This window comes from Myotis nattereri (assembly GCF_964212035.1).
Source record: "Myotis nattereri genome assembly, chromosome: 18".
Taxonomy (NCBI): Eukaryota; Metazoa; Chordata; class Mammalia; order Chiroptera; family Vespertilionidae; genus Myotis; species Myotis nattereri.
Genome location: NC_138093.1, coordinates 16,012,180 through 16,073,127, shown reverse-complemented (window position 1 = coordinate 16,073,127; position 60,948 = coordinate 16,012,180). Strand labels below are relative to the sequence as shown.

Here is a 60,948-nt window from a genome sequence, read left to right as displayed (position 1 = left end):
GTGGGAAACAGTAATTGATTGCCTTCCGTATGTACCCCAGCCCGCAACCCAGAAATGGAACCGGCAACCTTTCAGTGCTCAGGACGATGCTCAAGCGAACTGAGCCATTCTGGCTGGGCAGGCTAATTTAATACTGCTTGCAAATTATAAATAGGGTGTCCCAGTCTTTAAAATAAGAGAAGACATGCCCTGGCTGGTGTTGCTCAGTGGTTGGAGCATTGACCCACGTAACAAAGGATTGCCGATTCGAGCTCTGGTCAAGGGCATGAGCCTGGGTTGCAGGTTCAATCTCTGCCTGGTCAGTCGGGGTGTGGTGGGAGGGAACCAATTAATGTATCTCTCTCATATTGATCTTCCTCTTTCTCTCTCTCTCTCCCTCTCTCTCTCTCTTCTGCTCTCTAAAAATCAATGGAAAAACTGTCCTTGGGTGAGGATTAACAAAAGAAAAAAGAGAGAAGACATAAAACCTATTAAATAAGTATAATAAATACTAAAGTGTAATTTGGATTCCTGGGATGGGAGGTTTCCTGAGGGCATCTCAGAGGGTGGGGGAGCAGGCAGTTGAAGAGGCTGAGAGGTGGGGAGCCAGAGGAGGAGCCTGGTGGAGGTCCGGGAGAAACGGCCCCAGAGAACTACGACGGGAGAGAGGGACTTCCTTGGAGCACTGCCCCCATCCTGTGGCCCTTTTGAGAAGTGCAGCCGAAGACTTAAAACACCACCTCCTCCTTGGTGTGGCTCAGGGTCCCTAACTGCACTGAGCTGGTTACCACTCAGCTAAGGCCCTGGCACAGCCCTAGAGTTGGACACAGGCCACAATCCCCCGCCCACCTCCCACCCCCAGGCGGCCTCGGGAAAGTGATACCTGTACCTTATGCTGGCCCAGGGCACACGAACACAGAAGAGCAGTCAGGCACGGCATCCCGGAGAACAGCAGCTCTGCTTACCTTACCTCTTCCTCCTCCAGGCAACCTCTCCCCGCCCCCAGCTCCTTGTCTCGGGTGTCAGCTCACCGGGGTGTGAGTTGGGTCCAGCCCACCCTGAGCCAAGTGGGTCCTCATGGCGTCCGCCAGCTTGGCCACCAGCCGTTCTCGCACAGAATCTGGCTCCTTCTGGGGAGAGGGAGGATAATGCAGTGATGGGGAGGGCCTGGGCTTTGTGGTTCTCTGGGATTTGGGGAAGAAACAGGAAAGGGAGAAAGGAAGGGGAGTTTGACTTCCTTCTCTTTGGCTCCACCCCCATGCCCTTGCCAGGGTCCTGCCCAGAACTGTGGACAGAGACAAATTCTTCCTCACAGTAGTGTCCCAGGGCATAGCACACATGTGCCCAGTGCATGTTCGATGAGTGAATGAATGACGCAGAGAAGACAAGACATGAGGCAGGACTGTTAGCAGGAGAAGGCCAACAGGAAGAGGGAGATTCTGGGATGGGAGGTCTCACCTGACACTGGGCCAGCGCCTCCTTATAGTACTTCAAGGCCTGGTCATGCTGCCCCAGTCTGGCTGCAGCAGCCCCCAGACCCTCGCAGGCCTGCCACTGCCCCTTCACGTCCCCTGGGGAAGAGAGCCTGAGAGGTCCTTTTATGGCTCCTACCTCCCCAACCCTTTCCCCAGAGGCACTCTCCACCCCCAGTTCCCAATCGGCCTCCCCACCAGCCCCAAGGACTCTCAGCCTTTGCTCCAGCACCCCCAAGCCACCCACGAACCCCCTCACCCTCACCAGTGTCCTGGGCAGCCTGCAGAGCATGGAGGTAGTTGTCTCTGGCGGCCTTGTGGTCCCCCAGCTGGCTCAGTGCAAATGCCAAGCTGCCAAAGCTCCGGCCTTGCTCCCACCGCTGCCCCACAGAACCTGCCGACAGAGCCCACCCAATTCTAAGTGGGACCTTGGCTGCTGGGGTATCAGGACCCCACCCCCCAACAACCAGAACAGGGTTTGCAGGAATGCCAGTGCTCAGCCCCAACACACCTTCAGATGTGCCTCAAGGCCCAGGCTTTCAGTACCACATTCAGCTGCTCCTCAGTCCCGAGTTTTGCCCTGAACGCCTCTCCCTGGGGACTCTGAGCCACGCAATGATCTTGTGAGGCAGGCAAGGCAGGCATTGATAGCTCTTCCTTCTGCCCATTGCTGCCTTCCCTTTCCTAGGCCTCAGCCTTCGTGCCCACAACCCTCTGTCCTACACGACTCTCCCATCTCCTGCATCTCCAGCCCCCTGCTTCTGGGCTTCCTGACCCATAACGAGTCCTAAAGGTCCATTCATTCTTCAGCCTTTGGGCCCCTGGTACTCACCATGCAGGTCAGCAGCTTTCTGGTGAAACCCCCGGGCTTCCTGGTAGTTGCCAAGGGCATTGTGGGCCATCCCAAGGTTTCTCAGCACCGTGGCCTCCTCTCCTGGCCCCCGGCACAAGGGCAAGGCCTGCAGGAAGGCCTCTAGTGCTAGTGGGAACAGCTGGAGCTGGGAGTAGCCCAGGCCCAGGTCATTATAGAGCTGCCCTAGAAGGCAAGGCCAGGGTCACTGGTAGCCAGGTAGACCCCTGTCCCGCCCTCAAAGGGTCCCACCATCCCCTTCCCCCGCCACAGACATGCCCCTGCTTCCACCCCACCTCTCAGAGTGTCGCCAGGTCAGAGCCCACACTTCTCTGACCAAAGGCCTCACCAAGCAGTCGCCGCTCACTGCTCATCTCCGCCAGCCGCCAGCTCTCCTCCAGCACCTGCACCACTTCGCCCACGCCGTGCTGCCTGCTCCTCAGCATACACCCCGCCGCAGCCCCCAACGCCAGGGCTGCCGCCCGGGGCTGCCCTGCTTGGGCATAGGCCTGGCTTGCTTCCTGCAAGCACTGGGCTGCTGGCTCAGGCTGTCCCAGAGCCTGGTAGCAGGCTCCCATTTTTGCCTGGACCTGCCCCTGGTCACCCAGTGGCTGGTAGTGGCCCAGGGCCCTGTGGTACCAGGCCAACGCTTGAGGCAGGTTGCCCAGGGCTTGGTAGGCCAAAGCCACATTGAAGCACTGGTCACCATGACACCTGCCCTGTGCCTTCTCTTCAGGTTGGGCCCTTAGGAGCAGCTCAAGGCCTCTGGCTGGGTCCCCCGTCTCCACGTAGGCAGCCCCCAGGTTGAAGGCACAGGCCCGGAGAAGAGGAGTGTCCCTCTCCCGTGAGGCCTTGGAGGCCAGGAGGAAGGCCCTCTGGAAGCTGGTCAAGGCCTCATGGTTCTGGCGAGCCAGTAGGGCCCTGTGGCCAGCCCTGGTGAGGACTGGGATGCTGGCCTCATGCTGCTGACACTTGCTTTTCTTCTTTTTCTCCTTGGAGCTGGAGGGCTCAGTCTCAGGCTCCTGTGGGGTACCCTCAGGGTCGGGGGAAGACATAGTACTGACAATGGAAAGCACAGGGTTCAACATGTCAGCCTTCGCTTCCTCCAAAGCAGGATCCCTCCAGCGCAGCGATTTTCAACCTTTTTCATTTATGGCACATGTAAACTAAACATATGATTACTAAAATTCTGCAGCATGCCCTAGCCGGTTTGGCTCAGTGGATAGAGTGTTGGCCTGCGGACAGGAGGATCCCGGGTTCGATTCCGGTCAAGGGCATGTGCCTGGGTTGTGGGCTCGATCCCCAGTAGGGGGCGTGCAGGAGGCAGCCAATCAATGATTCCCTCTCATCATTGATGTTTCTCTTTTTCCCTCTCCCTTCCTCTCTGAAATTAATTAAAAATATATTTAAAATAATAAAAACATGATATTTTTTAAAAAAATTTTAAATTCTGCAGCACACCAAAAAACATATTTTTGTCAATCTGACAAAAAATAAGTATAATTTCGATTCATTCACACCGGATGGCTATGGTTGGATTGGCTGCTGTCGTGTTGTATTTAACAACCTAAGGGAAAAGAGATCAGTGTTCTAAAAATCCTTGTGGCACACCAGTGTGACACAGCACACAAAATCACTGCTCCAGGGCAATTCAGCTCTACCCCTGCCCTGGTGTGAACCTCAGAGTTTTAAGAATTTCCCTCGTGCCATCTCACCTTGTTTCATCTCTCCCATGGGCACGATATCCACTCTCTCTAATGTCCTGACAAATTCTTAGTCCTCCTTCCAGAATCAGTTCAAGTAATAGCTTCCTTCAGAAAGTCCCCTTCCCTCCACCAGCCGGGTCCCTCTACACTCCCATAGCACCTTATGCCTTTTGTGGCATTTATGACACTGGCTTAGAGTTGTTGACTTTCTTGTCTATCTCTCTTATTAGATTTGGAGCAACTTGAAGGGCCTGGCACATAGTAGATTCTCAGTAAATACTTATCACATGAAATAAAAAGGTTATGGAGATGAATGGTCTGATGGTTGCACAATATGAGTATACTTAATGCCACTTATAATGGTTTAAAACTATACATTTTATGTTATACATATTTTACTATAATAAGAATGTTTAGCGAATGAATAATTGAATGGACGAATGAACTGAATACACACAGGACCTCTCCTCCGTCATCTCATCCTGTGCCTCCACATACACCCATCCACTCACAATCTAGGTGTTCCTGCTGTCTAATCTCAAGTCAGTTCAATGAATATTCAGTGACCCCCTGCTCTGTGCCAGGAGCCATAAGAGGCACTGGGGTCACAAAACAGAAGAGGCTATTGAATTGGCAAGGAGCCAACTTCCAGGAATGAGGATTCTGTTTCTCTATTCTACCTCTTTTAAAAGAAATTTCTCCTGTTCCTAAGAACACCTAGGAAATCTGCCTCTTCAAGGCCTCCATCCCTAAGGCATTCCTGGCTACGATCACCAGGTTTTGGGGTCCCAGCCATAGGACGCCTTACCTCTTTCGATCTTCTCCGAAGCTGGCTTTCTGAAATGGTCCCTCTGGCTTGGGTTACATCCCCTAGCTCCTTGCTCAGAGCTTCCTCGAGTTACAACCAGGTACCGCCCTCCACTCCTAGGGAATTCTTTGATTGACAGCTGAGTGCCCTATCTTAGTGCTGAGCCCTGCTGGTGTTTGGGCACAGAAACTTGAATTTCATTGCCCTTCCTGCCCACCTGCAGAGACACCCTCAAGTCTCTCACTGGAAGCAATGAATCAAAGCATCATAGGCTTGTTACTAGTTACAACTTCAAAGATCATCTGTCCCATACCCTCATTTCAGAGGAGGGGACCAGGCTCCGAGAGCAGGTGTGACTTGCTTGAGGTCAAAGGAAAGTCATGCAGCTGGGATTAGACCTCAGGTTGTAACCCTTTCTCTCTCTCTCTCTCTCTCTCTCTCTCTCTCTCTCTCTCTCTCTCAACACACTACTTCTGAGTGGTAGTTTCACAGTTGAGAACAGGGTGAAAGGTTGATGGTTAGAAAAGGCCTGAAGATCAGAAGAGCCTTCCTGTCCCCAGACTCCTTTCCCCAACTCCACTGATCTGAAACCTCCAAGTTCTGCTTAATGAGAGGACAGCAGGTCCCAGGACAATGGGAACCGACTACCCCAATTCACCAAGGGTGCCGGCATATCAGAAAGCAAATGTCCTCATTTTTCTTGGGGAAAGGCCTCTTTTAAACAGTTAGGGCTTTGCCAGAAACAAAGTTATAAGGACATTGTTGGGCTCACCTGTATTTGCCTGTCAGCCTTTGCTGAGTGCCTGCTGTGCCATGCCAGAGGCAGGCTCTCCCAGCTGCCTGCGGCTTCTGCCCCAGGGCTGGGCCTTCAGAACTATGACATCCTGGCCAGAACCAAAAGTGCAGCGCAGTCTGTGGTTGCCTCCACAGGCTTCCCTTAAGGAGAGAGGATGATCTGGGAAGGGGACAGAGACCAAACCTCTCTCCCCAAGGTGCTCAAGACCTCTGAGTGATCTAGTGGTTATTTTCTGGAATCATTTTCTTGTTTGATTTCCTGCGGTATCTGACCTATCTTTGCAGCTCTCTCCTTACTTGGCTTCTGTGTCCCTGACTCTCTTTCTCCTGCTCTGCCAACTTCTCTGTCTCCTTTTCTGGGCTCTCTGTCCGCCTCTTAAATGCCAGTGTTCCCCAACACTCTGCCCTTTGCTCTTTTCTCCCTTTATATACTCTTCCACGAACATTTTATTCACCCCTCTGATTTTAACATCACTGATCAGCTAATCATTGTTAATTGTATACCTCTCAATTTAGTGTGTCCAAACAAAATTCCTAGTTCCTCAAATCTACCCATTCCGTGCTCCTGGTCCCTAAGCTGGAAAGCTGGTAGAAACCCATGACGCCCCCCTCTCCTCCAGCTCTCAATCCTATTGGTTCTACTTCTGAAACCTCTCTCCAATGTACCCTCTCCTCTGCAGTCTCATAGCCATAGCCTTGGAAGTGGTGTAGTATATAGTGATTAAGAACTCAAGGGTGGAGGCTGTGGCTGGGCGGCTCATTGATTAGAGCATCATCCCAATATGCCAAGGTTGTGGGTTTGATCCCCAGTCAGGGCACATACAAGAATCCACCAATGAATGCATAAATAAGTGGAACAACAAATCACTGTTTCTCTTTCTCATTAAAAAATCAATCAATAAAAATAAATGAATTTGAAAAAGAACAAGAACTCAAGCTTAGTGTTGGACTGAGTTTGAATCTTGGCTCTACCCGTTTTTTAACTGTGCGACAGTTCTAAGCCTGGGTTTCCTCATCTATACTGTGAATATCTTATAAGATGGTTACTTATAAGATGGTGCTAAATATAGTGCCAACCTATAATGAGCACTCAATGCACATTAATGTGATGGTCTATAACTCTGGTATTTGAGACTACATCTCTACTTAGTTCCTGTTGCAAGCTTCCACTGGGGTGGTGGAAACAATGTGAGTCAGTTTGGTTTGCCTCCTCCTCTCTCCCAAGGTCGAGTCCAAGTTAGGGGAAGTATGGGTGCTAAGACTTAAGAGGGGAGGCCCATCTGGTCTTTGGCCACCTATTTGCTCTCCACTGACATCTCCTTTCTTCTCATCTACCTGGCCTTTCAGACTCAGGGACCTCATCACGACCAGAAGAGGGAGCAAGTCTTCTAGGTACTTCCTTTCTGGCTGGGTTGGGTAATTTCTGCACAACAGTCTGAAGGCATAGCTGCCCGGCTGGTTATGCAACTGTTCTTTCTCAGGGTCCGGTGCTCCTCCAGTCCTTCCCAGGAAGCAGGGAGTGGGATCTCTATCACCAGGAGCCACCAACATCTAGATTCTTCCTACTTCCCCCCTGGTGCTGGTGGTGGAGGGCAAGGGGGAATCCCTTCTGGTCTCAGAGAATACGCACTCTCTTCAAACCCCACATCTCCCAAATGGCTTTGTCTCAGCCCTGAGTCTCTTCTGTTTCTCTGAAGGTTTGGATAGTTTCTGTTGTTCCCCCTTCACATTTCTCCCCTGAGACTAGGAACCTAGGCTGTCTAGCTGCTTGAACGTGGCATGGGGAGAAGGGCAAAAGGAGAAATACTAGATGGCAATATACAAAAACCCCCCACATTTTTTCAGTATAGTTGTAGTTATAATTGTTTTTATTTGTTCAGACCCTTATTGTGTAAATTTATATGTATTTGTTTCCCCCCAGGTACCACGTGGTTCAGGGTTCAGGATCTGGAAGAGGAGCCACACACAAATGAAAGAGACAAGACAAGAAATAATAATTTGGAAATATTGGGGGGCCCGGCGGGCAAGTCGAACTCAAGGGGCAGGACTTCCACTGGTGCTCAGGCCTCACCAGCCTTTTATTGGTTTGGGATACACCCATAGCCCTTAGGTAGGCAATTTCCAGTAACAGGCGGACTTGCCCTTTAGCAAGGCTTTACATAATAGTAAATGGGGAATTTGCTTCAGCTACCATTGTCTGGACTAACAGTGGGTGCACAGCCCTGACCTTTGCCGGGGCTTCAAGGGTCACCAGCCTTCCGGGTTCCTTGTCCACACCTCTCTGCTAGTGAAGACAATAGGTGGCTTCCCACACCTTATTTTTCTCTCACTTGTGCTGTTGCAATAAACTCCCAATTGGTCTCTGTCCCTAGCCTCACTCCCCTTCAAGCCTCTGCTGCAAAATCTTTATAAAATGTAAATCTGGCTCTGAGCTATGTTTAAAGTGTTTTTTGGCACATGACTGCTCCCCAGACCATGGTGCCCCAGGGTCTGCAGGATCTGGTTCTGTGCCTTTCCTGGCTTACTTCCTGCATCTCCCTGGCTGAGCTTTGTTCTCCTATAAAACTGAACCGATTTTAATTTCCTGAACTCACCTCCTTGCTTTTGCACATGCTATTTCCATTGACTGAAATTCCTTAGTCTGTTGAATCCTTGTTAACTTTTCAACCCAAATCAGCTGTCACCTCAAGGAAGTCTTCCTATCTTTCACTGGTCTTCATTACAGCAATTAACTCTTATCCTTTGTGTATCACTGGCCTCTAATTTATTTGACTATATGTTTATCACTCATTCCAGAACAGCAAGCTTCTTTAGGGCATTTACCGTGCTTATTTATCTGTGCATCCACACCACCCAAGCAGGTCAAGTTAGTGGGACCAAAGAATACTATAGAAAGCGGAGCGAGATTAATGGAAATACTGGGATGAAAGGATAAAGGCGAGGACAAGGGCAGGAGCTACTTGAAATAAGACGGTTTAGCAACTAAGGAGCCCTGGAGGAATAGCAACCCAGGTACTGCTGGGAGGGAAGCCCAAGGGTACTCTTGTCCTCCCCACCTGGTGGCGCGCCTCTGCAACCTAGAACTACAAATCCCAGTGTTCCCTGCGCGCATACCGGAAGTACTCGCTAACTGTGGTGACGGTGAGGTACAGTGGCGGACGGCGGGAGATTCAAACCTGGAGAAGGAAAAACATGGAAGGGAGAGGAGCGGGCCCTGGCCGGGCGGTCTGTGAGTGTCAGAAGTGGCCGAGGAGGGCCCCGCGGTGGTGTGCCCTGTCGGGGACTCCGTGGCCCTGGGAGAGGTTGGGGCGGGGCTGGGCGCGGGGTCTATCAGTCCAAGGCCTGGGGGACTGTGTTCAGTGGGGAGGGAGCACCGAGTCCAGACTCCTGCGGGCAGGAATGAAGCTCTGAGCAGCAAAACTTCCCCGACTTCTGTGCTTACAAAGGGTTTTCTCCCTTATTCCCTAATTCTAGGGCTCCTACATTTTGAGAGAATGTAGGTAGGTGGTCTGGATGGCTCCTTACAGTTCAGCAGTTACTGATTGCTGCACTGCTCGTTAAGCGCTGCTAGGGGACTGGAAGTTGGGGCGGGCGGGGGGGGGGGCGGGGGGTGGCGATGGTAGGGGGGTGTGAGGGAGGCTAGTTTTGAGATATTGATTTCAAGCTAGTTATTATGAAACACAAGACTCAGAAAGAACCTGTGACCCTCTCTCCTTACCCACTTAAAGAATTCAGAAAAACTTGCTTAATATACTATAAACTAAACGTGATAGACAGGGAGAAATTCAGGGAAGCCTATTTGTTGAACTCCCCTCTGTGCACCCTTGTTTCTGGGTGGCCCAGCAAGAATTTGTTTACCACATGTTTGCTCTCTTTCATCTACCGGTGACTTATCTAGTTTCCGTTTGCAATCCCAGACCCCTGCCTCCGTCTCCTTTGTTGAGAATGCCATATAAGCCTCAACTGCCCCATGCCTCCTTGGGTCTCATATTTTTATGGCATGTACATCCATAATAAATTTCTCCTGTTAATCTGTCTCATGTTAATTTGATTATTAGCCCAGCCAGAGGGACTTAGAAAGTGGGAGGAAAGTTGTTGTGTTTTTTCCCCCCATAGGGGCTCCTTCATTTTTTGATGCCTTTTCCAGATGCCTACTAAACTTTAGGGTGTCAGAATTATCTGGGGAGCTTGTTTAAAATGCAAATTCATGAGTCCTATCCCAGAGCTTTAGCTCCAGTAGGTCTGGACAGTTAGTCCATGAACCACACTTTCAAAAACACTGTTTTAGAGAGAGAGACTGGGATGAGAAGGATGGGGCAGCAGAAAGGTTTCCAGCAGACCTTCTGAATAAAAGGCAACATTTCCTTTTTCCTCTCCATTGGGATTCAAAAAACAAAGCCCATGTCCACCAATCTGTTGAAGGAAAGCTAGCTCCAGACTTCAGTAGGGCAGGAAGACTGATCTATTTTTTTTTAGACTCTGTGTGTGCATGTACAAAGCCCTGCCCATGTCTCAGAGTCCTCGATTCATAACTCTGAGATGATATCATTCACTTACTGGTTTATTTTCCATGCTTAGCAACCAACACTTACTCCTTGTACACCCCATTGGAGGAACTGGTGGATTTTCTGCGGTTGGCCAGTGCTTTCAAATTTGAACGCGTGTGTGTGTGTGTGTGTGTGTGTGTGTATGTGTGTTTTAACTTGCTTAACTGCCAATTCAAATAAGCCCTGCCCCTCTCCCAAATCATTGCAGGATACACAATATAAAGAAGAAATATGATAAAGAGTGGGAATGACATTAGGTGCTGAATCAAAGACAGATTGAGCCCAGCAGGTGTGGCTCAGTGGTTGAGCTTTGACCTGTGAAGCAGGAAGTCACTTTTTGACAGTTTGATTCCTGGTCAGGGCAAGTGCCCGGTGGTTTCTGTCTTGGTTCCAGTGGAAGGCGTGCAGGAGGCAGCCAATCGATGATTCTCATTGTTGATGTTTCTGTTTCCCTCTCCCTTTGTCTCTGAAATCAGTAAAATATATATATACTAGAGGCTCAGTGCACGAAATTTGTGCACTTGGGGGGGGTGTCCCTCAGCCCAGATTACAAGAGGGCACAGGCCAGGCTCTGAGGGACCCCACTGGTGCACAGTCTGGGCCAGGGAGGGACATGGGAGGTTGGCCAGCTGGGGAGGAACCACAGGAGGGCTCCAGGGCATGTCTGTCCCATCCTACTCAGTCCCAATAGGCCGGACCCCAGCAGTAAGCTAACCTACGGGTCAGAGCGTCTGCCCCCTGATGGTCAGTGCACATCATAGCGACTGGTTGACTATCTGCCCCCCAGTGGTCAGTACACATCATAGCGAGCGGTTGAGCGGCCTTAGCATATTATTAGCATATTACACTTTGATTGGTTGAATGGCTGACCAGATGACCAGACACTTAGCATATTAGGCTTTTATTATGTAGGATATATTGAAAAGACATTATATCTAATTTTGTATTGTCTTCTCTAAGGAGACCAGAGGGAGGGGGAGAAAAGGAAGGAGAAGGATAAAGGGAGGCTGTGGCTAAGGCAAACTATGAATGCTAACTCATTTAAGGGAGCCCCTGTTCTTGAGTTTGGGGGTCATAGTATTGTCTGCATTTTATTTAGCCTGGAGATTACTTCTTCCTCAGGTGACCTGTACCAAAAAGGAGAATAAAGATACCTTTGTGATCTTTTAAAATTCTTTGTCCTTCCACTTAATCCCAAGTGCATGGCCTTTTTCATGTGTTTCTCTCTATTGAAATGCCTTTTCCCCCTTTTCACCTGTTCATTCTTTAAGATTCTACTCATAGACCCTAGCCAGTGTGGCTCAGTGGATAGATTGTCGGCCTGTGGACTGAAGGGTCCCAGGTTTGATTCTGGCCAAGGGGACATGCCCGGGTTGCCGGCTCGATCCCCAGTGGGGGGCGTGCAGGAGGCAGCCGATCAATGATTCCCTCTCATCATTGATGTTTCTATCTCTCTCTACCTCTTCCTTCCTCTTTGAAATCAATAAAGAAATATATTTTTTTTAAAAAGATTCTACTCATAGGTAGAATCCTTTGCTTCCTCTGCTGCTTGTATAAACTATGCATGTGCTATAATCATACTTAACACATTAGGTAGGAGTTTTTTTACTTACATGTTGTTCTGTTCTAATAATTATATCTGTATTCTTGAGAGTAGTGGTCCACTAGCTTAGTGACTGACATATAGGAGGCATTGAATGAATGAATGGCCGTTGAATGATGAGCCCTAGTTGGTTCTGTCAACCTAGCCTCAGGAAGAGTACTTAAGGAAGATGACACAAGTCAGTTATTGGAGAACTGAGAATTAATTAGGGATAAAATAAGAAGCTACTTTGCCAGCTAAGGAGGGATCTGGATATCCCAGCTGAGAGGCCCTGAGCGAAGGTCCATGTAGACTTGGGAAGGAGGAGGTTAGGAAGATTGACAAGGAATGGGAAGGAGTTCCTCCGATACAGGACAGATCCCCCTGATACAGGGTTCAAAGGCCACCCTTTTCCAGGGTGCTGACTAGAATAGCTTTACTGGATGGGAGCAGAAGATTGGAGTCGGGTTGTCCTGGGAAATGGGAAACATATTTGGGAGATGATTCTGGTCTCCGAGCAGAGTTGCTTAAGGAAGTCTACCAAGAAGCAGCTTCACTGCCATGGCCCTCTGTGCAACGCTCCCTTCATTGGCCTTCCCTTCACTCCTCAGATGAACGCCTCACAGCCGAGGAGATGGATGAGCAGAGGCGGCAGAACGTTGCCTATCAGTACCTGTGCCGGCTGGAGGAAGCCAAGCGGTGAGCAGAGGGACTGTCTCTTTCTGGTCTCCCTTTCCTACCCTGCCCACCCCAGGCACCTGCCCCCAAAGCAAATGCAAAAAGACAAGAGTCCATTCTGTGGGAAAGGGAGAGTTGAAACAGCAACATTTTTAAAAAAAGACTTTATTTTCTTTAGAGTAGTTTTAGGTTCACAGTAAAACTGAGAGGAAGATACAGAGATTTCCCATTTACCTCCTGCCCCCACACATGCCTGGCTTACCCCATTATCAACATCCCCCACAGGAGTGGTACATTTGTTACAATTGATGCACCTATACTGACATGACACATCATTATCACCCATAAGACCCGTTAGGACTTACTGTTGGTGTTGCGTATTCTATGGGTTTGGACAAATGTATAACGGCATGTATCCACCATTATGGTATCATACAGAATTCTCTCACTGCCTTAAAAGTTCTCTGTGTTCCACCTATTTCCCTCTCCCTCCTCTTTAACCCCTAGTAACCACGATCATCTTATCGTCTCCATAGTTTTGCCTTTTCCAGAATGTCATATTCTTGTAATCATAGAGTATGAAGCCTTTTCAGATTGGCTTCTTTTATTTAGTAATATGCATTTAAGGTTCCTCCATGTCTTTTCATGACTTCATAGCTCATTTCTTATTATCGATGAATAATATTCCACTGTCTGGATGTACCAGTTTATTAAACCATTCCCCTACTGAAGGACATCTTGGTTGCTTCCAAGTTTGGACAGTTATGATTAAAACTGTTATAAACATCTGTGTGCAGGTTTTTATGTGGACATAAGTGTCCACTACTTTGGTATGTATCAGGGAGCATGATTGCTGAATCATATGGAAAGAGTATGCTTAGTTTAAGAAACCACTAAACTGTCTTCCAAAGTGGCTGTACCATTTTGCATTCCCACCAGCAATGAATGAGCATTCCTATTGCTCCACATTCTTGCCTGCAATTGGTGTTGTCAGTGTTCCAGATTTTGGCCATTTAATAGTTGTATGTTGATATCTCATAATTTGTTTTAAAAAAGAAAAATGTAGGGATTAGCATACCCTTTTAATTTGTTTTTAAATATTTTTAAGGTTTAAAAGCATTTGAAATTTGTAATTCCTAGTGGGAAAACATTACCTGAATGAATATCCTGTTGGCTAACCACTAAAATGTTAAGGCTGCATTTGGGGCAGAGGGATAGGGATTCTCTTCAAAGCACACAGTTTTCTTCATGAGAAGGTCAGAGGTACACATGTTTGTATTATTGCGACATCCATTGGATAATCTGAGTTGCTTTTCCTTCAGCAAGGGCTTTATTTTTAACATTTCTTTTCTAAAAATATATTTTTATTGATTTCAGAGAGGAAGGGGGGGGGAGAGAGAGAGAGAGAGAGAGAGAGAGAGAGAGATCAATGATGAGAGAGAATCATTGATCGGCTTCCTCCTGCATATCCCTCATTGGGGATTGAGCCTGCAACCCAGGTATGTACCCTTGACTGGAATCAAACCTGGGACCCTTCAGTCCACAGGCTGATGCTCTATCCATTGAGCCAAACCAGCTAGGGCGTGCTTTATTTTTTAGATGGGAATTACACTTGACCTCCAAATTTGGCTGACAGTTTACTGATGAGATTCATAACTTTTGGGTTGCTCTCATACTCTGACATATTTGTCAGGCTCTGGGCTACATCCTGGAAGTCCAGTATAACTTCGAATCCTGTATGGCTGTAAGAACCTCTGGATCACTAAGAATTTCATTGATGTCAGGCATTCCTGCCAGTACAGGCATGCCCCCTCCCATTCCATTCCCCCAGGAAAGCCACCTGGAAAAGAGCTATACTGACCTTCTAATTGTGATCTGCCTTCTTTCCTCTGGGCTCTCTCGTGCTTTTCTCGAGCCTTCTTAACCCTTTCCATTCTTTCTTTGATCTCTTGCCCTTCAGTTTCTTTGATGTTCTGCAATTTTCTGTGCCCTTGGTTGAACTTCTTTCAGCATTGCACTAGCATCTTTGTTGTAATCCAGTTTACACACAAGGGCAAATCATGGGCTGCTGCTTCCCATGGCCCAGAAGTCTGTGTGGTTTCCCCTGCTACTTGTAAGGCAGAGCTGAATCAGGATTTATTTTAATAGCTATGTCAGTCTCAGATGGCAGCATTTGGCTTCTGTAACTTGATAAAGACACCAGCTGCCTTGGCATTTAGAATGGCCAAGTGAGGATTCAGCTTGATGGCATCTGTGAACAAGTCATTGGCTTTCTGTAGTTCACCATCATTTAGGGCAGTGGTTCTCAACCTTCCTGATGCCGCGACCCTTTAATACAGTTCCTCATGTTGTGGTGACCCCCAGCCATAAAATTATTTTCATTGCTACTTCATAACTGTAATTTTGCTACTGTTATGAATCGTCATGTAAATATCTGATATGCAGGATGTATTTTCATTGTTACAAATTGAACATAATTAAAGCATAGTGATTAATCACAAAAACAATATGTAATTATATATGTGTTTTCCGATGGTCTTAGGCGACCCCTGTGAAAGGGTCGTTCAACTCCCAAAGGGGTCGCAACCCACAGGTTGAGAATTGCTAATTTAGAGCATCAGTGGCAGCCACTTTTTTTTTTGTCTGATCCATCATCTCCTGAGTTATCTTTACATTTTCATCTCCAATTTCTTGAGGGGCAACAGTGTCTGGTTCAGTCACATCTTCATTGTCAATTTCAGGTCACTTTCGTCACTTGATGGTTCCTCTGTCTTTATGTTTTCCTCCACCTTCTTACTATTTTTCTTCCTTGATATTTCTTCTGAGTTAGTTTTATGAGTAGCAGGTGGTATTTCATCCCTCATGCTCTTCACCCACTCCTTTAGGAAGCATATTTCCTCGTTGTGTAGAATGCTCAGATCCTGTTACACATTGTCATGAAGGACTGAAACGGGGTGCAGTGCGGTGGGGGTGGCCCATGCTTGGAAAGTTTCGGGAGGCAGCCATTGTGGCTGAGGCTATGGCCCAGTTCCAGGCTAGATAGAAGGGGTTGACTGCCTCGAAGCAGAACCTCATCATTGTTTTAATTTGCATTTCCCTGATGACATGTGAAGTGGAGCATCTTTTCGTATGCTTATTTGCCATCTGTATATCTTTGGTGAGGTGTCTGTTAAGGTGGCACATTTTTAAATCAGGTTGTTTGTTTTCTTACTGGGTTTAAATATCTTGGATAACAATCCTTTATTGGAGGCATGTTTTGCAGATATTTTCTCCCAGTCTATGGCTTGTCTTCTCATTCTCTTGACATTGTCTATTGTAGAGCAGAAGATTTATTTTGGTTTTTTATTTTTTTTTAATATATTTTTATTGGATTTCAGAGAGAAGAAGAGAGAAGGAAAGAGAGACAGAAACATCAATGAGAGAGAAACATTGATCGTTTTCTGACTCCAAGGGCTGTGACCTTTGTGAACCTCTGGGCTGCTCCCCTTCCTTCAACCCTGGGTGTTCCCCACTACCCTCACCATCATCAAAGCTGGGTTATGGGCTGTGTAGATCTTTCAGGCAGACCTGACCTTTCTGTACCTGGGTTCTCCTAGAGCAGTGATGGTGAACCTTTTGAGCTCGGCGTGTCAGCATTTTGAAAAACCCTAACTTAACTCTGGTGCCGTGTCACATATAGAAATTTTTTGATATTTGCAACCATAGTAAAACAAAGTCCTATATTTTTGATAGTTATATATTTAAATGCCATTTAACAAAGAAAAATCAACCAAAAAAAATGAGTGTCATAGGTTCGCCATCACTGTCCTAGAACGTGCAGAATGAGACAAGAGAGCAAATTCAATTTGGTTCACCAGTCAGATGCATAGCCAGATTGATGAGGGGTTATATCATGTAAGAGATAAGAGCCTGTTTAAGCCCCACCGAAGGTGAGCAGGTTTAGGATCTGTCAGGGGAGATTTTCTGGGGTCGGTGGGGGCTGAGGATTGGCCAGTGCAGGTGTGTGCGGCAGCGTGGGAGAAGGTGGGAACAGCCAGGCAATGGGCAAAGGGGAATTGGAAGTAGAGCAGCAACAGGAGGCAGGGGAGGCAGAGGCTGCTTAGAGGAGAGGCAGGGAAGGGCCTGTGGGTAGAATGAACTGCGTGGGCTGAAGAGCAGGTGAGAAGGTGCTCTCGTGCTCTTGTGCCCTCAGCTGGATGGAAGCCTGCCTGAAGGAGGAGCTTCCTCCCCCCGTGGAGCTGGAGGAGAACCTCCGGAATGGAGTGCTGCTGGCCAAGCTGGGCCACCGTTTTGCACCCTCGGTGGTTCCCTTGAAGAAGATCTATGATATGGAGCAACTGCGGTACCAGGTGAGGAATAGAGGTCTCCACCTTCTACCTTGTTCCTCTCAAATTGCTCCTTAAAGCTGTGAGCGTACAGTGACCATATAACTTACTGTCCAAACCTGGATACTTTTGAGGATGAAAAGAGTGCTACTGATCATTGCGCTGGGACAACAGGTTTCAGTTGACGTCTCCCAGTCAGGCAGCGTACATTGTCCCTAGCAAGGGACGCTTGATAGGTGGGCTTTGAGATACCCCCTCGTATGAGCATTTCCAAGAAGACTTTTCTACCTGCAGTTTGTGTACATTCAGAGGCTTGTGTGCTTTGCCACCTGGAGGTACTTCCCAGGGGGCACCCTGCTCCCTGCCCGTGCCCTGGCTAGCCCAGCCTGCCTCCTTCCCATCCCAGTTCTGCACTCCCTTTCGTAGGAAGCCTTATAAGGCGGTTAACCCCATCCCTGTGCCATTCTTCTCAAATACCCCTCAGGTCACCCATTCCTGGTGATTTCTGTTGCTCTGTGTGGGAAGGTGGGGCAGGGACCTCTGGCTCCTCCAGCCACTTGACTCTCCAAGCTGTGGTCTGAGCTCTGCTCATAGGGAACTCTGACAGCTGTGGAAATGTATTCTCTTCTCTTTTTTTTTTTTCCCCCCTTTCAGGCAACTGGCTTGCATTTCCGTCACACAGACAACATCAACTTTTGGCTCTCTGCAATAGCCCACATCGGTCTGCCTTCGGTAACACTGGGCCTCAAGATTGGGGTTCATCCTTACTATTCACCAGCGCCCCCCCAACCCTCACCATGCATATACACTTTATCTCCCTGGGGCCCTTTAGCCTTCATCTCCCTGTGTTTTCTTTTTAAAATATATTTTTATTGATTTCAGAGAGGAAGGGAGAAGGAGAGAGAGAGAGAGAAACATCAATGATGACAGAATCATTGATGGGCTGCCTCCTGCGCACCCCCTTCTGGGGATCGAGCCCGCCACCTGGGCGTGCGCCCTGACCAGGAATCCAACCGTGACCTCCTGGTTCATAGATTGATGCTCAACCACTGAGCCACGTCGGCCAGTCTCCCTGTGTTTTCTAAACTAACGTAATCTAAGACTGTAAGGTCCTTGGGGCTGTGTGTCTGTGACTGGGTCTTGGCTTAGAATGTGTCCCTATTGCCCTTTACACTGGGCTCACTGTTAATGGTTGGGGAGACTGGCCTAGAAGCCCCAGGCAATAAAGGAGCACACAGCCAGGTCGGAGAGGAAGACCCATTCCTCAGCCCCCTCTCTCCACCTCTGGTGGTGCTCAGAGGTCCCCAGTGGCAGTAACTGCTAGTTTCCCCTCCAGACCTTCTTCCCAGAGACCACGGACATCTATGACAAGAAGAACATGCCCCGAGTGGTCTACTGCATCCATGCACTCAGGTGAGAGACCTCAGACATCTGTCAACCAACAACTGACCGCAACAAATGCTATAGCAGGAAGGATGGAGGGTAGGCCACAGGGAGCACATCTCAGGAGAGTAAGGTTTTAGGTTTGTGTGTTTGTGTTTAGATTTATGTGCATGTTTGTGAGACACTTACGCATGACCTGTGTGGGTGAAGGAAAAGAGCATCCAGGCAAAGGCCTTCAGCTGGTGACTGGGGTACACAAGACCCATCAAGAGCAACTTGGTGTGAATGGTGAAGGCTGTTTGGTTCTGTACACAGCCAGCCATCAGCAGCCCGTTGGCTAAATCGTAGAACGTGATGGGCCAGTGCCTGTGTCCCGCCTGTCATCGCTTCCTGAGTTCATTTCCCATGTCCTTTCAAGCCTCTGGGCCTGAACTCAGTGGGTCTCTTCATTATGCTCTTCCCACTCTCCATCTCCATCCGGTGACCCGCTATTGCAGTGCGCCCTTATCTGTGAAGCCTTCCCAACCCCCAGATCTCCACAGCATCTTGTTAACCTTTCATAGCACTTGCCTTGGGCTGACTTCCAACAACCTCTTCCTGTGGATTGGGGGTGACTTGAGGACAAGCATTGAGTGGTCTTCATCTCCAGGTCCCCTGCCAGTCCATAGTGGGCAGCATGTCAAAATGAATAGGCTCCAATGCTTTCATTCTTTCCCAGTCTCTTCCTCTTCCGGCTGGGATTGGCCCCTCAGATCCATGATCTATACGGGAAAGTGAAATTCACAGGTAAGCCCAGTTCCTTCCTCAACCACCATGGTTCCGGGCCAGCTCCTGGCGGTTCCGGGCCGGCTCCTGGGGGTTCTGGGCCAGCTCCTGGCGGTTCCGGGCCGGCTCCTGGGGGTTCTGGGCCAGCTCCTGGGGTGTCCGGGACGGCTCCTAGGGGTTCCGGGCCGGCTCCTGGGGGTTCTGGGCCGGCTCCTGGGGTGTCCGGGACGGCTCCTGGGGGTTCTGGGCCAGCTCCTGGGGGTTCTGGGCCTGATGAAGGACACTGTGGTATCATTGCAGCTGAGGAACTCAGCAACATGGCCTCTGAACTTGCCAAATACGGCCTTCAGCTGCCTGCCTTCAGCAAAATCGGGGGCATCCTGGCCAATGAGCTCTCAGTGGATGAGGCTGCAGGTAGGGACTGGGCTCGGCTCTCCTAAGGGCAGGCTCAGTGAGAACGGGAGGACCCTGAGCCTCACAGCTCTCGGGTGGATTCCGGATCCCTCTCATCCTGGTTTGCCTGGCCCTTGTGGATGGAAAAGGGATGATGTCAGAGTAGCTTGCAGCTGGGCTGGGTGTGTTCTGGCCTCCTGACCTTGTTTCCGTGCCCCCTACCAGTCCATGCAGCTGTTCTTGCTATCAATGAGGCAGTAGAGCGAGGGGTGGTCGAGGACACCCTGGCTGCCTTGCAGAATCCCTGTGCTCTGCTGGGGAATCTTCGAGAGCCTTTGGCAGTCATCTACCAGGAGCTGCTGGCCCAGGCCAAGATGGAGAAGGCTGCCAATGCCAGGAACTGCGTAAGGAGGAGCCTTGGAACGCAGGGGCTAAAAAGCTGGGTGGCTTAGAAAGCCCGAGTGAAACCAGGACTCCTGTGTGTGCTGTTTCTAGGTTCCAAAGTTGCTTAGAGAAACTAACTTGTCAGTTATTGTAGAGAAATAGGAGAGGAACTTGAGAGAATAATGAGAATTCAGAAGATAAGATAGGAGAAGAGGTTTGGGGGGTGAGGGGGGAGATGGATCTTCAGTGAGGGCTGAGAGACTCTGGAATGTAGAATTGAATGAGATTGGCCTGGGGGTTCCAAAGGTTGGTTTGACTTAACTGTGTCAGTGCCAGAGGGTTGGACCCCACAATTTCCCCAGATTCCTCCCTACCAGGTTGACTTTTAGCCTTGGGAAGGCCCCCAGAAGAAGAAATAGGTATAGACAGGGAGGAAGGAGGAGGAGAAAATGGAATTGGCTTTCCCAGGTTCCGCTTTCAATGTAGTATTTGCAGGATGATGGAGAAAGCCAGGACATCTATGACCGTTACCTAACTCAGGCGGAAATCCAGGGCAACATCAACCATGTCAATGGTAAGAGAGACAGGCCGGGAGGGCCGTGGGGGAGTGCTCTCGGGGTAAGCTCCTGCCCTGGGAGGTTTGGGATGGTTCTCAGGCCCGAAGGCCCTATGGCCTCACTGGGACCAGCTCTTATCTCAGGGAAAGATCAAAGTCAAGGCAGTGTGCTCTACTTCACCGCTATCAGTATCTTTAGGGGGGCTTCTGTTGGAATGAGATTCATAGAGAGGACCATGGGGTCCTTCAAGGAGGGGATGTGGAGCATGGATGGGGAGGAGAAGATCAGGGCAGGAGGGGTGGGCTCAAGGTCTGGGGTGAGGACATGGAAAAGGGAAAAGCTGTGCAGATCAAGCTGCAGAATTTGGGCTGGATTAGTTGGGCCCCAGGAACTCAGGGAGCAGGAGTGGGGGTAACTGGGCCAGCAGGAAGAGGGCAGACTTCTAGGGCTGGGCTGGGGATGGTGGCAGGGCCTTTCCCACACTGTCCATTATGGAGTCCTGTCTTTTCAGTCCGTGGGGCCCTAGAAGTTGTTGATGATGCCCTGGAACGGCAGAGCCCTGAGGCCTTACTTGAGGCCCTTCAAGACCCTGTGCTGGCCCTGCGAGGAGTGAGGAGGGATTTTGCAGGCTGGTACCTGGACCAGCTGAGCTCAGACAGAGAGCAGAAAGCACAGGTCAGGCTCCGTCTATCACCTGCTACTTCCTCTGTCTGACTGTAGGATGGGGAGGGCCTCATACTTAGGTGTCACCTCTGTCAATTCTTTGTATCCAGTAAGTGCTGACTACATGTTTAAATGGGTAAGCCACCCCAAAGCTTAATGGACTAGACCAGTGGTTCTCAACCTTCTGGCCCTTTAAATACAGTTCCTCATGCTGTGACCCACCCATAAAATTATTTTCGTTGCTACTTCATAACTGTAATGTTGCTACTGTTATGAATCGTAACGTAAATATCTGGTATGCAGGATGGTCTTGGGCAACCCCTGTGAACGGGTCGTTCGACCGCCAAAGGGGTCGCGACCCACAGGTTGAGAACCGCTGGACTAGACTGATCAGGTTCTGTTCTCTGATCATCTCCAAGTGATGGGGGACCTAGAGCAGTTCAATAGGTAGCATTGGGCTCCCTGATTGCTGAATTGGGACCTCAATTTAGTACTCTCATTGTCAATGCTGTTGACTTTCTCCCTGACACTATTTATATTTGTGTTACCAGTGTTGTTACTTCAGATGTTTGCTGGGTAATAAATTGCCAAAGGTTAGAGATGGGTTAATAGGTATGGGTGGGCCAGGCTAGTCTACCTAAATGGGAGCGGTGGCATTGACGATGGGTGACTGGGTGGATCTGGGAGCTCATGCTGACAGCTCCTAAAGCGTGTTCATGGCTCCTGGAGGACTCTTTCTACTGCATCTCTTCCTTTTCCAGGAGCTGGGCCTGGTGGGGCTTCTGGAAAAGGAGGAGATTCAAGCTGGTGTGGCTGCTGCCAACATGAAGGGTGATCAGGAACAAGCCAGTAAGTCCTCTCCAGGCTGAGGTCTGGCCTGCATGTATCACAGGCTCTTGGAGGAGAATCTCACCCTTTGCCAGTTTCAGTAGTGCAGGGCAAACTGCTGCCCGGTTTTCCATCCTGGCAAGGGACTCCTGTCTCCTCTCACATTGTGTGCCCTATTCCTGGCTGCCGGGAGGGACCCGACAGATAAGTTCATTAAGGCCTCAGACATAATGACAGTACTGCACCCGGCTGTCCTCCTAGGGTAGGCAGTTTCCTTCTAGGCACTTCCCCTTTATTTTGACAGTTTCAACTTGCTGTGGTTCCTTTGCCTTCTGAAATGTAGTGATCTCCCAGGTGCAATGACAGCAATGCACTGTGGGTATTTTTATTTTTCCCCAGTAGCTTGTGTGCTCCTTGATGCCAGTGCCCATAAGTCCCGGTGTTGCAAAGCTAAAACTACCTTGATGCACCATGGCTCCTTTTTTTTGCTTACTCCTGCCCTTTACAGCCCAGATGGCTCCACCTTGGAGCTGGTTTTTCATTCCTCTGTTTTGTCATCAGGATTTGATCCACCCTGGAACCCTTTGCCTAACCTCATTTTCGTTAGGCTCGTAGCCTCCTGTCAGTCTTATGCTCACCACCTAAAGGACTCACCTCTGTCATGACAACCACTCCGTGTTACCTGCTGAGCTACTCAACTTCTAGTCCTGACATATTGCTTCTTCCAGAGCCTCTTCTTAAAATGATCCAGCCCCCATTCCCTCTGAACCTTTAGAAACGCATTTTGAACCTAGCAGAAGAGTTCTTAAGAGTAGTTACAAAGCCATTACCCCTCAGAGATCCCCAGCAGAACCTAATTGGCCAGGAGAGTAGAAATGGCTCTGAATGGCCAGGCTGTGCATCTCTCTTCTTCCTCCCCTGCAGTGCTCCAGGCTGTGCGGAGGATCAACAAAGCCATCCAGAAGGGGGTGGCAGCTGACTCTATGAAGGAGCTGATGTGCCCTGAAGCCCAGCTGCCTCCTGTGTATGCCTTTGCCTCGGCTATGTACCAGCAGGAACTGGCTGTACTCCAGCGGCAGCAGCAGGGGGTAAGCCCCAGAAATGTGGGGTTTTGCTGCTGGGGGAATCAGGCAGTCAGCCCAGAGCACCCTCTGAGGCTACTCTTAGGGGCTAGTAGAGATTAGGGGAGGAAGGAGGGTGACCAGGCTTGCCCCCTGAGAGTAGTATAATAGTTACACTGAGCAAAAACTGTTTTACATACTCATTTAATCCTTCAAAGAAACTTATAAGGTAAGTATTATTTCCATTTTAGAGGAGGTGCAGAGAGATTTCAGTTGAGATGCAGAGGTTAAGTAACTTGCCCAATATGGGTGTAACTGGCAGTGCAGAATGAATGCTAAGCTGAATGTACTGGCAGCCCGTGCTTTTAGCAATTCTGCTGTCCCACTTCACCCCAGTCCATGTAGCTGCTCTGACAGTAGGGTGATAGGGCCCTTCCTTAGGGTGACAGGCTCTTCGCAGTTTGTTAGAGGGTCTAGGCAGAGACACAGGGAGGGAAGAGTAGATGATGTAAGTGGAATAGGACTTCAGACTAGGGAAATGGAGCGAGCAGAGCTAGTAAGTCTAGAAAGGCTTCCTGGACGAGAGGAAGAGAATCATACTCCCTGCCGGCTTTTATTTTATTTTTTATTTTATTATCATTTTTTTAAAATATATTTTATTGATTTTTTTTACAGAGAGGAAGGGAGAGAGATAGAGAGTTAGAAACATTGATGAGAGAGAAGCATTGATCAGCTGCTTCCTGCACACTTCCTACTGGGGATGTGCCCGCAACCAAAGTACATGCCCTTGACCGGAATCGAACCCGGGACCCTTCAGTCTGCAGGCCGACGCTCTATCCACTGAGCCAAACCAGTCAGGGCCCCCACAGGCTTTTATAGAGCATCGACTCCAGGCTTGACTCTCAGGAAGGGCACAGTCTCAGCACAGGAGACTATAGCCCAAGCATTAAATAAGGACTAAGGGAAAGCATAGTGACTAAGGTTGCGGACTTTCAAACCAGGCTGCCTGACTTCCATCTAGCTCTGCTACTTCCAGCCTCATGACCTTGGGCAAGTTATTTACCTTCTCTGTTTCTCAATTCCTATAGTAAATGGGGACAATGATATATTTCATGAGTTAATCTGTGCTTAGGAGTGAGCCTGGCATGTAAGTGTTAGCTATTATTATTATTATTATTATTATTATTCACAATATTCTGTTTGTAGAGGACAGGAGGGGTGCTCCAGACAGAGGGAAGAGCATAGCAGATGTTAAAAAAGGAGGAGGCCTGGGCAGGGAAGTGGGGCCAGGGCCTTTGGGGGGCGTGGTGCAGGGTGGAGGTGCCCACCGTGGCTTCCTGTCTGTGTGCCCGGGTCTCAGTGCAGTTTTCCATGTGTAGAAGGGACCCGAAAGGCGCTGGTGGAGCTGACCGGTTGAGTGTGGGCTCTGGAATCAGGCGGCTGGGTTAACTTACATTACTTGATTATGGGCTCATCCGGGAAATGGGGATATTAGTGATACCTACCTCCTGGCTTGTTATGAAAATTAAAGGATAATATGTGTGAAATACTTATACATTGAGCACATAGCATTCTCAAATATTAAGGATGATGGTTAGTGACTGGGGTGTGGGGAGAGACTGGGAGAGAGCAGAGTCTTGGGGGCAGGATGGCAGGTAGGCCCCCGACCTTCACCAGCCCTCCCCCTCTTGTAGGAGCTCGGCCAGGAGGAGCTCTTCGTGGCTGTGGAGATGCTGTCAGCTGTGGTCCTGATTAACCAGGCCCTAGAGGCCAGGGATGCCAGCGGCTTCTGGAGCAGCCTGGCGAGCCCCGCCACGGGCCTGGCTGAGGTGGAAGGCGAGAATGCTCAGCGGTGAGGAAGGGTCAGCCCCATGCTGAGAGGGAGGGAATGGAGGGCGTGCAGCCAAGACGCCAAGTTCTCCTTGGGGACTGGCCTTCTGCATGAAGGCCTATTCTTCCTAGGAGTCGGTGGGGCACCGTCATTCCCCTTCCCTCCACTTAGCCACTCTTGCATCGCAAAGATGTGAGTGCCTGCTCGTGTGCCACATACTGTTCTACGTGCTGGGAAACGAAGTTTTGCTCTCCTCACATTTACATGTTAGTCGGGGGAGACAAACGAAAAACAAACACGTCAGACGATTGGAAGAGAAGAGCGGTGGTGGAAATAAAACAGGACACTAGGGGTAAAGGTGGGGATGTGGGAGGGGCGGTTTGTCTGTTTCACAGAGTGTGGTTCTGGGAGGCCTCCTTGGTAAGGGGGTCATTTTGAGAGGGACCTACAGGGCATGAGTGAGACTATTGGGGCACAGGCCCGAGAGGGGCACGTGGTTTGTCCAGAGCACACCAGGAAGCCACCTGCAGAGGAGCGTGAGCACAGGAGAATGGTGGGAGAGGGAGTCGCAGAGGCCAGCTCAGTAGAAGTGGTCCAGTGGTCGAGCATCAACCTATGAACCAGGAGGTCACAGTTTGATTCCCAGTCAGGGCACATGCCTGGTTGTGAGCTCGATCCCCAGGAGGCAGGCGATCAGTGATCATCTCTTATCATTGATGTTTCTGTCTCTTTCTCCCTCTCCCTTTCTCTCTGAAATCAATAAAAATATATTAAAAATAAATAAATAACAAATAAAAAGTAGCAGAGGCCAGACAACTAGCTCTGGCTTTTACTTCAGTGAGGAAGGAAGCCAGAGGAGGGTTTTGAGTGAGGAGGGAGGTGATTTGGATCCTCTGGCTGCTGTGCTGAGAATGGACTATAGGTTAGAAGGGGAGAAGCTGGGAGACCTGTTAGACATCTGTTGGAGTGATCCAAGCAGAGGCGACGGAGGCTTGGCCTAGGGCAGTAGCAGTGGAAGTGGTGAAAAGGAACCAGATTTTATTTATATTTATATATATATATATATATATATATATATAAAGTTGAACTGCATATGTAGTGGGTATGGGATGTGAGAGAGGGTGGATTCATATGACTCCCAGATTTTTGGCCTGTGAGGTTGAAGCGAATATTTTCTGAGATGGGAAGGACTGTGGGATACACAAGTTGAGCAGGGGGATCAGGAGGTCAGGTGCGAGCTGTGGGATTTGAGGTGCTTATCGGGCATTCACATGGACATGCCAAGGAGGCAGCTGGGATTTATGCATGGGCTTCAGGTGTGCTCTGGGGAGTTATTAGAATCTGGTGTTTCAAGCCATGAGATGAGAGGAGATCACCAAGGGAGAAAGGAGGGCAAGAGGCTGAGCCTGGGGATACTCCAGTGTTTAGAGGTCACGGAGGGGCCAGCAGAGGAGGCTTAGAAAGAACAGCCGGTGAAGAGAGACGAGAACCAAGAGACTGATAACCTGGACGCCAGGTGAGGGACGTCGTTCAGGATTTTCCCCTGATTCTGGCTGATGATGCCCTTGTTGCTCACCCTGCTGCCAGTTACTTTGATGCTCTGGTAAAGCTGCGACAGGAGCGTGGAGTGAATGGGGCCTTCTTGAGCTGGAACGACTTGCAGGCCACTGTGAGCCAGGTCAACGCACAGGTCCAGGAAGAGACTGATCGTACGTGGAGTCTGGGGCTGGGGGAGGGTGGCCCGCTGTGGAGAGCCCCGTCTCTTAGCCATCAGTCTGGGCCCTCTGCCCACCCAGATCTCTTTCCCAGAGGTCCTCGCGGTCAGTCTCATCAATGAGGCTCTGAACCAGGACAGCCCTGAGAAGACCTTATCCGCCTTGCTGCTTCCCTCAGCTGGCCTGGAAAATGTCAGCCTCCCTGTCGCCCCTCGGTACCATCTCCTCCTAGTGGCAGCCAAAAGGCAGAAGGCCCAGGTGAGGTTTGGGCTGTCTGGGTTGGTCATCAGAGCAGGAAGAATATCCCTTGCGGGTAGGACTGTGGCCAGTATGCATCATTGGAGAGCCCCAGCTTGATGGACAGTCCCTTCTGGGGAGAGGGGTAGGAAGGGTGTGAGCTGGCCATGGGAGAAGATGGCCCCTTGGCCAGGGCACGGGCAGAGCTCTGGTTGCCAGCACAGGGCAGTGGGGTTTTGTGCATGGGAAGAGCACAGGCCTGGGAGCCAGAGAACTGGGTTAGACATGTCCTTCTCTGACATTAGTGGCCATGTGACCTCTAGCAAATCTCTAATGTCTCTGAGCTCCACTTATCCTCCTATATAATAAAGAGCTAATATGCTAATTAGACTGAACAGCCGAACGACCTTCCGAACGAAGCTGGGGCTGCGAGGGCCAAGCCCCTTGCATGAATTTTGTGCATCGGGCCTCTAGTTCATCTATAAAATACTACATGCCCTGGTCCTACGTACCTCCTGGATTGGGGTAAAAATAAAATGAATTGAAGAATGTGTGTGGCACATGTAACCTTTCTACTACTTTGTGTGGTAGAGAAGGTTGGGAAGGAGAAGGTAAAGGTTGGGATCAGATGGGCCTATGAAGGTATGAAGTAGGGAAATGGGGAGTAGGGCAGGCAGGTGGAGTCTCCAGTGTTGCCTCTCTCGGGACATGGCTCAGGCACAAAGGCAGGGAAGTGAGTTGTTGACAGGGTGGTGGATACTGAGGTAATTGTAAGGGAGTTCTGGGGATGCTGTGGCTGAGCTGAGATGATGGGCAAGCCTGAAAACAGGTAGGAAGAAACCTGAGGGCAGCAGTCCCAGAGAGCACAGGCCATCCCTAAGCAGGGCCGGAGGAGAGGAGAGGAGACTCCTGTCCCCGTGGCTCCCGATGTCAGCCTGCAGTTGGGTTCCCCTGGGCGGCTAAACCTGGGAACCAGAGAGACCACCTGGGCTCTTCTGTCTCTCCATTTTCCAGGGGACTAGAGATCCTGGAGCTGTGCTGTGGCTGGAAGAGATCCGCCAGGAAGTGGCCAGAGCCAACCAGGACACAAACACGGCTCAGAGGAGTAAATGGGCTGGGCAGGGGCAGCAGGGTGGAGGGGAGGGAAGCAGCTGTGAGCTCGGCAGGAGCGCAGATAAGCAGGGCCTCCCCAGTCACCTCCATCTCCCTCCCAAACTCTTTGGGGAAGTGGGCTGGAATCGGAGCAGAAGGGTTGCTGCTTGGACCATAGGATGGATTTCCCAGCAGTCACTGGGCAGGGCAGCCTCAGGGGTTGAGAGCGCATTGTCTCCCCACTGCCTCCTCCTATGTGGGCACTTTCCCCCACGATGTGAGCATGTGAAATCAGGTGGGGGCCAAAAATGTGCCCTATTTGCTATTGTACCATTCGGCTCTGGCTGGAGAACGTTTAGTCTTGAGTGTAGAGAAGTCTTGGTTTTGAGGAAAAGGAGGCAGGATCAGTGCAAATAGACACAAACATGTTCGTTCTCAGTGTCTGGAGTCCCTTGTCCATCTGTCTGTGAGTGACCGGAAGGCAGGTGCTGCATCAACCACCTCCACCTCTTGGACTTTATTTTCTTCCTGAGAAACTGTCCTGGGGTTCTGTGCCCATATCCTGGCCTTGACCTTCTGTGCCAGCCCACCCCACGCTGCCTCTCCAGGAGGCCTTCCGGACTGCGGTCTTTTCTTCAAGCACAGCTGCAAGCTGCTGCTTTCCTTGTCTGCATCCATCCTGGGATAGTCCCTGTCTCCATCACACGGGTGTTTTTGTGTCTTCCTCCGAATCCCTGACCGGTGGACAGGACAGGGCCCGTGGGGAGGCCTCGGGGAAGGATTGACAGCTCCTTTCTGCTGCCCCTGCCAGTGGCTCTTGGTGTGGCCGCCATCAATCAGGCCATCAAGGAGGGCAAAGCAGACCAGACAGAGCGGGTGCTGAGGAACCCCAATGTGGCCCTCCGCGGGGTGGTTCCTGACTGTGCTGCCGGCTACCAGCGAGTCCTGGAAGGTGCCATGGCCAAGAAGAGGCGCCCAGGTACTGGCTCTAGCCTGACCCCCATCCTCAGCCTGCCTCGGCCGCCTCTTGCCTCCACCGACCCTTCTCTGCTTACGTGGCTTCTGCTTAGGGGACACAGCCTTCTGGGTTCAACATGACATGAAGGATGGCACCGCCTACTACTTCCACCTACAGACCTTCCAGGGGACCTGGGAGCGACCCCGTGGCTGCTGCCTCAACACCTCCCACCTGACTCGGGAGGAGATCCAGGTTGGCAGGGCCCCTGCGAGGGAGGGGGCCATGGATGAGGGACCCGCTGCGGGAGAGGCTCCCACCCACTGGCTCCCTCTCCTGCCTCCACAGTCAGCCGTCACCAAGGTCACTGCTGCCCATGACCGCCAACAGCTCTGGAAGGCCAACGTCGGCTTTGTCGTTCAGCTCCAGGCCCGCCTCCGTGGCTTCCTGGTTCGGCAGAAGTTTGCTGAGCATTTGCACTTTCTGAGGACCTGGCTCCCAGCCGTCATCAAGATCCAGGTGCCGGGCTCTGGCTTTCTCTGTCTTCAGGGCCAGAACTTATCTGAGGCTTGTGGTTCCCTCTTCCTTCCTTTATCTCTTTTTTAATATCTCTTTATTGATCTCAGAGAGGAAGGGAGAGGGAGGGAGAGATAAAAACATCAATGATCAGAGAGAATCATTGATTGGCTGCCTCCTGCACACCCCCTACTGGCATGTGCCCTGACTGGGAATTGAACCTCTTACCTCCTGGTTCACAAGGCGACGCTCAACCACTGAGCCACACCGGCCGGGCCCTTGCTACTTCCTTTTTTGTTTTTGTTTTGTTTTGTTTTGTTTTGTTTTGTTTTGCTTGCTACTTCCTTTTTGCTGAGTGGGTTTGGGATGGTCTTTTGGCCTCTGAACATACTGGTTAAGAGCATGGATTCTGGGCCCTAGACTACCTGGGTTTGCATCCCAGCTCTATCACTTGTGACAGGTTACTCCCGCTGTTTCTTCATCTGAAAAGTAGAATCTGAAATTATAGCACCCACCTCCTAGGGTTGTTGTGAGGATTCAGTGAGATAATATCTAAAGTGCTTTAAAACAGTGCCTGGCAGATAGGCATAAACATGGCATCAGTGCTAGTCACTGTCACCACCATCCCCATCCAGAGGGTATGAGAGCTGCTTGTTAGCTGCCCCACGGGGAAGGTGGAATATGATTTAGTAAGACATCAGAGTTCAGACAGCAGGAGGACTTCCTACTAGAATAGGAGGAGTGATGAGAGGGCAGTGGTTAAACAGAAAGGGGTGGAATCGCCCTTAGGGAAAGAACTTCTGCCCTTTGCCTGTAGCCAGGCCTTTCCAGTCTTATTCTTGCAACCCGCCTCAGGATGGGGCACTTTACAAGCCAGGAATGATGGGAGTTGAACAGAGAGAGACGTCCCCAGGTGGATGAGACCTGGAGGGCCTCATGGAGATGCTGGCAGTGTAAAGATACTTTATCTAATGCACGCCTCTGAATGCCTGGTATCTGCACAGGCTGCCACTTGGCACTGGGCAGGGGTGGGAGATGGTGTGAGACAGCTGATTGATCACTGCAATACAGCTCATGTTAGACGTTGTGATGGCAGAGACAAAAAGACATCCTCAGAGCATCCCAGATGCACAGGCTGAAACTGGCAAATGGCCCTCGATTATGGATTATGATGTAGGGCATGTGGGTGGTAATTGAGAGCTCAGGCTTTGGAGACAGAGGCTGGAGTTTGCCTCCTGATCCTACTATTTCTGGGTCCTGTGACCTCGAGCACCCTAGCTCAGCCCTCTCCAGCATTCAGTGTCCTCACTCATTATGATGGTGCTCACCTCCTCTGAGGTTAGGTAGGAAAATTACATGTAGCACACAGTTCAGTAGGCGCTCCATCGGTGGTAGCCATTATGAGTTGCTATATTTCAGGGCATCAGTCCCAGAACTCAGTACAGAGCCTTAGTCATCAACACTTAGTGATCTGAATCATAGGGATTCCTCCTATGAGCCTGGACTGGAATTTCTTACCGGCTCTCCAAGGAGCCAAAGGGCCGCCCAACAGTGAGAGGAGGACAGAGTCATCTGCTACCAGTCCTGGTGCTGTCGGGGTCTGGCCTAAGTCCTGGGAGACAGAGAGGAAGAGGTGGCAGAGCCTTGGGCCACCTGCCTTCCAGCTGTGGAGAAGGGAGATTCAGAAATGAGCCTGCTTGGGTGTGAGACTGTAGTCTCTCCGGAAAGCTCTGGCCTTGGCCAGGACCTCAGTCCGGGTCCTAAATTCCAACAATCCAGGTTGCGAGGCCCCCTCCTTAAGGAGGAGCCACCTGTGCCTTTCACTCAGCAGCTGTCCAGAGGGTGTGCCAGGCAGTACCTGGAGGTGGAGAGGAAGGAGTGATGAGGAAAGACATGAAAATGGGGCCTCCTGGCCTCTCGGCTCCAGGAGGAACAGCAGCTGGTGTCACTCCAGCCAAGCTGGCTCTCACATCCTGTCCCAACAGAGGGGCAGTGCAGTCCTTAGGCTAGGGAAGGCTTGGCCAGGAGAGCTGGCTTTAAGAAGAGCTGGGAGGACATTGGCTGAAAGGGGATGCTCATAACCCACCAGACTATGACATTATCAGTGGTAGAGTGTACTCCAGGGCTGGAGCACCTGAGAGAAATTTGACATGAGCCCTAAAAGAGGAAGAATTTCAGAGGGTAGAGATAAGGCTGGGGGGAGGGGGCGAGGGTGGGCATAAGCAAAGATTCGGGCAGAAAATCATAAAGCATGATTAGAAGAAAGTGAAATATCAGGTGTGGCTAGAATCCTTAAGAAGGTAGGGACCGCCGAAACCGGTTTGGCTCAGTGGATAGAGCGTTGTCCTGCAGACTGAAAGGTCCCAGGTTCGATTCCGGTCAAGGGCATGTACCTTGGTTGCGGGCACATCCCCAGTAGGGAGTGTGCAGGAGGCAGTTGATCGATGTTTCTAACTCTCTATCCCTCTCCCTTCCTCTCTGTAAAAAATCAATAAAATATATATTTAAAAAAAAAAAAAAAAAAAGAAGGTAGGGACCAATGGGAAATTCAGATGGGAGTGTGGGGTCAGATGGGGAGAACTTCTGGGGGCTTCGGGGCTGAGAGAGACATAGTCCAAGTGGTTCTTTAGGAAAATTAATCTCACACAAGCTTGGGGTGAATGGGAAGAGGCCCCTAGGATGGAGACCCAAACAGAAGGGAGCCATGAGATTTGTGTCTTAGAGATCAAAGGGGGTGTGATTTATGGAGGAGGGACGTCACTTGAACCCTTTGTAGCAACCAGTCGGGGAGAGGCCATTAGACTGACAGTGAGTTACTGGGGACCTCAAGGGAAGACTTACTTAGAGCTGTACGGTATAGTTGTAAAGAGAAGTGTGAGTTGAGAGTCTTCGTGACCTGTACCCATTGGTAGAGATGGAGGGCGCGCAGCTCTGTGCCTGTGCACACTTTGCACCCTTGCCACCGTGCGCCTCCCAGGCTGTGCATGTGAGGGCTGACGGGGAGTGTGATGTCTGTGGGTGGACTCAATGCGTGGATGAGTGAGTGTATTTGGGGAGGATGTGGTGCATGGTTTGCTTAAGTTGGTGAGTAGGTGTATGCTTTATTAATTTCTTTTAAGCTTGTATCTCAGTTAAGTTGCTGTGAGGAGGTGTTGGTGAGCATGGGTATGTGTTCTTGATTGTATAATGCGAGTTGGTACCAGGGAATGTGGCAGAGGGCACGGTTGGCTTTGTGCAAGTATTTGGCCTCCCCTGTGAAATTCAAAGTTCTTGGGGAACAGGGCCAGTTTCCTCCCTCTCCCTCCACTTGCCTGCTCCCCCCTTTCCCCGGAGAGCCCAGGACAAGCTTTTCTATAAGCCTCTCAGGCCCACAGGGCCAGCCCGGGTTAATTCTTTTTCTGCCTTAACGTGCAGGCTCACTGGCGGGGTTACAGACAGAAGAAGATGTACTTGGAACGGCTGCAGTATTTCAAAGCAAACGTCGATGCCGTCATCAAGGTAGCTGGCGTGATTCGGGCAGGCTCCTGTCTCTCTTGAAAGATCCCCGGAGAACCCTTCTTTGGTCCTCTCACCGATGTGTGATCTTTGGAGATGGCTGAACTGCCCTGGGTCTGAGGGCATGTGTCTCTTTCCCCAGATTCAGGCTTGGGCCCGGATGTGGGCAGCTCGGAGGCAGTACCGGAGGCGTCTGGGCTACTTCCAGAAGAATGTGAGTGTCGTCCTCCTCGCCCTGTCCCTGTACCCAGCCTTTGCCCATGAAACCAGGGCAAGGGCAGTCAGTGATCCTTTTTCTGTCTGTGTTCACGGCAGGTTAATGCTGTTGTGAAGATCCAGGCATTTTTCCGAGCTAGGAAGGCCCGGGATGACTACAGGATGTTAGGTAAGCTGCCTGGCCATTCTCTGCATTGTGAGGAAATTAACTGCCTGGTTTCCCTCCTCTGTGTCTGGGTGTCCCTGCTGTGCGAGTCTGATGGTTTTCACCAGCAAGGGGGACTGTCACCCCACCCCACAACTCGCAAAGTGGGGCCTTGGCGAAGTCATCTGGGCCTCTTGAGCCCTTCCCTCTCATTGACTGCTGCTGTCCCAGACCTTGAGCAAGCCTTAGGACCTGGGATGGGCAGAACAGTGAGGAGATGCCCCTGCCTTTGGGGATCCCCCAGTTCGATGGGAGAGAGAGGGATCCCCCCAGATTCAGGCAGGTGTAGATATTCCTCCTGGGGCTACACAGCAGGTAAGGGGAGGTACAGGTTGTCTGTGCAGGAATGTCGAATGGGTGTGGTGACAAAAGCCATCCTGCCCACCCCAGTAACAGAAAGCCTGCTCACGGGGACAGCTCCCCTGCTCAGGTTCATTATACACCAGGCTCTGGTGATCTTCCTGTCGCTGCCACCAAAGCCACACAAAAAGCAAAGGGCCTTTCTTCTCTCCCTAGAGTCCTACCTTCTCCCACTTTGCCCTCTCCCTGCCTATGACCCTTCTACCCGCCCACCTCCGTGGGAAACAGTGCAGCTCATGGAGTCCTTTCTGCAGGGCTGGGAGCATGAAGGCGCGGCCCCAGTTCCCAGTGGTGGGTGTGCATCTAAAGCCTTAAAGAATCCTTCTAGGCTGCTCTCGGCTCCTGTCCAAAGTCCCGGAGCCCAGCCTTGGAGATCCTCCTCCTTGTTGTGAACCAGCTCCAGGTTCCCCACTGGCCCCTTTCCTTTGTGGGCTGAGGTTACACGCCTGGGCTCCAAGTTGAATAGGCTGTTGAAGAGCCATCTCTTTCACCTCCTGCTCCCTTATCCCACCCTGTCCTGCCTGCGGGGGGCACTGCCGGTCCCCTCTGGCAGGGACACGCAGCCCATCTGCTTCCCGGTGCAGCTGCTTTTCCTCCTCCTCTTCCCCAGCCTGGCCCTTTCCATTTTTCTCTGGCCGTGCGCTAGTGACACTGCCCTGGCCGTCCTTGATCTCCATTTGCTTCTCTTCAGTTTATAGTTTTCCTGGAAGAACTTTCTTTTCCCAGTTCTGTATCCCAGTTTCATTATCACCAGCTTCGCTCGGCACTGCCATCTACACGTGGTCCTAGGCAAGTGGCTTGACTTCTTATTGCCTCAGTTTTTTCATTTATAAGATGGGAATAATAGTCTTGTTTTGAGGATTAAATGAGTGAATGAACTGTATGTCACTGAATCTAAGATGCCATCGGTTGTCTTCGATGTTCCCATCCTTCACTCCAAGACCCACCCGCCAGGCAGTAGCCAGATTAATCCATGAAACCTGTCCATGTGATCTGGCCATTCTCCCACTTAAATCCTGCCCGGGATCCCATGGACCTGGGCATAAAGTCTAGTGTCCTAACTTCAGCTTCCAAGGCTCTCTCTGCTCCAGCCTCTGCCTGTACCTCTCGCCTCACTGACGCCTCGCTGTGTCCCTCACCACCTGCACCCTCTGCTGTGCCCCAGACGGGAGGGACTCCTGGCACTTCCTAAAACAGCCGTGTTCCCTTGCCCTCCCCTCCTTTTCACAGTCATCAGGTTGCGAGCCTTCCCTCCTGTGGGAAGCCTTTCTTCACTCCTCACGTGGGTCGGAGCGGCCGGTTTTTGTTTTTCCGAAGGTCCCCGTGTTCACACCTCTGAAGACTAACCACGCTGTCGTGAATTGTGGTCTTTGTCTAGTTCCCTTACTGGACAGGGCCTAGTTTTATTCATCTTCCAAGTCCGACTCTTTTATTTATTCCTGGTTGTGTAAACTCGGGCAAGTTGTTTACCCTCTCTGGGCCACAGTGAGCTCATCAATTGGTTTTAGCATACTGACCTCACAGGGTCGTTTTGAGTATATAAAGCAGTTTCTGGCCCATAGTGAACGCTGTCTGTACTAGTTTTGTTGTTAGAGCCTGTAGCTTAGCTCAGAGGCTTCTCTCTGCTCAAGCACCCATTCCAAAAGCGATTCCGGGAGCAGCACCATCTAGCTCCGACCTCCCTAGAATGTAAAACCCACTGGACAGCCCTTCTCCTCCTGCCCCTTCCTGTGCAGACTCTCCTGACAGAGGAGGGTTGTGTGAGGGGCAGGTAAGGCTGAGAGGAGGCTGATGGGTGAAAATGAACTTGGGATGAAGGATGAGAGCAAGTTAGCTCAGCAGAAGTGGGTAGTAAAGCGGAATAGTGGGCCCAGGGGTATCACCTGAGGGAGCTGGGGCTCTGACTTTGGTGTGGAGGTCACTAGGACAGGCCCAGGTTGGGGTGGGCCCACCGGCATGGGAAGGACAGCTCGTCCTCATCGTACTGGTTAGTGAGGAGGTCAGGGACGGGACTGACTGGGAGGCTGCCCATTGTCCTCCAGCTCCAAGCAGAACCAGATGGGGTCTGGGGGCCTGCTGGCCATAACCAGAAGGGGGACTGAGGGTAGCATGACTAGGGTAGGGGGTGGGCGGGGAAGCCTCTGGTGAGCGCATTCTGACCCTGATGCCTCTTTCCTTCCTGCCAGTCCACACACCCCACCCCCCGCTCAGCGTGGTGCGCAGATTCATCCACCTCTTGAATCAAAGCCAGCAGGACTTCTCGGCTGAGGCAGAGCTGCTAAAGCTCCAGGAAGAAGTGGTCAGGACGATCCGGTCCAACCAGCAGCTAGAGCAGGACCTCAACCTCATGGACATCAAGATTGGCCTGCTGGTGAAGAACCGGATCACCCTGCAGGTGGGGGGCTGCCGGCGCACCCTCTCCCCCAATCTGGCTGCTTCTGGGGCAGTGATAGTGACATTCTGTGGTTGCTCATCCACTCTTTAAATGTCTGGATCTCATCCCCTTGCTCGGGTCCTTGGTCTGGGGGTCCTCTGCCTCAGTAATTTGTTGGACACATGTGACATAGTAGAAAGAGCACTGGACATACAATTGGAATGCCTGGCTCTGCTGATTCTTCGTGATGGCACTGTGGGCTGGTGATTTAACCTCTGAGCCTGTTTCCTCATTAGTAAAGTGGAAATAACAAGAGGGCCCACTTGACCAGGCCAAATGTAGACATAGATAGCTCCTTAAGCTGTAAATTACCACACAATTATGCAGGGATGGGGTAGAAGTGATAGCTCCACTTAAATTTGTACAACAGTCCAGTAAGAACTAACAGGGGAGCATTTTAGATCTTGCTTCCTGGTAATTATTGTCAGTTTTGGTTCAAATAAATTCAAAAAAGAAGAAGAAGAAGAACTAACAGCACAACCAGTAGACATGGTGCCTCAGCCTGGCAACCCAGTCCTCTCTGGGGACTCACCCTGTGAGAGCAGGGGTGCCAGGTGGAGTTTTGGGGCAGAAGGAGGGGCCCTTCCTCACCCTAGAACTGTTTATCTCCCTTGGCTCAGCCTTGAATGCCTTGAACAGCAGAAAGCCCTGGCTCTTCCAGGCGCTGATGCTAGACCATATGCTCTGGGCTGGTTGTATCATCCGCTCTCCCCGCCCCCCCCCGCCCCCCCCTGCAGGAGGTGGTCTTCCACTGCAAGAAGCTGACCAAGAAGAATAAGGAGCAGCTGTCGGATATGATGGTTCTGGACAAGCAGAAGGGATTGAAGTCGCTGAGTAAAGAGAAACGGCAGAAACTAGAAGCTTACCAGCACCTCTTCTACCTGCTCCAGGTGAGCAGAGGACTTTGGAAGGAGATGTCTGCACCATCTCCTGGGGGTCTGGGACCTTGAGGCCTTCAGGAGCTTTTGCCTCCATGGGAGATGTCCTTTCCCGTGGTCCTAACGCCTTACCCCCCCGAGAGAGAGACTGTTCCCCCCCCATGTGTCTGAAATGTTTCCCGTGCCCCTGAGAAAATGTGATGGAGCTTTCTCCATTCCAAGTTCTCATCGGGAAAGCCGTCCTTTCTCTGATCACTAGTCCTCAAGGCGCATGAGCCGTCATTCCCATCTCCCCATTGCTTGCAGACTCAGCCCATCTACCTGGCCAAGCTGATCTTTCAGATGCCACAGAATAAAACCACCAAGTTCATGGAGTCAGTGATTTTCAGCCTGTACAACTATGCCTCCAACCGCCGCGAGGCCTATCTCCTGCTCCAGCTGTTCAAGACAGCGCTCCAGGAGGAAATCAAGTAGGTTTTTCAGATGCAAAGGAGTGAATGAAAAGAGCACAGGTTAAGAGATGCCATTGTTGGTTCCTTCACAAGGGAGCAATTCATTGAGGGTTGAGGCTAGAAATGGAATCAGAAGACCTCTTTTCTCTGCCTCCTGTGGAGTGCCTGCCAGACATCTCCTAGGGCAGCACAGTGGGAGGACATGGGCTGACATCTTCGCACAAAAGATGAGCTAGAGCTAACAGGTCATTTTTAGGAGGAGGGACACCAGAGCAAGCTTCAAAGGGCCAGAATCTCAAAAAGGAAAGGCAACTGTTTGCCCTACACAGAGGCAGGAGACCAGCTTCAATGACCTCTTGAACTTTTTACCATAGGTCAAAGGTAGAACAACCCCAGGACATGGTGACAGGCAACCCAACTGTGGTGAGGCTGGTGGTGAGATTCTACCGTAATGGGCGTGGACAGAGTGCCCTAAGGGAGATCCTGAGCAAGGTGATCCAGGACGTGCTGGAGGACAAGATGCTAAGCATCCACACAGACCCTGTTCACATCTACAAGAGCTGGGTCAACCAGACCGAGGCCCAGACAGGGCAGCGCAGGTGAGCAGATGGGCAGAGGACAGAGGGGGAGCTCTCTTTGATCAGCTCTGTCTTGGGCCTCACTGGGGAAGCTTGGGTGTACTTTGAAGGTGGCATGTAAATGAGCATGCTGATTATGCAAATATGACACCAGCCCTATAGGTTGAAATAGGGTAGCCTTTCAGACCTCCTCTGGTAATTAACATGGGACTGATGTAAAAATGACACTGGACCTGGTGCGCTTAACATAGAAAGAGCAGCACAGATGAGCATGCAAATTTGTTTAATTGCTGTGTCAGTGCTTGTAAATGGTATGTCAGATTTGTTAGGAGTTGGGAGATGGACTCCTTATTGATAGGGGTACAGATGAATATTCAGATTTATGATGAATAGGCAAATGAGATAGCGGGAGAAATAGGTTGGCCTTACAGATTGAAGGCATTACTCAGATGCGTAGGCACTAGGGAAGTGGAGCCACTGGGGAGGGCAGGCAGTGCTGGTAGCTTCTCGCGGTGGCACACAGGCGTGTGGGTGGGGGGACTGCAAGGCCCTGGCCCAGCTTTCCCTCTTGCTCTGACTGCCACAGCCTAAGTGCCCGCAGCCCTGGTGTCCTCAGTTACGCTTGGGAGACTTTCCAGACTCCAGGTTCTCCGTTCTCTTCTGCACGTTTCCACCTCCCCGTGGCTATTCCAGCTCTTCCTTTACTTTCCACTCACATGGATCCAGTCCTTTCTGCGTCCTTTTCCTTATTTTGGCCTGATCCCCTTAAGCATGCTGGGCTGCCCTTAGCATGTGTGTGCATGAAATCCTGTTGTTAGATGTAAGAGTTTAAGGGGGAAGACCTTAGGAGGGGAGGCCATGGGAGGGGGACTCTGGCTAATACCTTGTCTCTCTCTGCCCACAGCCACCTCCCCTACAACGTCACCCCAGAGCAGGCCTTGAGCTACCCTGAGGTCCAGAGACGACTGGACATCTCCCTCCGCAGCCTCCTCGCCGTGACTGACAAATTCCTTGTAGCCATCATCTCATCTGTGGACCAGATTCCGTAAGTGCAACAGCCCCAGCCCCGCCCAGGCCAGGCCAGGCTGTGATGGGAAGAGCGGAGCAGTCCTGGAGGGGTGGGGCAGGACAGGAAGGAATGTGGCTGGGGGTGCCCTAGGGCTTCTAGGAGATGCATGGAGAGAGTGCACGGATACCCTGCTAGAGACTGAGCTGGAATACAGATGCAGGTCTGCATGTGGCCTGTCAGGACTTCACTGGAGCCAGAGAGGAAACATCAAGTGACTATGGGGACAGATTATTGTCTGAGAGCAAATGGGGAGGGGGGGGTGGAGCGGGGATGAGATAGGACTCTCCAGTCCACAAAGTCAAAAGTAAGAAATACCTCAAATCAGTAAGTACTTTATAGTTCTCTCCTTTCTTAACATTTGTGAGTAAGGGTTTTTTGAAAAGCACATGATTGGAAAGGTTGACAAGGTGAGCCTCACCTAGGTCATCATTCAGCCAGCCAGTCTTCCTGGTGCTCAGCTACAAGAGGCAAAGTGGGGATGCAGGTGAGGGGAACCCACAGAGTTTAAAACTGCTCCCCAAACCTGGATTAAGAGTTTACAGTTAGGACTCAGAAAGGATTGTGCTAGAGCTAATAAAGGAAAGCGCCCAATGAGCTGTAAACTTCTGTCTCTGGTACCCTAGGAGACAGAAATAGCTTTTAAACAAATTTAAAGACATTTGTGGGTGGTCCATCCATGATAAGAAGGATAATAATTAAAAAAAAAAAAAGTCTGCCATGTTGAATAGCACTCCACCATTACTTTCACAGACATCATTTCACTTGATCCTCACAAAAACCCTATGAAATAGAGAGGGCAAGAATAATCCTCCCCACCCTGGCTGGGTGGCTCAGTTGGTTACAGCATCATCCCAACAGGCCAAGGTTGTGGGTTTGATCCCGGTCAGGGAACATACAAAAATCAACCAATGAATGCATAAATAAGTGGAACAACAGATCAATGTTTCTCTCTCTCTCTCTCTCTCCCTCCCTCCCTCCCTCCCTCCCTCTCTCCCACACTCCCTCCCTGCCTCCCTTCCTCTCTCTCTAAAATCAATAAATTGTCCTGGCTGAGTGGCTTCATTGGTTGGAGCCTTGTCCCATACACCAAAAGGTGTCAGGTTTGATTCCTGATCAGGGCACATAACTAGGTTTTAGGTTTGATTCCCAGTCGGGGCACGTATGGGAGGCAACCAATCCATGTTTCTTTCTTTCTTTCTCTCTCTCTCTCTCTCTCTCTCTCTCTCTCTCTCTCTCTCTCTCTCTCCTTTCTTCTCCCCCTTCTTCTCTCTCTCTCTCAAGTCAATAAACATATTCTCGGGTAAGGATAAAAAAAAAAATTTAAAAAGAAAATTAAATCAGTAAATTAAAAAAAAAAAAGAAGAATCATCCCCATATTCCAGACCAGGGAACAGCTTCCAAAGGGGAAGAAAAAAGCCTAAGCTGAAATCTCTGGTTAGTGGTAGAGTCAGGACTGGAGCTCCTACTCCAGTTCATTGTTGTCCTTGGCCCGTCTCACCCAGGCCAGGCCCGTCTCACCCAGGCCAGGCCCGTCTCACCCAGGCCAGGCCCGTCACAGGTGCTCTGTGATAGCCGACCGGGTTGGCCACCTCAGAGCCTCCCTGGCTGTCCTGGGTCAGGGCTCTGGCTGTGAGGATCAGGCACCCAAGGTACAGGCTAAAGGTGCCTCTGTGGGCGGGTAGATACTGTAGTGTCCCCAGGGGAGACTTCAGAGGCCAAAGAAGAGACTCCCAGGCCAGGTGGGAAACTGAGAGCCTAGTGGACGAGGCCCTGGTCTTGGGTTACTGACCCAAGGGCATGAGGGAGGGACAGGATCCAGAGATGTCTGGAGGAGGGCATGAGGGAGCTGGCTGTGGAGGGTCAGTGCTGATGCTTAACTCCGGTGTGGCTGAGCCTGGGGAGGAAGAGGCAGGCAGGCAGGCGCTCCTGACCTGCTGAGCTCTGAGCGCTGGCAGAAATGGGCAGGAACATCGTACACCAATTGTTGTGTCCCCAGCTATGGGATGCGGTATGTGGCCAAGGTCCTGAAGACGACTCTGGCAGAGAAGTTCCCTGATGCCGCGGAAAACGAAATCTATAAGGCAAGTGTCTCTCCTCCCCAGCCTCCCGGGCTGTCCTTTGCCCCAATGGCGCCTGTGAACCCCTAGACTGAGACAAGAGGACAAAAAACCCTGTCCTGTAAAAATGTAAGAAGTAAAATGGACCCTGGCTTACCCGCAGGGCTCCAGGTGGAAGATGGAAAGGAAATTGGGACATGAACTGACAACCCTAGACTTGTCGGGAGACCTAGGTTCTAGTCCTACCTCTTGCTCAAGTTTGCTGTGTGACCTTGAGCAAGTTGCCGGCCTGCTCTAGGTCATGGTGTCTTACTAGCCCAGTGAGCCGGGCAGCCAAGGCAGAGCCCAGAGCACTGCTGAGATGGTCTCCTGTGCCCTCAGGTGGTAGGGAACCTGCTGTACTACCGATTCCTGAACCCAGCGGTCGTGGCCCCCGACGCCTTTGACATTGTGGCCATGGCAGCAGGCGGAGCCCTGGCCACCCCCCAGCGCCACACCCTGGGGGCCGTGGCCCAACTCCTGCAGCACGCCGCAGCTGGCAAGACCTTCTCTGGGGAGAGCCGGCACCTGCAGGTCTTGAACGACTATCTGGAGGAGACACACTTCAAGTTCAGGTCTAGGGTCCTGGCACCCTGTTCCTCTCTGTCCCCTTTTTCTCCTCTTCTGATCTCTCATGTCCCACTTCCCCGCTCTGGAATCCACGAGGAAGAGAGGCATGCGGTGAAGAGAAGAGTTAGTGGGCTGGAGGGGAGATTGTCGGAAGGATTCCCCAGTGGAGGGAAGGAGGACTATTGAAGGAAGTGGTTTGGGGGGAACTGGGAGACAGGGAGGCAGGACAAAGGGTGGGAGCTGAGACTGGAGAGTCAGAGCTGGCTGGACCAGTCACTGGAGAGGGCCAGAGGCATGAGGAGGTGCTGACCCGCCCCATCTCACATGCTCTCCCTGTGGAGTAGGAGGTTCATCTGCCGCGCCTGCCAGGTGCCAGAGCCAGAAGAGCGCTTTGCGATGGACGAGTACTCGGACATGGTGGCTGTGTCTAAACCCATGGTGTACATCACCGTGGGGGAGCTGGTCAACACGCACAGGGTGAGGGGCTGCAGCCTGGGGGTGCTGGGCAGGTGGGCAGGGCTTTGGAAGCCCACAGTGGGTGGCGGGCTGACCCTGGGAGGAAGCCTGGCTCAGACCCTGCATCTCCTTCCTGCCTCCATGCTGCAGCTGTTGCTGGAGCACCAGGACTGGATCGCTCCTGATCACCGTGACCCCCTCCACGAGCTCCTGGAGGACCTTGGGGAGCTGCCCACTGTCCCTGACCTCATCGGTGCGTGTGGGGGCCAGCTGGGGGCCTGCAGGGAGGGAGGGACAGGCAGGTGAGCAGGGCTCACCTGCCCTCTGGAGTTTTTGTTCAACCAGGGATGTGTGCCAGGAAGCTGGTTACCCGCTCATCCTCCCTCTCCCTCCGATTGGGAGGTGGACACGTGGACACAGACTATGGAGAGAGTGGGAAGACAGTAGAGAGACACAGTCCCATCATATAAGTGGCCAATTAAATCGCATGAGATAGCCCTGTCCGGTGTAGCTCAGTTGGGTGGGCATCGTCGCGTGCACCGAGAGGTTGCCGATTCAATTCCCAGTCAAGGCACGTGCCCAGGTTTCGGGCTCAGTCCCCGGTGGGGAGCCTGCAGGAGGCAGCCAGTCAGTGTTCTGCTCAGGATTTCAGGAGCTATGGATTGGGAGGAAGCGTATGGATTGGGATAGACAGAATGGAGGTGCTGACAGACGGGAGAGAGCTAGGAGCCCCAGGCTCAGGGAGGTACAGCCCCCTGCCCTCAGGGCACCCAGGCTGGCGCTGTTGGGGAGGTGGGTCTCCAGGAACACAAGGGTAAGCTCTGTGGGTAACAGCCCTCCCGTTGGTGCTCAGGGTCGAGGGCACGCGGTGGTGTCGGGGTCAGTGTGGGGAAGCTTCCTGGAAGAGGGGTGCGTGGAGCAGTGTCTACCGTGACCCTATCTCTGCATGTGGAGGTGTATGCTTGTCTCTCCCTTTTCTCCCCCCACCTCAGGGGGAAATGTAGCCGCCGATGGGAGCGTGGATCTGAGCAAGCTAGAGGTGTCCCTGACACTTACCAACAAGTTTGAAGGGCTAGAGACAGACGCTGATGATACCAGCGCCCGGAGCCTTCTTCTGAGGTGAGTGGGCGTGGCCACAGCCGCTGCTTGCCTGAGCTTTCCCACTCAGGCCAGTTAGATGGCCTACACCTCCTTCCTGGGCTCCCCTGTCCTGCAGAAGGCTCTCCCTGAGCCTTACGCACCCCCCTTGCTGCCTCTCAGCTGCCTTCCTCCGGCAGCCCCGCTTCTGACCTGTGTGGCAGCTGAAGGCAAAGGAAGAGTCAGGACATTGGCAACAACGGACCTTTGTATATTGTTGTGCTGTTGATCAAATGCTTCTTTATGTTACCATTAACCTGGGTAACAGACTGCTTTACAGTTGAGGGAAGAAACTCAAGGTGAGTGAGTGGCCCAGAGTCCCACGGCCAGTTGGTTGTGGAGCTCGTGTTCTCACCCCTGTTGTTACCGAGTGATGGTCAGGAGATGGGCCTGGAGCTTGGCTCCCCCAGTTCTGCAGAAGTGAGGGAGGCCCTGCCAGTGTGGCTCAGGGGTTAAGCATTGACCCATGAACCAAGAGGTCACCGGTTCGATCCCTGGTCAGGGCACATGCCCAGTTTTCAGGTTTGATCCCCAGTAGGGAGGGTGCAGGAAGCAGCCAATTGATGTTTCTCCCTCTCTAGCCCTCTCTCTCTAAAATCAATAAAAACATACTTTTTTTAAAAAGTGAGAGAGGCCTCACAAAGGGCTGGGCTGGTCTTCGGGCAGAAGAGGAGGCAAGTCACCACCTCGGTCTCCCTGCCAACAAGGCAGCCCCTCCTCATTCATTCACCCTCATTCATGCAAACCGGGGAGCTGGGTGCTCAGCTCCGTCCTGCCATCCAAGGCCTTGCAGCGGGGTCAGGCTAGGGGTGAACACACAGCCAGAGCCACCAAGAGGGAGGTGGGTGTCTGGTGCGTTGAGCACTGAGGAGGACACCTGGGTTGGGAAAGGTCTCACAGAGGAGCCAGTGCGCATGTCAGCCAAAAACTCAAAGAAAGACACTTTGTGGGAGGCCCCGCAGGCGAGGACGCGGAAGTGGACGAGCACAGAATGTTCGGACTGTGTAGCGCTTCCTGCATCACACGTCTCCCTCCGGGGTTGCGTTCTCCTCACACCCCCTCGCTCTCCCCCTCCCTAGTGTCCCTGGCAGCCATGATGCTAGGCGGGGTCCACTTGCTGTCAGCTCTCTAGCCAGCCCCACATCCAGACCCTTGCCCTGTCCCTCACCTCTCCCCCACCACCCCCTCCTCCTGCAGCACCAAGCAGTTACTGGCCGACATCATGCAGTTCCACCCTGGGGACTCCTTCAAGGAGATGTTGTCCCTCTCAGTATCCAGCTCACAGGTACTGTATCGTCCGTCCCCACCTCACGCCACCAGCACTGCCGCTTCCTTCCCTGGACCCCACCGGCCATCTACCACGAGCAGACACCCCTGCTCACCAATAATGAGAACTCTGGTGGGCCAAGGCCTTTCCCTTGACCCCAGAGACCCACAGGCTGAGAAGAGCAGCCTAGCTGTGCGGAGCCTCTGGCTGCAGAGCCCGGGGACTCCACCTTCCTCCTCACTCCCCGCTGAAACAGGGGTGAGCTCCGCGGGACACCAGCCCCTGACATCAGGCTGGTGCTGGGGGGGTGCCAAGAGGCAGTCTGGGCAGGCGACCTGAACGAGCACCGAAGGGCTGGTGCTGGGCAGAGAGGGTGGGCGCTTGAAGGCCTGGAGGCAGGAGGAAGTGGTAAGTGGGTGGGGAGCCAGGGGCAAACTGGGCCCGCAGAGTGAAGACTCAGCCAGGGGCTTCCCAGAGGAAAGGTGGGATGGCAGTAGAGGCACGTCCCAGCACACAGGGCAGGAGGGAAATGCCCAGATACCCTGGCGCATACCAGAGGCCGGTGTCTGTCTGGAATCCTTTCTGCTGTGCTTCCATTGGGTCTCCCTTGGGCCTCTGCTCCCCTTGGCAATCCACGAGGCCTTCTGTGTCTATGCTGTTCCGCCTGATGTTCTTCACAAGCCACCCCAGAAGCTGGGCTCTGGGGCCTGCCCTGGCTTGGGGACAGGCTGGTAGGGCCGGACAGACCTGTCAAGGCAGCATCCTTGCCCCCTAGGAAGCAGCTCACACGCGGCTGATGTGCCGGCGCCAGGCCTGTGAGGCACAGAACTCGGAGCCGCTTCGACGCCACCGCTCCCTGAAAGCTGACTCGCTCCTGCCGCTGGCAGAGAAGCAGAAACGCGCCCTGCGGAACCTGCGCCGGCTGGAGAGCCTGGGGTTGGTCAGTGCCAGCGATGGCTACCAGGGGCTGGTGGACGAACTGGCCAAGGTAATGACCTGAGCCTGGGATCAGTGAGTGTGCGTGTGTGTTTGTACGTGTGTGCTTGTGTGTGTGCATGCACGTGTGTGCATAGTTTTGGCACCTCCAGGGCAGGCCTCTCCCCGGGAAGTGCCCACCCCAATTGTCCCCAGCCAGGGGCAGGCCACGAGACCTCCAAAGGGTCCTGTTTGAAAGAAAGGCCTTAAACTTAGTCCGGGAAGGAGGTATCTTGCAGCTCTCTTTGACTGGAGATCAGGAAGCCTTGAAACAGTTCCTCCTCAGTGGGGAAGGTCCCAAAGGCAGCCTTTGAAGGTTTGGGATGGCGTCCTTGAGATTGCCCCCCTCTCAGGAAAAGCAGCCTTGAAATCTTCCTCTTCCTGCTTTTCCTGAAGGTACAGTGAGTTGTTCTTGGGCCTGGGTCAGGCCTTGAGGCTCTCCTGCCAGGAAGGGCCAACCCCCCCTCCCTTGGTCCCCCAACCCCAGGACATCCGTAACCAGCGCAGGCACCGGCAGCGGCGGAGGGCAGAGCTGGTGAAGCTCCGGGCCACTCTCCAAGGCCTGCGCGCTAAGACCAGCTTCTATGAGGAGCAGGGCGACTACTACAGCCAGTACATCCGGGCCTGCCTGGACCACCTGGGTCCCGGGTCCAAGTAGGTGCTGCCTTCTTCCTGTGTGACCACTCACCCTGCCCGTGGCAACCTTTGCCCCACGCTCTGCCGGCTGGCCCCTTCCTCACTCGGGTCTTCGGTCTCCCTTGCAAGTTCTTGGGCTCAGGTGCGGGCCCTCCTCCGTCTCCCACCAGTGAAAAGTGCCCCTCAGGGTCTAATTTCCTTCCTACCAGCCACAGAAAGTACACTGTCTTTAGTGCTGAAGACTTTATTGGATTAATTCTCTGGAGCCTTTTTTTAATCAGGAGTTCTGGGAAAGGGAAGAAGCAGCTATCTCTTCATTACACTGCTGCCCAGCTCCTGGAGAAGGGTGTCCTGGTGGAAATTGAAGATCTCCCCACCTCTCAGTATGTTTCTTCGGAGGGCAGAAGGTCCTGTCCCATTATCTGGGGGTGGAGCTCTGGGCTGGGCTCCAGGTAGGAGGGGAGAAGAAGCATGGTCCCTGCCTTGAAGGAGCTGTTAGAATGGTGGGGAGGTCGGACATCTCCACACAGAAAGTTAAAGACAGTGGGCGTAGTCGGGCACCGTTCTAGACACCCCCCGGCAGAGGACCCTGGGAAAGATTCCCAGAGGAGAGAACATCTGATTGGGGCCGGGCAGATAGATGTGGGATGGTGATCAGAAGTAAAATTGGGACAAGACAGAGCTGGGCCCTGGGATGACAGAGGGCAGGGCTGGGCTCCGGGTGGCACGGCACTGCCCGGTATGAGGAGCCGTGAGTGGAAGAGGGGGACTATGACCCCGGAAAGAGGCAGCAGTCCCCATTTTGAATCCTGTTCCTGACAGCTTCAGAAATGTGATCTTTGACATCAGTCCCGGAGATGAGGCAGGAAAGTTCGAAGTGAATGCCAAGTTCCTGGGTGTGGACATGGAGCGATTTCAGCTTCACTATCAGGTGAGGGGACACTCTCATGAGCCTCAAGACGCCCGCCAGGCTTTAGGTGCGAGCCTGATGACGTCGGCCGACCCCAGATGACATCCGCTCTGTTCCCCACCCAGTCAGCATCGTCTGTTCCTGAAGGAAAGGGGAGGGTCTTTGCATCAGGAGGACTGGGCTGGCAACGGCAGAAGTAGGATTAATATTTGAACCCCTATGGCAAGTCGGGGACTTTACACATTATCTTGTTTAATCCTCTCCACAGCTCTGAAGCATTATGCCTGTTTTACAGGCTCTGAGGATAAGAGGTTAAGAAGCCGGCCTAAGTCAGAGGCCATTCAGGAAAGCAGTGGTTTTAAATCCAAATCTTTTTGCTGCCCTGGCCGGCCAGTTTTGGTCAGTGGTTAGAGTGCCAGCCTGCCAACTGCAGGGTCGCAGGCTCGATCCCCGGCATCAGTTGGAGTGCGTGCGGGAGGCAACCAATGGATGTGTCTCTCTCACATAGATGTTTCCCTATTCCCCCCCCCCCCTTTCCCCTCTAGAAGTCAATAGAAAAAATAACCTTGGGTGAGGATTAACAAAACAAAACAAAATCTTTTTGTTCTGCTGTTTTGGCTTTGCTTTTATTTTTTATTTTTATTGATTTCAGAGAGGAAAGGAGAGGGAGCGAGAGATAGAAACATCCATGATGAGAGAGAATCACTGATCAGCTGCCTCCTGCACACCCCTTTCTGGGGATCAAGCCCGCAACCTAGGCATGGGCCCTGACCGGGAATTGAACCGCGACCTCCTGGTTCAGAGGTTGATGCCCAACCATACAGCCACCCTGGCTGGGCTGTTTTGCCTTTTGAATGAGAAAACTGGTTTCAAGCCCGACTCGGCTGGAATTGACATTTGGTCATGTCACTGGCCTTGGTTTCCTCATCTGTGAAGTGAGGTGCAGTGCCCCCTCGAAGTGGCCAGTGCCACGGGATGACTGTGTAAGGCTCCAAGGTGTTTTATGGACTGGCAGGGCCACAGTGAAGAGCCCTTAAACTCTCTGCCCTGCCCCTTCCCTTTCTCCTAGGACCTCCTGCAGCTCCAGTACGAGGGTGTGGCTGTCATGAAACTCTTCAGCAAGGCCAAGGTCAATGTCAACCTCCTCATCTTCCTCCTCAACAAGAAGTTCTTGCGGAAGTGACGGAGGCAGTGGGTGCTACCCAAGCCCTTATTTCGCTGGATGCTTTTCTTAACACTAATCACTACCCGGCTTCCCTGCAGACACCCAGAGCTCAGGACTGGACAAGGTTCAAGGAGCCTCACCTCTTCCCTAGCTGGAAGGAATTTGCCTACCTGGCCACAAGCAGGGTCTCTAATTGGCTCAAGTCAGCCTTGCCCCACAGTCTGGCTATGCAACTTTTAAGTCCCAGAACCCCATGGTTTTCTAGATGGTAGGGCGTGAACCTAGATGGGATAGATAGAACCCTGCCCTTTGGCCGGGGAAGACTACTACACGGTGTCTGCTGCTGCCCTCCCGTGGTCACCCCAATATTACATGCACTGCACTTGCATCCTTGTTTCCCTCTCCCTTCTCTGCAGTCCCTAAGGCCAGGGCTGGGCTCCCTATCCCTACTGCTTCATCAGCAGTGGGTGTTCCCGCCTTGCAGAAGCCCAGGCCAGTCTGCTGCTATGACTCCTCCCACCCTCCAGCCTCCCTCTCCCACCCAGGAGGGAGTGGACAGCACTCGGTAATGCCCATGTGGAGCTGTGGCTCTGTTACCCTCCCTGGTGGCATCGGCAAGATGACCCTCCATTAGCCTCAAACCCCATTCCTTTGTTTATGGTCTGTTTTATGTGTGGATCACTAGGGTGTTTATCCCCTTTCCCAGGCTTACACTTTGGATTGTGGTTTTAATTCTTTCATCTTTTTGAGCTCAGAAAAATATTGCTCATTTCCCTTATTCAAACTAATATTTATGCCAATCTTTTATACCTTGGATTTAAAGTCTCCCTGAGGTCAAGGGCAATAAGATTCCCACTCATGTTCCAGACCTCATTATTTCAGCTTCATATGGTACAAAGAGCAGCCTTCCCCTTAGAGTTGATTCTTCTAAGGCAATTTTGGTAGATCTACAGTCTTGTCTCTGCCACACTCTCTCTTGTCCCCACATCTACCAACTTCCTGTCCCTGTTGCCCTTCTGATACCATTTTAATAAAAGCAGCTATTACCTCACATAAGTTGTTACCCCTTATTTCCTTTGCTGCAGAGCAGGCCTCCATGGTCTTGGACAGATCTTTCCTACAGCCTCCCCAAGCCCCCCTGCCTGCCTCCCACGTGGGACCACTCTGCCCATCTGAGCTTGTAAAAGCTTAATGAGATGTGGCGTTTCTGCCACTCTTACCTCCCCAGGGGACAGAGAGAAGGAGGAAGAAATTCTTAGGTTTCGATTCTGCGATTCTGTTTTTATCAGCCACTCTGAAGACTAAAGCCAGGAAGAGGAGAAACCAGTCCGAATTCCACCCCACCTGTTTTGCACACATTTCCAGCACGGCCTTTTCCAGAGCCTTGTGTGACAACACCAAAGGTACCTGAGCGGCAGCTCCTTCGATATTGTACACAATCCCCCCCCGTGAGGAAAGCCCCCCCTTGAAAGAGGGGCAGGGCAGCCCCTTTCGGGCCCCCACAAGTTTGCCTGCTGCAGCCTGCCTCCCTGCACTCCATCCCATCATGTCACTCGGGATTTGTCTTGCTGTCACATTCAGTCTGTCACATCCTTTCCCCTCTTAACATGTCACAGCAAATACTTCAAGTACCGCCTTGCTCTGGGTGACAGTGACACATCCCAGTGGATCCAAGTTTCTACACATGATCAGTCATTAGAACTCTCACACCAAATGACTCCAGCACTATCCCACTGTGATGCTCCCCCACAATCACATGATCTGGGTCCCATACAGCACACATAGGGATGTCACAATAGCTTCCATTATTTAGGGCCTGTCATGGAGTGGGATATTTGCATATGTGGCACCTCCACAAAGGTATGTGGTCACTATCTTTGTTCAATGTAATGCAACTGAGGTATGTAGGGTTGGTGTCTGTCCAAGGTTACACAGCTGGTAAGGGGGAGGACAGGGTTTTAAATTCAGGCCCAGCCACTCAGAATATATATTCCCCGGCATTTTCCTCTGGAAGAAACATTTCCCCTTTCTTCAGCCCACTCTTTCAAGCCTCCCCCGACTCCTCCACTGTGAGTGGTTGTCCCTGGGGAGCGTCAGTTTATCAGTGTCCTTTCCTGACCTTCAGTGCTCAATCTGAGATACAGGCACTTGGCTCCTGTGGGTGGGAGTATATACTAGAGCCACCTCTTTGGAGGACAGTTTGGCGAGATAAAAACTGTAAGTGCAGGGCGCCAGGACAATTCAACGGGAAAGACTCGTCTTCCTGCCAGATGGTGCTGGGACAGCTGGGTACCCACATATGCAAGAATGAAGTTGGACCCCTACCTCACCATATACAAACATCCATCACAGATCAAGTTAAGTTAATTAAAATGGATCACATACTTGCCCTAGCTGGTTTGGCTCGGTGGATAGAGCATCGGCCTGTGGACTGAAGGGTTCCAGGTTCGATTCCAGTGAAGGGCACGTGCCTGGGTTGCGGGCTTATCCCCAGTGGAGGTTGTGCAGGAGGCAGTCGATCAATGATTCTCATCATTGATGTTTCTCTCTCTCTCTCTCTCTTTCTCTCTCCCTCTCTCCCTCCCTCCCTCCCTTCCTCTTCCTTCCTCTCTGAAATCAATAAAAATATATTTATTTTTAAAAATGGATCACATACCTTAATGTAAGAGCTAAAACTGTAAGACTCAGAAGAAAACATAGATACAAATTTTCATGACTTTGGATTAGGCAATGATTTCCTAGGACACTAAAACGCAAGTGACCAAAAAAATAATTTTTTTAAATAAATTGGACAAGGTTCAAGGAGCCTCACCTCTTCCCTAGCTGGAAGGAATTTGCCTAACTTTGTCAAAGTTAAGAATTTGTGCTTCAGCTTGGCTGGTGTGGCTCAGTAGTTGAGCAGCGACCTATGAGCCAGGAGGTCACAGTTGGATTCCCTGGCAGGGCACCTGCCTAAGTAGCCTCCTGCATGCACCCCAACCAAGGGCCAGGGATTGAGCCAGCAACCCTTTGACTGGGATCGAACCTAGGACCTTTCAGTCCACAGGCTGACGCTCTATCCACTGAGCCAAACCAGCTAGGCTCAAACTTTTTAAGGAACAAAGGCTTCTGCTAAAACCTTTCACTGTGACTTTTCTTGGGAGTTCATCTTTTTCTCCTGCAGTTTCCTTTTCCTTTGCCCCTTCTTCAGCTATGTGTTCCTCTTCTCGCACCAACAACTCCTCTTTAGTCCGTTCCTCAGGAACCTCCTCTAGGAGCTCCTCAGCCACACCAGGTTAAAGTTGTTTGCCATCTCAATCTCACAGACTTGCTGATTTTTGCAACCTTTGTGCTACAACATTATGATGGCTTCGACGTCGTTGCTGATATACATTTTTTGGCTCTGTTATAATCTTATGGAACTACCATCATCTATGCAGTCCATCATGGATTGAAAATTCTTATGTGGCGCATGACTGTATATTGTAATATTTGATACTTGCATATATTGCACCACAATAAGTCTAGTGAACAGCCATCACCACACATTGTTACTATTTTTTTCTTGTGATGAGATGTGCTTCTCAGTCGTGAATGCATGCATTCAAATCGCCTATGAATCTTGTTAAAATGCCAGTTGTGATTAGCAGGCCTGGAGTCGGCTGAGATTCTCGGCAGTGCTACAGTCTCCCGGGTGATGCCCACACTGAGTAGTCCGTGGCTTGCGACCGCCAGCTACTGCTGATGATCCCTGCTTTCTTCTCTGACTTTCCAAAATGTGGTGGAGGCTCAAGCCTAGAGTTCTGAAAATCTGTCTTTCCCTCTCTTAAAGATTGGAGCTTTCTATTTTTACCTCCAGTCTTTTGACACCTTTTCTATTCTCCAAAATTCTTCACAGACCGGGGGCAAGGCCCCACCGCCATCTGTGCACATTCTCTCCATGCTGCCGCTGAACTTCACAGGGTGGAGATAGGAAGTCATTGAGCAAATGGGCTGTAGATTCGATTCTCACCTTTCTAGAACTTCAACGCTCTTCTTTCCACTTTAAATATCGCCTTAGGAGAGAAACAGCAAGAAAATGCAAGTTGGGAATTGTGTTCCTTCTGTCTTCTGTCACCTGTACACTACTTGCTTCAGCGGAGGACTCTTTTGATACTCTTTCTTGTTCCAAATATGACCGACCTCCCCCTGGCCCTGGCCACGAGAAAGAGAAAACTCTAAGATGTTCCATAAACCTCTGCTTCCTGGTACTATACCAACAGGTTTGCAACCCCTTGAATTTGCTCTTCGTTACTTGCGGTCCTCTTGTTCTGTAGGGGATGGATGGAGAGGGGCTTTGTTGGAAGGCACCATACATGCATTATTTACATTATCTACTGTAATCTTTGCAGCGCTTTTTTTTTTATCCTCACCCTAGAACAGTGATGGCGAACCTATGACACACGTGTCAGAGGTGACATGTGAACTCTTTTTTTTGGTTGATTTTTCTTTGTTAAATGGCATTTAAATATATAAAATAAATATCAAAAATATAAATCTTTGTTTTACTATGGTTGCAAATATCAAAAAATTTCTGTATGTGACACGGCACCAGAGTTAAGTTAGGGTTTTTCAAAATGCTGACACACCGAGCTCAAAAGGTTCGCCATCACTGCCCTAGAACATGATTCACTGATTTCAGAGAGAGAGGAAGGGAGAGGGAGAGAGAGAGAAACATCAACATGAGAGGGAAACATCGATTGGCTGCCTCTCACACACACCCAGACTGAGTATCAAACCTGCAACGTGGGTACATGCCCTGATCGGGAACCGAACCCACAACCCTTCGGTATATGCTCCAGCCAACTGAGCCACCCAGGCTAGGGCTTTGCAGCACTTTATCAGTATCACCCTCGCATTGTCACTGAGGAAACAGGCTCAGAGAGGACCAATGACATGCCTACGGTCACAAAGCCAGAAAGGACTGAGCTTTCTGCATGTGCCACTTCCACGTCTCATCCCACCGGAAGGTCTTCAGAGCCAATAGCAGGCATGGCGCTGCCATCGCCTGTGAGAACAGTGCCTTCCTCCAGAACCCTCCTGAAGGACCTGCCTGAGGCTCTTCCTGAGGAGATGTCACTCTTTTCAGAAACACATCTAGGTGGTGTACTTGGCTTGTTATTGTTTTATCATAGCTGTGCTTGTGAGTAGATAATGCACCATGAACATTCCTCCCTGTTAATGAAAATCTTTCAGTGTTGAGATCCATGCTTTCAAACTTTTTTTTTTAAAATATATTTTATTGATTTTTTTACAAGAGAGGAAGGCAAAGGGATAGAGAGTTAGAAACATCGATCAGCTGCCTCCTGCACACCCCCCACTGGGGATGTGCCCGCAACCCAGGTACATGCCCTTGACCGGAATCGAACCTGGGACCTTTCAGTCTGCAGGCCGACGCTCTATCCACTGAGCCAAACCAGTCAGGGCTCAAACTTTTTTTAAAAAGGTCAGAAGCAACAAATGAATCCATAGCTAAATGGAACAACAAATATCTCTCCCTTCCTCTCTCTAACACCAATAAATAAAAACAATGGAATTCAGTGGAGTACTTCCACTGTGAGAACACAGACATCCAGGACGGGTGTGGGACCCCCTGCCAGGCCGCCTCTCTTCTGTGGAGACTCGGTCTGAGGAGGAGGCTGGTGCAGCTTTCCCTCTCTTTCTGCCTCCCCTTCCTCCCCCACAAGATGCCACCCTCAGGCCTTTGCCTTTCCACAGAGGCTCCTGCCTTTTAGCAGATGGGGCAGGTCCTGGACCCTCCCATCACTCTGAAAGAGGCTTAACCTGGTCTTTGGTTCCCTAACCTCTGTCCCTGCCAGTCCTCAGAGAGAGTCTGGTGAGTGTCACAGGCGTGTGCACACACAGCATTCTGGGAAAGGACCACACACTTACTCATGAACATGCCTACTGAGTGATGGAGACAGGCCTCCTCTGCTACTGTCTTGAGGAAGATGGGAGAGGGAGCCTTGAGCTTTGTCCACCCTGCTCCTTTAGACCTTTCTGCCTCTGAGTATCAGCGGTGCCAGGGCCCCCTCCAATGCCCTCCAGGTACGCAGACTTTGGTTGCTTAGCAATGGTGTGCCTCTTCGCAGACCTCAGCAACTTCTCTTGAAGCTCTAGTAGCAGCCAAAGCAGGGAGAGCCAGGCTAGACCTACAGGAGCCGCTGCCGCTGCCGCTGCCGCTGCCAGGGAATGTGTGGGAACAAGCCCCCAAAGAGGCCCAGATGTGAAACCCCAGGTTCCTTTATAACACTCAAGACCCACACTGACTCTTGGAAAGTCCTGCCATGCTGCCCTCTCCCCAGCCTCTGCCAGATTACTGGCTCCCCCTCCCACATTGTGCGTCTCAGGCCCAGGCGTCTGCCCCCTCTGCCCTGGGGCTCTGGATCCGCCCTGTGGTGTCTCCTCTTGCCCCTGTCCGTTTGCCCATTCTGTAACTCTAGCCTCTCTTTGGCCCCTCCTGCTCAGACTATAACTTCCAGTCTCCTCTTTACTAACACAACCCCCTTACACACCCCCAAGGGCCATGATCCTATGTTGCCATAGCAACCATGATGCACCCCTTGTTACCATCTTTCTAGGAAAAGCCTGTGGTGGGAGGGGGTCATGAAGGGGCCCCTAGGGGAACCCTGCTTGCCTCGCTTAGCCTGCCCTGGACTTTAGCTTCAATGGAAACTGACCTTAGGCTTCTGGCAAATGAGAAGAGGACCAGGCCCAGAAAAGACAGCAGGCCCTTCCTGCCGCCTCCTCTCCGTCCTCGGCTACAAGATCAGAGTCTTCAGGAGAAGCCGCCGAAGGGGCTCACAGCTGAAGTCAGGAACCTGCTGCCCCCAGAACAGTGCTCCCAGCCCCCAGGACAGAGTGCCCTGCAGTCTCCCTGTCTGTGTCCCCTGACTTGGCCTCTTTACCTAGACCCCCTGCCACCCCACTTCCTTAGCCCTTGATGCTTGGGTCTGACGACTGTCTCTGGGTTAAGAACCAGGACAGCCCGGCCAGCGTGGCTCAGTGATGGAGTGTTGACCTATGAACCAGGAAGTCATGGTTCAAATCCCGTCAGGGCACATGCCTGGGTTGCGGGCTCAATCCCCAGTGTGGGGCACGGTGAAGCAACAGAACAGTGATTCTCTCTCATCATTGGTGTTTTTATCTCTCTCTTTTTTTACCCCTTCCTCTCTGAAATCAATAAAAAATATATTAAAAAAAAAAATAACCAGGCCAAAACCGGTTTGGCTCAGTGGATAGAGCGTCGGCTTGTGGACTGAAAGGTCCCAGGTTCGATTCCGGTCAAGGGCATGTACCTGGGTTGCGGGCACATCCCCAGTGGGAGATGTGCAGGAGGCAGCTGATTGATGTTTCTCTCTCATCGATGTTTCTAACTCTCTATCTCTCTCCCTTCCTCTCTGTAAAAAATCAATAAAATATATTTAAAAAAAACACTATTAAAAAAAAAAAATAAATAACCAGGACGAGAAAGCAGTCGGCAAAGAGACAGCTGAGAGGAGATACAGAGTAAAGGGAGATGGGGTGGAGCTCAGCTCCCGGGTAGGATGGGTTAGGAGAGATGCTGAAATGAGGGCAGGCGGGAAGCCTGGGGACGGGTGGTCTAGATTCTGCCTTCTAGCAGAGGAAGCAGGCAAACAGCAGATGGAACGGAGGAGGCAGGAGGCCGGACCAAATGACCTCACCCAAACCCTGTTGTCTGCTGCTATTGCAACCTGGCGAGACTCCCGGCCCTCCTGGGTCCCCAAGTAGGAGAGCTTTTTATAGTTCACTCCCCAACTTGGGTTTGAATAATTAAACAAGATGGACAGAAATAGCAACCGGTCGGCAAAAGCTGTTATTTTGGGGTTTTCTGGAACACAGAGTGCTCCTGGGCGGCACCCCACCCCTGCAGAGGGTGGAGCCAGCAACAAGGCCGATGGGAGATTTTTGTGGGGGAAACCCACCTGCATCTCTCCCACAACCCCACCCCTACCCTGGCCCCCCCAGGAGGGTCTCACCGCTTCTTTCTGGTCTTTAAGGAAGGAGAGGGCTCTTACTACCTCTTGCTCATAGCTCCTCCCCTGGCAGGAAGGCCCTTCTGTTGTCTGTCAGCCCTTCTACTTCAGAGATGGGGACAGATACTGACAATGAGATCAACCAGCAGCTGCAAGACAGGCTGAACCAGGACGAGGTGGCTACTGATCCTCTGACCAAGAAGCTGGAATCAGGTTTAAGAGGTGGTGTGCCTCCTGCCCGCACTGTAACTATTGGGAAGCTATGGAGGAAATGAATGAAGGTTGGGGTGGGTGAGGGGAGGCAGAGTCGGAGAAAGGAATTGATGGGGGGACAGACTAGGCTCCAGAAAAGAAAAGGCCAGAGATGGATTCCTGTCTGACTAAGGAACTCAAAAGGGCAAGAAGCTCCCTCTCCCTGCTGCCTTTTAGTGTCTTATGTCCCTGGCAGGAGCTCAGCCTGGGTTTCCTGGGACAGGGTTTCAGCAGCTGAGCTGGGGGTGGGGAGAGGTGGGGAGGCCCCCTCAAGTCTCCACTGCAGGCCAATCCTTTGCAGCTTGTTTGCATAATACTTTTTATTCAACCACAGAGATTAGGGCCTCCCCCCACCTCTACCTGAGGCTCTACTACAGAGCTTAAAACCTGGGCACAGAGGGGACATTTCTAATGTTTTCTCCTTTTGGGTAACAACTTCAGGGGTCAGATTTCAGGGAACACTGATATCATTCATTCACTCATTCATTCCTGTTGATTCATTCAGCAAACATTTTAAAAGCACCAAGTATAAGCCTCCCACTATATTGATGCTGAGAACAGAATAGTATGGCAAGGTCCTTGACTCAAAAAGCTCACAGTTCAGTGCGGGAGATGGCCATCTTAAAACCTACTCCCCCTTGCCGAAACCGGTTTGGCTCAGTGGATAGAGCGTCGACCTGCGGACTGAAAGGTCCCAGGTTCGATTCCGGTCAAAGGCATGTACCTGGGTTGCGGGCACATCCCCAGTGGGGGATGTGCAGGAGGCAGCTGATCGATGTTTCTCTCTCATCGATGTTTCTGGCTCTCTATCTCTCTCCCTTCCTCTCTGTAAAAAATCAATAAAATATATTAAAAAAAAAAAAAAAAAAACCTACTCCCCACCAGTACTGAGTGCCTGCTATACAACAGCTATCACACAAGAGCTGCACAGAAACTGTCCCATTTCATCCTCGTAGCAAGCCTATGGTCTAAATAGCATTGGCCCCGTTTGACAGTGATTAGAACTAAGATGAAAAGACTTGTCCAAAGTCACCCAGCTATAGAAACGGAATTGGAACACAGGTGTACATGACTCCAAGTTCTGTCCTTTTCACCGCTGCCCTGCGGTCACTAATGCATGGAAGGAAGATGCAGGTTCATTAAATGCTATGTGTGAGTGTTCAACAGAGAGTAAGATTGTCGTTAGCTGTGGGTATGTGAGGTGCAGGCGCAGTGAGTGGGGCAATCAGGGAAGGCTCCCTAAAGGAGGTGGCTTTGTACTGGACTCCATTCGTATCCACTAGGCGTTTTGTTCTCAGCGCTGGGAATACCACGTGAACCACATCCTCAGACGTGTGGGGAGAGGCTGAAGCTGTCACAGGGCTAGTCTTCAGCGTTGAGTCCTTTTCACCCTAAGAGTTGTCCGGCTCCTTGTGGGTCTCTCGCCTAGGCGCAACCTTCTGGGGAGCACAGATGGAAGTCTTTCCTACTGTCTATCCGGCCTTTCTTCCCGTTCCAATAGATTTTCCCACCGCCCCTGTCATTCCTCTTTTTCAAATCTCACCGCAGTAACCGGGCAGACCCAAAGCTTCTGGCCCTTTAAGGCCACCTTCTTCCCCCCACGTGCCGTCTGGTTGGGTTGGCGACGCTGACGCACGCGTGACGTCAATGGCAGCTGGCGCGGTCTGGGCACGAGGAGCGAAGTTGGAATGGGGGTTGGGGGGCGAGAGCCAGAAGGCGGTCATTTGCATTTAAAGGGGCCATTCCTGGATTCGTGATGAGGACTTGGAAGAAATGTGTATCGGGCAAACTTTACGTCCTGGACTAGGGAGCAAGGAAAAGGCGTGAGACAGCTGAAGTCTCCGGTGACTGCAGTTTGCGCTGTCAATTATGTCCTTCCGCGTAAAGGGGAAATAGTCCTTCGGTGCCCCGGCTGGAAGCACGTGACCTGGAGGGGGCGGATGGGGAGGGGAGAGAGAAGGAGGGAGGAGTTGGGGAGACGACTGCTGTCAGGCTGCGTTTCAGCTGCCCCCACCCCCACATCCTGCCCACCCTCCTGCAGCTGCCACCACATCCTGCCCAGGCAACTGGGGGGGGGGGGGCGGGGACGGGGGGACGGGCACTGACCTAGGACGTGGCTGTGGAACCCCTTCCCTGCCCCTTTCAGTTCCAGGGTTGCGCCTCTGCCCTTTGCCCTGGCTGGCCTACCCTCTGGCGCTTTGGGGCACAGCTTTGTGCCTTACTCCTTCCCGCGTCCCCTCCCCCCCTCCCCTCCCCCCGCCCACCTCTGGCCTGTGGGACTTGTCCCAAACCCAAGATCAGAGCCCCATTCCTGGGCTAGCACAGTTATCAATGGACAAATACAGGTGTTCAATGCAGTTTTTATAACTTTAACCTAGGTGCAGTTACACACGTTACACACACAGATCCATATAACAGATATTTGCTGAGCGCGTTCCGTGCCAGGCCCTGCAAAGCCCCGAAGACCCAAATTTGAGTTAAACGGCTGCCCTCAAGATGCTGAAGATCTCGTGAAGAAGAATAAGTTAAAAATCAAAAATAGTACAATATGGTGTGTACTGATGGGGTAGATACACAGAGTAGGGAGCACTATGCACAATGGAGGCACAGGTGGGCCCGCACGTCCACATGAAGAATGTGTACACGGAAGGACCTCCAGTGCGCATGCGGATAGCCCTTTCCCTCACAAGCAAGGTGTGAGATGCGGGGAGAGAGTGGACTTTTGCTAGAGTTTATATGGATGGAGGTAGGCGGTGGAGATTGTTCACGTGCTTGTGGGGAAGGCAAGAGGGGTCACCAAGCAGCCAGACAGAGGCTTGTACAGCCACAATGGCTCCCCAGAGATAAGGAACAATGGGCAGGAAGAGAAGCAGCTCTTGGGGGTGAGAAAATCTTTCCAGATTAGGTTGAATTAGGGATGCTTGGGGAGGCATAAATAAAAGATGCCATTTAGACTTATGAAGATGATACTGTACAGAGGAGTTTACACACACTTTGTACGACTTTGATGGATGTCTTTCTGACTCCTGGGCGGTTTGGGGGTGTTTATAGCAACTTTGGGCTGTTAGATGACTTTTCTCTAGGAAAGATGGGTTGGTAGCCAGAGAAGAAGGAAAAATGAGAGCCAAGCTTCTGAGCCTGCTCAGACATTTTTCATCTAGAGCAGCGGTTCTCAACCTGTGGGTCGCGACCCCTTTGGGGGTCAAACAACCCTTTCACAGGGATTGCCTAAGACCATCTGAAAACACATACATAATTACATATTGTTTTTGTGATTAATTACTATGCTTTAATTATGTTCAATTTGTAACAATGAAATTGGGGGTCACCACAACATGAGGAACTGTATTAAAGGGTCACGGCATTAGGAAGGTTGAGAACCACTGGCCTAGAGGATTGTGGGATGGGTAGTCTAGGGGCTAGATACAGGGGTGGGCAAACTTTTTGACTCTAGGGCCACAATGGGTTCCTAAACTGGACCGGAGGGCCGGAACTGAAGCATGGATGGAGTGTTTGTGTGAACTAATATAAATTCAAAGTAAACATTACATAAAAGTGTACGGTCTTTTTTTTTTTTTAGTTTTATTCATTTCAAATGGGCCGGATCTGGCCCGCGGGCCGTAGTTTGCCCACGGCTGGTGCAGTGAGTCACTTTCAGGAAGTCTTTATTATAATCTGATTTCCCTAGATCCTTTCTTAGTCCTCCCCAGAAATCAAGACCTCATGTTTGTTACTTTTCCTTTCCCATGAAGTTCTCTCTCTCTCACACACACACACATTATATATATACCATATATATATATATATATATATATATATATATATAATTTCTATCCCTCATCCTCTCCTAAATTGATAAATCCTATCCCTCAGTCTCTCCTACTCTGCTCTTTAGTGAATTATCATTTCAGCATCTCAGGGCCCAGGACACTCCATCTCCTTTCCTGAGTAGACACCACCCTTAGTTTCTCCCTCCAGCTCCTGGCCCTTTAATACCCTCCCAGGTGACTCACCTTCCTTCCTCATTCCTTTGTTAAGGACTCAACATTCCAAGGCAGGAGGACCAATTGGCCAATCACAGCCCTGACAAGCCTGCCTGTGGCTTAGATTGGCTGGAACTGTGGTTGTGGGAGGCTCAACAAGTAGATCTATAGAGTTTGGGAGGGGGTTTCTGGGAATCAGCCCTGGGCCAGAATTTGTAGAAGAGTTGCTAATGTTTTTGATGGAACCTACTAGGAGCGCTGGGGCGAGAGAGGTATCTGGCTTGCAGGATCTCAAAACTGGAGGCTGGCAGAGAACCCAGCTCTCTAGGTCCCCTGGGGACTTTGGCTGCCCCCTGCCCACTTTTTTTTTCTTTCCCACTATGATTTGGGACCCAATGGTCTGAAGACTGAGTTCCCAGGCCTGTTCCTAAGAAGTCTTTTTCAGCAGCCCTGGATCTCTCCAGTCTCAACATTCTGCTTTCCCGACATCGGAAACAGCCGGAAAATAAACACCCTGATGACTAAACGGTTTCTCCAGCTAGAGCTTGGGGAAGCACTAAAAATAGAGGCCACAAGTGAGGGGAGGTTCCCCACTTGAAGGGGGGGGGGGTGCACTTTCCCATCCTGCTTCAGCCACAGCCCCAGGCCTGGCACAAGGCTCTGTTCTCAGAGTCCTT

General features: G+C 51.4%; 2 protein-coding genes and 1 pseudogene across 3 annotated transcripts; 1 reads left to right on the top strand and 2 right to left on the bottom strand.

Annotated features, from left to right (window-relative positions):
• Positions 1-1,001: 1,001 nt before the first annotated feature.
• TTC24 (tetratricopeptide repeat domain 24) lies at positions 1,002-3,356 on the bottom strand (the record flags this gene model as incomplete). The annotated part of the gene is made up of 5 exons (XM_081113276.1): positions 1,002-1,109; positions 1,438-1,550; positions 1,717-1,845; positions 2,284-2,487; positions 2,651-3,356. 5 exons carry the CDS (start codon positions 3,354-3,356, stop codon positions 1,002-1,004), a joined length of 1,260 nt encoding a protein of 419 aa, XP_080969402.1.
• Positions 3,357-8,776: 5,420 nt separating this feature from the next.
• IQGAP3 (IQ motif containing GTPase activating protein 3) lies at positions 8,777-49,073 on the top strand. The gene is made up of 38 exons (XM_081112865.1): positions 8,777-8,839; positions 12,351-12,438; positions 16,610-16,766; positions 17,397-17,474; positions 18,079-18,155; positions 18,844-18,911; positions 19,191-19,304; positions 19,509-19,687; positions 20,163-20,241; positions 20,736-20,899; positions 21,649-21,736; positions 22,640-22,803; positions 24,471-24,628; positions 26,195-26,316; positions 26,417-26,580; positions 27,574-27,664; positions 28,463-28,630; positions 28,722-28,861; positions 28,955-29,125; positions 32,537-32,620; positions 32,760-32,831; positions 32,933-33,002; positions 35,585-35,793; positions 36,570-36,722; positions 37,017-37,180; positions 37,537-37,761; positions 38,645-38,785; positions 40,806-40,890; positions 41,248-41,480; positions 41,820-41,952; positions 42,082-42,184; positions 42,924-43,050; positions 44,266-44,353; positions 45,111-45,323; positions 45,798-45,964; positions 46,228-46,329; positions 46,769-46,877; positions 47,926-49,073. The coding sequence occupies exons 1-38, from the start codon at positions 8,803-8,805 to the stop codon at positions 48,037-48,039; spliced, it is 4,899 nt and encodes a 1,632-aa protein (XP_080968991.1). The 5' UTR covers positions 8,777-8,802; the 3' UTR covers positions 48,040-49,073.
• LOC308534652 (hsc70-interacting protein-like) lies at positions 14,024-15,349 on the bottom strand (annotated as a pseudogene). Its single transcript has 2 exons — positions 15,049-15,349; positions 14,024-14,731 (listed from the first exon to the last, which is right to left on the bottom strand). The product of its transcript is annotated as a hsc70-interacting protein-like (transcript).
• Positions 49,074-60,948: the final 11,875 nt, after the last annotated feature.

What these genes read in the sequence shown, in the direction of transcription:
- IQGAP3 (XM_081112865.1), top strand. Translation starts at nt 8,803, where the DNA reads ATGGAAGGGAGAGGAGCGGGCCCTGGCCGGGCGGTCT. An exon ending in ACAGAGAGCAGAAAGCACAG is followed by an intron (nt 20,900 to 21,648) that starts GTCAGGCTCCGT and finishes TTCCTTTTCCAG; the next exon opens with GAGCTGGGCCTGGTGGGGCT. An exon ending in GCCCGGAGCCTTCTTCTGAG is followed by an intron (nt 43,051 to 44,265) that starts GTGAGTGGGCGT and finishes CTCCTCCTGCAG; the next exon opens with CACCAAGCAGTTACTGGCCG.